We start from the raw sequence: 52,796 nt of genomic DNA on the forward strand, positions 1-52,796 counted from the left end.
ACCTGCCTCGGCCCCACAAAGTGCTGGGATTACAGGCGGGAGCCACCGCGCCCGGCCCTACTTCACTCCTAACGCCCACCATACGTGCTTCCAAATGTTTGCTGAATGACAAGGTGAACGAGTGAATGGGACTACGTGACTTCGGGCAGCAGGCAATCCTATTCCTTGGACCTCAGTTTCACTTTTTGTAAAGCAAGCCTGTCTCTCGCTCTCTGCCCTAAAAGCCTGAGTTCTGGGCTTGAGATGAGCGCGTCCTGTAGACCAGACTGCAGGTGGACGTTGAGCTGGGTGTTCTAGGAGGCCAGAATCCGGCCAGCTCTTGGGTTCGGTCCTCCCGCGGGACCCGGTACGCCCAGTCCCAGCGCCGCCCCGCCCAACCTCCATTTGCTCCCCCAATCCCCGCCCTCTCAGCGCGGCTCGCTCTCCATTGGCCGGGGGTCCGGCCCTGGGCGCCCAGCTCCGCTGGGGGCGGGGCGGCGGGCGGCGGGCGGGGCCGTGTGCATCTGCAGGGTGTGTGTCCCGGTCGCAGCCCCGCGCCAGCTGCAGCTCCTTGATCCGAGCCGGATCCTGAGCGGGAAACACGGGCTGAAGCGGCGGCGGCGGCCCCGCCCCGGGACTCCATTGTTGAGGCTGCCTCGGCTCTGTTGGCTGCTCAGCTGCGCTCCAATCACCCCAAGCGCCGCGGCGAGGAGCGAGTGCTGCGAGCCGGTGGCCTGAGGTGAGACCGGGCGACGGGGTCTCCGGAACGGGCGGGGGTCTCTGCCCCGGGTGTGGCGCCTCTGAGCTGGGTTCCGCAGGGTTCGAGGTCGGGATCTGAGGTTCCTGCGCCCGGGCTTTGTCTCGGCCTCGGGTGGCACCGGGGGCTTCGCGCCTGCTGCCATACCGCTTGGGCCCGCGCGGGGGTCCCGGTCGCCCTGCGGGTGGGGGCCGGTCCCCACTGCTCCCCGGCTCCCCGCGTCTGCCGCGGAGGGGACTGCATGGACCCGGGCGCTGGCTTCTGAGCCGAGATGGCGTCACTGCACTGTAGCGTGGGCGACCGAGTGAAACTCCGTCTCAAAAAAAAAAAAAAAAAAACCAAAAAAACCCTGGTACAGTATTTTACCCAGACTAGGTACGTGTAGTAGAGCCTAATGAAAGCTTAGAAAAAGATGACTTGAGAACTAGCCCAGCAGAGGAATCAGGTGGGATGTGTTGCTACTGAGTAAGTGAAATTTGCACCTGCTTTCTCCCAGGCCTCGTTGAGTTGTGTACAACAGAGAGCTCAGGTGTTGGGGGCAGTTGACCGGTTGAAGAATGCATTGCTATTATGTGAGGAACATTGGGCTTTGAAAAAGCAGAACTGGATCCACGTTCTTGCCTGGTAACTCTAACTATCATCTAGTTTGTAAAGGGGAATGCAGTTCACTGAAAAATTCTTATGACAGTGGGGAAAGGATTGGGGCGTCTGCATTGGTTTGTGTAATATAGGTCATATGAAAGAGCATTTAGGCTGGAGGGAGGCTTTTCATCTCTATAACTTTACTTTCACAGGACAATTCCATCATGATTTGAAGATTTTGGAGTCAAAACTACATTATTCTATGTGTTTTGGGGCAAATTTATACATACAATTTGCTTAAATATTTCAGATGATACAAGAATGTATGTGTGGGGTAAAAAGCTGAAATTTGCATTCCCCCTTCTCTAGAAGTAGCCATTGTGAATAGTTAAGTCTGTATTCCAGCTATTTTGTATACTATAAATACACTGTGAACATTTGAGTGTATATAGACATGTATGTTACACACAGTTTTAGAGATGGAATATTGCTCTGTTGCCCATGCTACTCTCAAACTCCTGGGCTCAAGTCACCCTCTCGCCTCAGCCTCCCAGAGTTTTGGAATTACAGGCATGAGCCACCACGCCTGACCTGCATGAGTATATTTACTAATTGCTAAGTTATTCTGTTCAATATGTGTTTATTGAACTCCCCCATGTGCCAAGCGTTGTTCTGAATACCTTATATGCACTAATTCGCTTAATTTTTAGAGCAGCTCTATTATTGTGGCCCTTTTACAGTGAGGAACCTGAACCACAGAGAGGCTGGGGACGTTGTCTAACATCACACAGCCAGTGCTGTTGGAATTCAGGTTTGAACCCAGACAGCTGGCTTCAGATCTCTTAGCTGGTATCATAGATGGCACACCCAAACCTTAGGGCCGCCTCCCAAGCCTTGCCTCTGATATGAGCTTGCCTGAGCTCTGCGAGAGCCGTGTATGTGACGTTTCTTTCCTCTTTAAGAACACAAGTCTTGAAATTGTCCCAGACCCTGGTAGGACCTCTTGAGGACCAAAAACAGGGATTCTTCAAGCCTGCCCCAAGGGCCAGATCTCTGATTTAGCTACTTGGAAGGTAGACGTGGAAGAGAGTAATTTTGCCAGAACAAAGTCAGGATGGCTGGGCTGACTCGGCCAGATGCAGTGGCTCATGCCTGTAATCCCAGCACTTTGAGAGGCTGAGGCAGGTGGATCACCTGAGGTCGGGAGGTCGAGAGCAGCCTGACCAACAAGTTGAAACTCCGTCTCTACTAAAAATATGAAAATTAGCTGGGCGTGGTGGTGCGTGCCTGTAATCCCAGGTACTTGGGAGGCTGAGGCAGGAGAATTGCTTGAACCCGGTTGGTAGAGGTGGCAGACAGCTAATATTACGCCACTGCACTCCAGCTTGTGTGACAGAGTGAGACTCCATCTCAAAAAAAAAAAAAAAAAAAAAGAAGAAGAAGAAGAAGAATGGGGAAGGGGAATGGCTGGGCTGACTCATAGGGAAGAGGCCCTACAGCAGCCGTAGGACCTTGGCCACTTGGGTGGAAAAGAAGGAAGGAAGAGCTTCACCCATGGCGGTGACCTAGACTGCAGAAACCACACTAAACATCCACATCCTGGAGCCTGGCCACCCCATTTGCTTCTCTTCTCCTTGGGTAGAGGGTGTGGGGAGCTTTCTACCCTGGAGGCTGAGCAGCGCAGCTTCTAACCAGGGTAGGCGTTGGTCTGTCCCTGGGAATACAGACAGCATTCTCATAAGCAGCCCAAATACTCCTGAACAGCTTTTTGTAGGGTGGGGCGGGGCGGGGCAGAGGGTGATTTTGACTCATAGGTACCTTTTCCACTTTCACTGCTGATAACTGTGTTACAGATTAAAGTTTTGTTTTTGATACTGAAGAGGGCTTAAGAGAGTGAGCTATTATGGCACATCTAAGTCTGCTAAAATAGAACCACGGGGTAGTGTAGGAAAATCTCTTCTAAATTATGGATGATATATGGTGAACGTTAGAAGCCATGTGTACCTAAGTTGAAAAATCAAAACATGTCTTGTATTTGGGTGACCCCGGTAAGTCTGGATGCCACTGCGCCTTGTGTGAACACAGGATGCTGAGGTGTAGGGATCAACAGGCTTTTCCTGGACGTCTTGCGCTTCTCCCTTGGGGTAAAGTGGGGTGGCAGTAGGAGCGCACAGCTGTTGGGCCCCTGATATTTGTCAGCTGGTTTACATGTGTGATTCCGTTTAATGCAATCTTGGAGGGAAAACTGTTTTATTGAAGAAGAAGATAGAGGCTTAGAGAAGTTAAGAAAATTGTTCAAGGTCACGTCATTTGTTTTGTTTTGTTTTGAGACAGAGTTTTGCTCTTATTGCGCAGGCTGGAGTGCAATGGCGTGATCTCGGCTCACCACAACCTCTGCTTCCCAGGTTCAAGTGATTCTCCTGCCTCAGCCTCCAGAGTATCTGGGATGTCAGGCATGTGCCACCACCACGCCAGGCTGATTTTGTATTTTTTTTTTTTTTTTGAGACGGAGTCTTGCTCTGTGGCCCAGGCTGGAGTGCAGTGGCCAGATCTCAGCTCACTGCAAGCTCTGCCTCCCGGGTTCACGCCATTCTCCTGCCTCAGCCTCCCGAGTAGCTGGGACTACAGGCGCCTGCCACCTCGCCCGGCTAGTTTTTTGTATTTTTTAGTAGAGACGGGGTTTCACCGTGTTAGCCAGGATGGTCTCGATCTCCTGACCTCGTGATCCACCTGTTTCGGCCTCCCAAAGTGCTGGGATTACAGGCTTGAGCCACCGCGCCCTGCCTGATTTTGTATTTTTAGTAGGGGTGGGGTTTTTCCATGTTGGTTAGGCTGGCCTTGAACTCCCATCCTTGGGTGATCCATCCAACTTGGCCTCCTCAAGTGTTGGGATTACAGGTGTGAGCCACCACGCCTGGCCAAGGCCATGTAATTTCTTAAGTGGAAAGATGAAGTATTTGATGAACTCAGAAGTTTGACTTCAAGGCCCTTGATCTTTCCATAACACGTGGTTCCTTCCCTGGTTTGTGGGGAGTGACTGAAGAACTCAAGGAAGCTGTGTTTTGTGGAAAGAGGACCTGAGGGGTGTATGGTCTTTCCAGGCTTGGAATCTGCCATGCTGGGCTTCTGAATTGTATAGCTTGGCCATATAGAGAGAAGCCCCTCATTTAAGACTTATTCTTTGGGGGAAATAAAGGAAGGCCACCCGCATGAGACAGGCAGAGGCGACTTTCTCAGAGCTGCTGTGGCAAGGGAGTGGGCACCGTCACTTGCGTGTGGCAGAGACTGACATGAAAGTGAGTGGCGGATGAGGAGTGGGGAAACTTCAGGATGGAAAAGAACGGCTCTCATTGGAGGCTGTTGTGGGGGCTGGAGGCAGCTGTGCAGAAGTGGGGTGTCCTATATGATTGGTTAGGGGCATATTTGGCTTTCTCTGGATTATCCTAACTGGAAACAGGGGCCAAAATTAGGGTGGCTGTCAGTTTTGAGTCAAGTCCTGGCCACGTGGGACAGAGTTGTGGTTTAGTTTCTGGGTTGTGGAGAGAGAGCAGTCTGGCTTCCTGTCTGATGTGCTAGCCTGGCTGGCCTCCTGGCTGTTGACTGTAGATAGGGGATTGGTTTCCTGGGTGGGCAGCTACAGGTTGTGATCTGAGTTCTGTCTTTATACATATGATCAGGCATGGTCTGTTTGTATATTCAGTCCCGCATTCTTCTTGTCAGTAAAAATATCAAATGACAAATTGGATACATTGGGAAGTTTTTAGATGTCTGTGTCCCCTGGAGTAAGTTTTCACGTTCACATTTAATCAGACTGAATATAAACAATTGGGCCATTGATCTTGAAGATTTAAAATAGGAAATCCTCAACAATACTACCTCGGCGCCATTGCCTCTGTCCACCGTTAGGGAATGTGTTTTCATCCACCGCCGGCTCATCGTCCACCAGTTTTGTGGTTGATCCAGTTCTCTATACGTCTTGTCTTGTGTGCATCTCATTGTTTGCTAGTGTTAGCTTTCCCCTTCGTCAGTGTAGTTTATTTGTGTAGCATCTGTTGGTAGGAAGTTATTTGTGGAATTTGTGAATGGAAGGGACCTTGGAGGTCTGCTAGGTCAGCCCAGTGATTTTCAAGATAAACGGAAATACAGGGAAATGTTCCATCTTTTTTGGTGGCAAAACCAGGAATAGAAAGCAGTGTCCTTTGTGCCACAATGTCATTGGAAGACAGCTCAATGCGGGCCTAAAATGCAGAGTAACTAACTTTCATTTATCTCTGCTTCTGACTCTTGTTATCAGATATTTTGAATTGACCTTAATGTGTTAGCAGAAATATGAAAAGTCCTGACTTGCTTACGTATAAGGTACTTTGTCGCCTACTCATTTGGTTGTTTTTTTCAACAGGATTGAAAAGACATTGTTCTAAACTGAATGTTTATGTCTCCCCCAGATTCTTGTACTGGAGCCCTAACTGCCTGTGTGATGGTATTAGGGGTTAGGACCTTTGGGAAGTCATTAGGGTTAGATGAGATCATGAGCGTGGGCCCTGGTCTGACAGGATTAGTGCCCTTAGAAGAAGAGAAACCAGGCCGGGTGTGGTGGCTCACACCTGTAATCCCAGCACTTTGGGAGGCCAAGGTGGGCAGATCACGAGGTCAGGAGATTGAGACCATCCTGAAACCCTGTTTCTACTAAAAATACAAAAATTAGTTGGGTGTGGTGGCACGTGCCTGTAATCCCAGCTACTCGGGCGGCTGAGGCAGGAGAGTTGCTTGAACCAGAGAGTCAGGTTGCAGTGAGCTGAGATTGTGCCACTGCACTCCAGCCTGGTGACAGAGCGAGACTCTGTCTCAAAAAAAAAAAAAAAAAAAAAAAAAAAGAGAAAGCAGAGAGCTCCCACTGCCCTGGTGTGAGGAAACAAGAAGAAAGGTGGCTGTCTGCAAGCCAGGAAGAGGTTTCTGTCCCGGAACTGAGTTGGCCAACACTTTGATCTTGGACTTCCAGCCTCCAGAGCTGTGAGAAATAAACTAATGTTTAAACCACACAGCCTATGGTGTTTTTTCTGGTATTTGCCTACGGTATTATGGCCATCTGATTTGACTGATACAGAGATGGTTCCAGAATACTGTAGCCTGTATCTAAGTTGGTGATGCCATGAAAATAAATGTGGTAGTTCATTCCTTTATATAAAGATAGCGCTGTGATCCCAGGGCCTTTGCTCATGTCTTAGTTGAGCCTTGTTTTCTTATAATAGCTTCCTAATTTCTCTTTTCCCCCTCTAATTTATATTATATATCTTGATTAAATCATATATGGTATGAGTTTATACTTTATGTCTATACAAACTTTTAGTGATTTTATTTCATTTGATTTGATTTTTGAGACATGCCCTTGCTCTGTTGCTCAGGCTGGAATGTAGGCATGCCATGACAGCTCACTGTAACCCTAAATTCCTGGGCTCAAGTGATCCTCCCGCCTCAGCCTCCTGAGTAGCTGGGACTACAGGTGTGCTATCCTGCCTAGCTAATTTTTCAAGTTTTTGTAAGAACAGAGTCTTGCTGTGTTGTCCAGAGTGGTTTCAGACTCCTGGCCTCAAGCAGTCCTCTCACCTCAGCCTCTGAAAGGACTGGATTACAGGCATGAGCCGCCACACCCAGCCCAGTGATTTTTCATTGTTAAGATCAAGGACGGGTTCCCTGGCTTGGCATTCAAGGCTCATGATCAGGGCGTGATATGCAAGTTTGGGTTTCAGTGTTTCCATTCCCGCCATCAGCCTTGCACTCCAGCTTGTTGCCTAAGCCCTGTTCTGAGGCCCAGCCTGAGAGCTGCACTTAGAATTTATACCTTCTCATCTCTTCATCGTCTTCGCCTATGTTTTTATCTCCATCTGGGACATCATCTCCACACTTCCGCCTCTTTAAATCTTCTCCATCCTTCAAGACTTGAAATACTCACTTCCTTTACATGATCCCCACTCTGACATCCAAGCTAGAATTAATCTTTCTTCCTTTGAACTCTGATAGTGCTTAATGTTTTTCATCCTTTAATTATACAGCAGTCCTATGTGTTAGATATTATTATTCTCCCAGTTTTTCATAGTTACTTTGAAAATATTTGCTGTAGTCATATATTTTGAATATGTAATATGACTGACATTCAAAAGGTCCTGGAGAGTGAAAGGCAGTCCTACTCCCATCACTGCCCTGTGACCACTGTTGCCAGTTTTTGTTTGTTTGTTTGTTTGTTTTTCCAAGGCAGTCTTGCTCTGTCACCAGGGTGGCGTGATGTCAGCTCACTGCAACCTTCGCCTCCCGGGTTCAAGCGGTTCTCCTGCCTCAACCTCCTGAGTAGCTCGGACTACAGGTGTGCGCCACCACGCCCAGATAAGTTTTGTATTTTTAGTAGAGACGGGGTTTCACCATGTTGGCCAGGATGGTCTGGATATCTTGGCCTTGTGATCCACCTGTCTCAGCTTCTCAAAGTGCTAGGATTACACACGTGAGCCACTGCGCCCAGCCTATGTGTCTTGTTTTTAAAAACACAGATGTTGGCATCAGATAAACACGGTTGTCCACCGGTAAGTATTTAGGTTGTTCCCAACCGTTTCGATTAATCAATGCTGAGTTGTGCATAATTCTTGCATATTTGCGTAAATATGTTCATAGGATGCATTACTAGAAATGCAATTGTGGGATCCAGGGTTCTGCACATTTTAAATATTGATGGGTGTTGCCGGATTCCATTCCGTTAGGTCCATACCGTTATCTCACTGTCAATATGTAAGGGTGCCTATTTCTATTTACTTGCCAACAGTTTCTTCTCAGCTGTTTTCTTTGACATCACACACACACAAATAGCCTCCTTGTTCCAAAAACATGGACATTTTACGTTTCTACTTAAAGTGTGCACACACTGACTGAAGCTCTGTGTTGCAGTGATGTGTGCTGCTAGGACTGTGGCTCTGTTTCGAATAAGCTACGCACGCTATGGCTTTCCAGTCAGGTGTTTTTTGTTTTGTTCATGCTGTTGCTGCTGTTGGGCTGTGTGAATTTCCCTCCACTGACCAGCCAGATTTCCTTTCCGGTGGATGGGCTTAGTGTCTCATCTGACGGACCTGTTTCCTGGTGATCTGGGCCGAGTGTCTCCATGAGAAGTTGCACCCATCTTCTCCAGTAGTGCATCTTTTCACAGCAAGCAAAACATTTTCACCACGTTTCCAGTGGGACAGGCACTAGCTCTTTTCTGGGCATCAGGAGACCTGGCTTTGTTCTGGTTCAAACAACAGCTGGTGAGTTACCAAAGACAAGTCGCATCTGGCCCCTGGTCCTTTGCTTTATAAGTAGAATCACAGTCCGAGTGGGCATCACTGCCCTGGTCTCTATGCGGTGCTGAGTGTTGTGGGGATGATGGCTAAGTGTCAGGGTGCATTTCCACCACTAGGGGATTACAGGCCAGCCAAAGACACAGGAGGAAAGCTAACAGCCCCGGGCAAGTACACACAACCAGGTACATTTTACCTTCTGTTTCCACCTTTTTCATGCTCCTACTTGTTTCTCCAGAAAAAAATGCAATAAATTTCTTTCAAAAACTTTACAAAAGCCATAGATGCTTATTGAAAATAGTTCAAATGATATGGAAGGCAGAAAGATACTGAGTGATTTTCTGTTGTGTGTTTGGATGAATGTGTCTTTGGGGTAGTCACTATTAACACTGGGTGTATTTCCTTCTAGATCTTTTCCAGTGTACCTACAAATATATATGTACACATTGTAAAAAACAAAATAGTACCTGATCAACATTGAGTCCCCCTACTCCCACTGCGCAGTCTACATGGACATCTTTTCATGGTGATACGGTGAGGCCTGATCGACTCCTTTTGTTCGCTGGAGTGGCAGGTTATAATAGCTAGAGGTAACTCACCTTCAGTGGGCATTTACCACGTGACAGAGTCTGTGCTCCAGACAGGCTACATGAAGTGGGTCTTAAGGCTTTTTACAACAATGCTATGGGTGAACACAATATTTGTTAATATTTTGCAAATGATAGAATTGCAGTAGAGAGAAGCAAAGCTGCTTGCTCAAACTCATGGCACGATTCCTGAGAGAGAGAGAGAGAACACTTTTAAAACAGTTGTTGTTATAATCAGGTGATTTACGATCATTCCAAGAAATAGTGCATTCAGTGAATACATTTCAGGGTCTGGTACAGTCTGGGAGCTGTTCCTGAAAATGCTCTGCGCTAGAGGTAAGGGAGTGGTCCATTGTCCCTGGGCTCCTAGTGCAAGGAGGGAGGTCCCGGGGAGAGGGGGCATGGAGAGGAGGTCTCTGAACAAACCTTGCAACATCCATTTCTGCTGAGTCTGGTCCGAGGTCTGGTTCTTGACATGTACACTTTTCAGAGATACTTGGTTTTGGTTTTTATCATGGCTCAGCTGAGCAGCCATGGTTTCAAACTGCCTGGAGATGTGGTCTGACAGGCCAGTGCTATGCCCATCCCTCCCGCTCCTGCAGGGGGGGAGTCATCCTGGGACTAGAGGGCTTCGCCTGTAATCAGCTCTCTCATAATAAGTGGATTTGATGCTGGTTTCGCTAGGTCAGGAAATTTCCCACTTGGAAGGAAAACTGATACTTGCTTTTGGGTTTCGCTGAGCAGCCACAGGGTTTAGAGCAGGGACTGGAAGTTTGTTGAGACACACGTGAGTGCACTCAAATATCTTCCATGAAACGTGGAAATAAAGACAGTGTTCCAGAGAGGTCCCTGGCTTTGGGATATAAATATTTCTGTAACAGAATGGCACTGGCTGTCTGCTGTATTTTTTTTCTCTGCTACTTTGGCAAGTTTTATTTGGGTGTGTGTCTCCTGTACAGAAGGTATGACATCAGTTTTTGCCACCAAGTATTTACAGCCGTTGGTGCCTCCATGTGGGTCACTTTTGTGCTGTGATTTCCTTCGGGAAAATTGTAGGTCTCCTACCCAAAGCACATTGCCCATTTCAAGGTGCTCCTGGTTTCTGAAGACCTGTGGCAGTGCCTTCCATGTGGGTGAAGCCAGCCGAGAAAGTACCCCTCCCCAGGAGGTGGGGACTGGTGATTTCCTGAGTGAGGAGGCCAGGGATGAGCCCTGGACTAGAACTTGTGATCGACTGCTTTTCCTTCCTCTCCTCTCCCTCCTATTTTGCCACCACCCCCACTTTTTAAAAATTTCTTATTAAAAATTAAGCAAGTATTTTGGTTTCCTTTATTCACTATTCTTTGCTAATCGTATGCAGAGTGAGCCTGGGAGAGTGGAAAGGAAAGTTGTACTTAGCTTCAGATGATCCTACCAGCCCCGCATTGAGGGGCTCCTGCCAGGTGGCATTGTCAAGTGGCGTTGTGGAGGTTCTCATTTCAGTCCTCAGCGTTAACCAGCAGAGGCAGGTGGTACTTATTCCTGGTTAATGTTGAGGAGGTTGAGCTCAAAGTGGCTAAGGGAACTTCCCAAAGTCACATAGGAAGTAGCAGAGTAGAACCAAACACAGATTGTCTCTGAATCAGGCAGGTCGTCAGATTCCAAAATGGGCTCTTAATTTTTGGAGGTCAAAAAGCTGAACAGACACAGGTATTTCTTTCTTCTTCTTCTTCTTTTTTTGAGCTGGGGTTTCGCTATGCTGCCTAGGCTGGTCTGGGCTCAAGCTGTCCTCCTGCCTTAGCGTTCTGAGTGCTGGGCTTACAGGTTTGTGTCACCACACCCAACCGAACAGACATTTCTTTAAAGAAGATGTACAAATGGCCAAAAAATATGTGAAAAAAAAATGCTCAGTATCACTTATAATCAGAGAAATGCAAATCAAAACCACAGTGAGGTATCATCTCACCTGTTAGGACGGGTATTATCAAAAAGACAAAAAATAACAAGTGCTGGTGAGGCTATGGAGACAAGGGAGCTCTTACACACTGTAGTGGGGTGTGCACTAGAGCAGCTGGCTGGGCGCGGGGCGCACGCTGACATCGCAGCACTTTGGGAGGCCGAGGCGGGCAGATCACCTGAGGTCAGGAGTTTGAAACCAGCCTGGCCAACATGGTGAAACCCCGTCTCTACTAAAAACACAAAAATTGGCTGGGAGCGGTGGATCACACCTGTAATCCCAGCACTGTTGGGCGGCTGAGGTGGGCGGGTCACTTGAGCCCAGGAGTTCAAGACCAGCCTGGCCAACGTGGTGAAACCCCATCTCTACTAAAAAATACAAAAATTTGCCGGGTGCTGTGGTGAGTGCCCGTAATCCCAGCTACTCTGGAAGCCGAGGCATGAGAACCCTGGAACCCGGGAGGCGGATGCTACAGTGAGCAAGCCGAGATTACACCACAGTACTCCAGCCTGGGCAACAGTGAGACTCTGTCTAAAAGAGAAAAAAGAAAAAGAGTAAGAGTAAGCTAGGGCACCCACTATGGCAAACAGTATGGAGGGTCCCCAGAAAACTGCAAATGAAATTACAGACTGATCCAGCAGTCCCACTACAGTGTAGATACCCAAAGAAAAGGAAATCAGTGTCGGAGGGGCATCCGCACCTCTATGTTTCCTACAGCACTGTTCACCATAGCCAAGATATGGAATCAACCTCGGTGTCCAACAGCAGATGATGGATAGAGAAAATGTGGTCTTTATACACAGTGGAGTACTATTCAGCCATAACACAGGATGAAGTCCTGTTATTCTCAGCAACATGGATGGAACTGGAAGATATTATGTGAAATAAGCCAGGGACAGAAAGTTACACACCACATGTTCTCTTATGTGGAAGGTAAAAAGGAGTGGATCTCATGGAAGTTGAAAGTAGACAGAGGATCCTAGAGCGTGAGAAGGGTGGGGGAAGAGGGAGATAGGGAGAAATTTGTTAAAGGATACAAAATTATACTTGGATAAGAATAAATTCTAGTGTTCTATAACATAGGATGACTATAGTTAACAAGAATATATAGTTTCAGGCTGGGAGCGGTGGCTCATGCCTGTAATCCTAGCACTTTGGGAGGCTGAGGTGGGTGGACCACCTGAGGTCAGGAGTTTGAGACCAGCCTGGCCAACGTGGTGAAACCCCGTCTCTACTAAAAATACAAATATTAGCCGGGCGTGGTGCTGGGTGCCTGTAACCCTAGCTATAAGGGAGGTCGAGGCAGGAGAATAGCTTCAACCTGGGAAGCAGATGTTGCAGTGAGCCGAGATGGCACCACTGCACTCCAGCCTGGGCAACAGAACATGACTTTGTCTCAAAAAAATATATATTTATAGAATATATAGTTCCAGATAATTAGAGGAAGGATATTGAACGTTACCAACACAAAGAAATGATAAATGTTTGAGATGGTGGATATGCTAATTATGCTGATCACATACATTACATGTATTATAACATCACTATGTGTACTCCATACATATGTACAATACACAATTATGTATCAATTAAAAAAGAAAAAGCTGAACTTAGATTGGAATGGTTATGAAGTAGCTAGCTTTTTCATATTTTTGATATAGATCCTAGGCATTTATTTTAAGTAAACTACCCTTGGCTTCAGGAAATGTGTAGTATTTGAATTTTAGCCTTGCATTTTATAATACAGAGAAGTAAAACTGTAGGCTTGCTTTAGATACAGTCACAGGGGTTTGCAGTGATGACTTTTTTATGTCATAAGGGGGAAATATCCTTTTGTAGGCATACATGCTCATTTTTCTCCCTCTTACACATTTTTAGTTGTTGTCCAGGTATTATGATACTTATGTAAACAGTATGTGATATCTTAGGTAGGAATCAGAATTTTAAGGTAAGAGTACTTAGAGCTATGTATTTTTAAATCTTTCAAACTGGACATTTTACATGTCCATTATATAACTGAAATTAAATTTTCAAAAAGACAATGCCTGTCTTTAATATGGGTGATGCTCTAGCATTTTTTTTTTTTTTTTTTGCTTTTTTTTTTTTTTTTTGGAACAGCATCTCACTTTCTCCCAGGCTGGAGTGTGGTGGTGTGATCATGGCTCACTGCAGCCTCAGCCCCATAGGCTTGAGAGATCCTCCCACCTCAGCCTCCCAAGTAGCTGGGACCACAAGTGTGCAACACCATGCCCAGCTAATGTTTAAAATTTTTTGCAGTGGTAGGGCCTCCCTCTGTTGCTCAGGCTGGTCTGGAATTCCTGGGTTCAAGTGTATCTCCTGTTTCATCCTCCCAAAGTGCTGTGATTACAGGCATGTGCCACTGCCTGGTCCCATGTAAGTGGGATGATGACTTGAGCCTAGGAGTTCCACACCAGCCTGGGTAACATGGCACAAGACCCTGTCTCTACAAAAACTAACAAAATTAACTGGGCATGGTGGCACCTGCCTGTGGTCCCAGCTACTCTAGGAGGCAGAGGCAGGAAGATAACTTGAGCCCAGGAGTCGAGGCTGGAGGATAACTTGAGCCCAGGAGTCGAGGCTGCAGTGAGCTCTGATCTTGTCATTGCATTCCAGCCTGGGTGACAGAGTGAGACCTTGTCTCTTAAAAAAAGTTACTGGCTACCTGATTATTCCTAGGAAAAAAACCTGAACTCTGATCTAAACCTCATACCTCATACAAAAATTAACTCAAAATGGAGCATGGACTAAAATGTAAAATGCAAAATGAAGATGAAAAGAGGAGCTAGAGACTGGGAGAAACTATTTGCAAACCACATGTCTGATAAAGGACTCGTGTCTATAATATATAAAGAACTATCCAAATTCAGCTGTGAAACCAAATCATCTACTTTGAAAATGAATAAAACACCTGAAGAGACATTTCAGATAACATATAAGCACATGAAAAGATGTTCAACATCATGAGCCATCAGAAAAATGCACACTAAAGCCACGTCCCTACACACCTATCAGAATGCCTAAAATAAAAAGTAGTAACAAGAGCAATGCTGGTGAGGATGCGGGGAAACGGAATCACTCACACTTGGCTGGTGGGAATGGAAGATGGTACAGCCATTCTGGAAAACAGCTTGACAGTTTCTTAAAAAACTCAATGTGCAATTGCTGTAGGAGGCAGCACTCACATTCATGGGCAGTTATCCCAGAGAAATGAAGACTTATGTTCACACAAAAGCCTATATGTATCTGTTTATAGCAGCATTATTTATAGAGGCTAGAAACTGGAAACAGCCCAGAGACTGCTCAGCAGGTGAATGGTTAAACAAACTGGTGAACCTAGGCCCCAGATACCACTCTGCAGTAGTTAATGACATCCTTGTTCATCAGCCTTTCAAACTAGAAACCACCATCATGCTTAATCCCCTTTTATCCATCCTGGGTCTGAGTGGGTTTCATTTTGCATTTCTTTCCAGTGCATTTTGCCTCTGTCCTTTCTGGTTGCGCCTCAAGCCTCATTTGAACTGTTGTAAGAGCCACCGAATTGTTTCTCTGCCTCATCATGGAATCCTTTCTTCACTTCATGCCCCGCATTGCCATTGGAACAATCTTTCCAAAACATGAACAAACTAACTTAAAAGAAATATCCCAGGTAGCCTTCCAAATAAGTATAAGCTTTCTGTTAGAAGTTTGACTTCTTGTCTATAGGGAACCTCAGGACTGTAGAGAGATGGATTTGCTGTCTGCATTTTAAGATCAGGCAGAAATCCCTGGAGGGGCCCATGTGGAATAGTGGCACAAATACTGGTTCTAGAATCAGAAGCCCTCATATCCTGCTTCTAACACTAGCTGGATGTTCTTGGGAAAGTTTTGGTTTCAAACCTCAGTATGAGGAAGCATCCTCAAGGGATCACACAAGGCTGCTGGGAGGAGCGGATGAGGGGCCATGGTGAACATGCTGTGTAATCCGTTGAAGCACGTCGTATGTGTGAGAAGTGGAGCTGTGTGGATAGCTGTTCTGGAATCAGTGTATGAAAACGATGGAAAGCACATTTGTAGTTCTGCCTGATGATACCACTGGGCACCTGGGTTGTACACGCCTGCAACATGGGTGAGGCCCGGGTCAGTACAGCTCACAGTTTGGTTTTCATTCAGTTTGAAAGACCCGAGAGGACCCTTCCCCCTCCAGCTGTAGGAAGGAGGCGGCTGTCTCCTGCTTATATTTGGTGGGATTGTCTGTGGCTCCTTAGGGACAGGAATGCAGGAGTGGGGGAAGAAAGCCGGCCTGACTGCTCGCTAGTCAGCCTTCCCCCAGGGAGGAGTGGAGGGGTCATTTCGTGGTAACTTGCCAAGTCTTTCTTAACCCATCTGCTCTTAGAAATGACCAGCATGACAAGTAAAAGACCCGTTAGAGACAGATGGGCTGTGTGTCCCGTGCGTTTATGGCTTTGTGGCCTCAGAGCTGCCCGAACTCGATAGCTTTCTGGGGAATGGTGGGTCAGCCAAGGGGCTGAAAATAGTGAGAGGAAGAAAATTCACCCTCGTTGCTCTGGTCTGGGACCAGATGACTGAGGAGAGCGGCATGGAGGGCCCAGCCGAGGGGTCCCTCTCAAGCACGCCCTCACCACAGTGGGAATGCGGGTCTCAACCTCCCTAGGCCTCCGTGATTTCGTCTGTCACATACTCACCTCCAGCAGGGATGTCTATGGTGATGAGATGAGGGAGCATCATAGCACATGTGGCACTTGGTAGGCTTGTGGTGAGTGGACGCTGGCGTCAGTGGAACAGGAGACTGGGCACTGCGTGTGGATGCACTCATGTGCTCATGGCATGGGTGGACAGAGGAGAGAGGGACGCTCTGCAGTTCTTCTTTTGGTCTGTCACCCCGCTGTTGTGAGCAGAATCCGTGAGTGTATTCTGTTGCCCCAGTCAACTTGGTAGGCCGATTGCTCAATTTTCTGCTTCCACTTTTGATTTCTTAAGAATGGGAAAACGAATACTTCAGTACTGTTCTGGTTGATGCCATACATTCCTTGATATCACCTTAATGCTTTTTAATTTCTATGTATTTTGGATGTTGGAGTTTGCCTGACATCTGTGTTTTTATGCCTCATCCTCTCGCATAACTGTTGGCCACACCAGAACCAGAGAGAAGTGACCAGACTGATTGGTAGCAGGGCTAGGACTGGAATTCCCCAGGCTTTTGACGCCCAGCAGGCTCTGTTTTCTGTATTGCACTGCTCTTCTCTATTTCGATCCCTGTTAAGACAGTGGGTGTGAAATGTAGCTGGGCGCTTTTGGGGGTGTGTTAGTGAAAGGACACAAAGATAGATGTGTACCCGCCCCCCACCCGCTACACCCTTGTTCTGCTCTCTAATCTTTGCACATACCAGAGATTTCGTAAGTTCTGTGAGTACCTGGTTTTCTGCACGTACCAGAGATTTTGTTTTGCACATACCAGAGATTTTGTAAGTTCTGAGGCAAGGTCACAAGACGTGTTTAAGTAAGATAAACTCTTGCTGCCATAAACCTGCTCTCCCGCCTCAAAGTTTGAACCAAAATATCAGAAATGGCAGGAACCAATCATAGTTAGCCAAATCGCCTTGTTCAAACACTAGCCAATCATATATCTGATTTGTATAATAACTCTATGCCCACTTTTCTTAGACTATCTAACATTGTTCGGAGCTGAGTGGGAGAGCTCTCCTGCCCGTCTCGTTTCACGAGCGAGGGAGAGTTCCAGGTTCGAACCTGTAATAAAGATCCTTGCTGCTTAGCTTTGACTCTGGACTCTGGTGGTCTTCTTCGGGGAATAAACGGTCTGGGCATAACATTAGGAGGGTGGCAGATGCCTCAGACTGGCATTTTCCCCTGATTCTGAATTCTCATGGCTCAGAGTCAGTCTCTAGGCTACTGACCGGGAAGATACAGGAAGCTGTTCTGTATGGCAAACTATGCCAGGGCATTTTTTTCACCTGGCAATTTATTTGGTTTGGACTGGAATAAATCTCTGATATTGGTTTCTTTGCCAACAGTATTAGGGAGTGGAGCCTGACTTGTTAACTTAGCCCGATTCATAGTGCTTAGAATCTCAGTGAGTGTGTGTTGAACTGAGCGGAAGTGTGAGAGCATCTTGGACAGTGGTTTGGAAACCTAGCTGCATCTGGGGGGCTGTGAAAAAAGCATGCGTGCTTACTCCCGACCAGTTGAAATAGAATCCGCAGGAATGGAGCCTACGCAGCTATAGTGCTGTTAAAAACCCCCAGGTGGTTCTGATATACCATAAAGGTTGAGATGCACTGATCCACAGTGAATTGGAGTCCTGGCTCATAGACATGCCTTATGCTTTCACCAGCTTAGAATGGCTCTTGTGCTTTAGAACTGTGAAAAAAAAAAAGTGTTATGCAAACAAATGTGGAAATAGCCTAAATGCCACATCCTGTTACTACCTGTCATCAAGTATATTTCCCAGTTATTCACTCTATTCTGATCTCTACCCATTCCACCTTTTCTTCATGGAACAATAATTTGACAGTTGGTTATGCAGAACCAGAGTAAGTCTAGTTTGATTGGCGGGAAACGATTTTGGGTATGAAGTACTCTTTAGGCATTTATTGAACTCTTGTTTGTACCACCGCTGTGCTGAACAGTTTATAAATATTACTTCTTTAAGCAAGGCCTATGGAGTCAGGCTGCCTGGGTTTTGCTAACTAGCTGTGTCATTTGGGGCAAATTTTTAAGCTTATAAAAACCTGACTTTCATCTATGAAATGGGATGACAAGGGGTCATTATCATCCCACAGGATCATGCAAATGTGTGTGTAAAGTGCTTAGTTTTGTGCCTAACACATAGTATCTACTTAATAAAGTTATTATTACACCATCATCATATTTAAATGTAAATATTAGGAGCCAATAAATTTGTAAAAGGTACTATACCTTTACCCCTTGAACCAAAGACTACTTTAGTTTTAAGTGGTTGGGTTAATTTATCACTTAAATATTGGCCTCTTGAATACCTTGAATTTCAATTGAATGTAGCCAGAGAATTTCATAATTGGACCATTTCCTCTGGAATTTGGAGCTTTGTTTGTTTGTTTGGTTTCATTTCCTACACTAAGCATGGGGCTGTGCACACCTTTGTGGTGACTTCTGCTACTGGGGAATCAAAGCTTCGTTAGCTTCTTTGGAGGAAATGATCTTGCGCTATATGAAGCACTCAGACTTCGTTAACTATGTACCATCCAGACAAGACCAGGTGCTTCCCATGGCAGCCTGTCCTTTTCTTAGCTCTCTCATCAATCTAGCCTATTCCTTCTATTCCTCTTTATACTAGAACTTCTCTTTGAACAAGGAATGTTGTTTTGTCACTGCCAGGTCCCCAGCAATTAGTAATGCCTAGCACATACTAGGTGCCTCCTGAATGTTAATAGGTGATAATCTAGCAGAACACAAGATAAACCCGCTGGTTGAGATTTAAGCTGTGTGGTGTGAACGCTGCATTGGCAAACTTATTAAATCAATTTTGTTAATACAAGTTTAACATATCTTAGTAACTAACTTAGTTCAGGAATCATTTACTGAGTGTCTTCTAGGCCAGACATTGGGGACAGAAAGGTAATAATATATGATCCCTGCCTCATGCGCAGGAAGTCTAGTGCGATGGAGACACACGTACCAATGGCTGCCATGGAATATGGTGAGTATTAAGATAAAGGGGCACCCTGTGTGCCCTTGGAGCACAGAGCAGGGCTTGTGTTCTGAGAACATGGGCTCCATGTGAAAACACAGTTTAAATTAGTTATTATTATTATTATTTTTTTGGAGACAGAGTCTTGCTCTGTCATCTGGGCTGGAGTACAGTGGTGTGATCTCGGCTCACTGCAACTTGCTCCCCCCAAGGTTCAAGCAATTCTCATGCCTCAGCCTCCCAAGTAGCTGGGATTACAGGTGTGTGCCACCACGCCTGGCTAATTTTGCATTTTTAGTAGAGATGGAGTTTCACCATGCTGGCTGGGCTAGTCTTGGACTCCTGACATCAGGTGATCCTCCCGCCTCAGCCTGCCAAAGATCTGGGATTATAGGCATGTATGTATTCATCCTTTTAAATATCTGCGGGTAGCACTTAACTTTAAATGGGTACTAATTAAACTATTGAATGGCTTTAGTATGGATTGAATGGCTTTGCTGAGGCCTCATTTTTAATTTCCTTCATTAGAGGAAAAAAAAAAAATGCAGGTTGAATGTCCCTCATCCAAATTGCTTGGAACCAGAAGTGTCTCAGATTTTTTTCCATTTTTGGATTTTTGTATATTTGTATTGTACTTGCTGTTTGAGCATCCTGAATTCAAAAATCCAGAGTCTGTGCTGTTCCAATGAACATTTCGTTGAGCATCACATCGACACTCAAAAAGTTGTGGATTTCAGACTTTCTGGTTAGGGAGACTCATCCTGTATGGGTGCTGGATTATCGCAGGAGTTCTGGACCAGAGGTTAGGTGACTAGACTTTGGTTTTCACTTTGTTACTAAACAGGCTGTTTTCTTCCATAATCTCAGCTTTAGATCCCCCGGTTGTCAAAGAAGGGGATGGGCCATCTGATGTTTAAGGCCTCTGTTAGTTCTGACTTGGAGACACCTGGCTTCAGTTCATCTTCCTTAGGAGTGGACAAAGAACATGGGAATTTTGAAATTGTTAGTCAACATTTACGGGGTCTTTGTAGCCTGGTTTTGGGTAAAGGTCATCTTTAGTGAGCCCAGGGAGAAGCACTGGTTTAGCTGTCAGCTGAGAGGGGTAAGTGGTCCTATTAATTTTCCTCTCTGTTAGTGGAAGCATTGTTAAGGGTCAGAACGTTAGTGGAGCTGGCTGGAAAGAGGAGAGGAACTCACTGTTACAGGTTATATTGAAAGTCTTTACAGTCAGTAAATGATTTTTATGATATGTTTTTCAGGATTTCAGTGTTGTATGATTTCTCTGTGTTAAGCACAGGATCATGAACATCAGCAAAAACGAATGCTCTTTTTTTTTTTTTTTTTTTTGAGATGGAGTTTCATTCTTGTCGCCCAGGCTGAAGTGCAGTGGCAAGATCTCAGTTCACTGCAACCTTGGCCTCCTGAGTTCAAGCGATTCTCCTTCCTCAGCGTCCTGAGTAGCTGGGATTACAGGTGCCCGCCAGCTTGCCCAGATAATTTTTGTGTTTTTTTTTTTTTTTTTTGAGACGGAGTCTTGCTCTGTCTCCCAGGCTGGAGTGCAGTGGGTGGATCTCAGCTCACTGCAAGCTCCGCCTTCCGGGTTTATGCCATTCTCCTGCCTCAGCCTCCCAAGTAGCTGGGATTACAGGCACCACCACCTCGCCTGGCTAGTTTTTTGTACTTTTTAGTAGAGACGGGGTTTCGCCCTGTTGGCCAGGATGGTCTCGATCTTGTGACCTCGTTATTCACCCGTCTCGACCTTCCAAAGTGCTGGGATTACAGGCTTGAGCCACCGCGCCCTGCCTAATTTTTGCATTTTTAGTAGGGACGGGGCTTCGCCATATTGGCCAGGCTGTTCTTGAACTTCTGACCTCAGGTGATCCTCCTGCCTTGGCTTCCCAAAGTGCTGGGATTACAGGCATGAGCCGCCACGCCTGGCCTTGAATGTTCTTTCTATGGGAATCTACAAAAGCCAGCTTTTGAGTCTAGTGGCAGAAAACCTCTTCATTGTTTAGCTGTGCTGTGAGCGTGGAGGGCTTCAAGCCCAGCTGAAAAAGCTGTAGTATTTTAGGTCAGTTGGCTGTCTTGGAGAACTTAATGAGCACTGGACTGGAGTGATACTGTCAGAGTTCATGAGCGGTTTGAGGCTCTCAAAGCCTAGATACTGGGGTTGCCCAAATACATCGGCTGGACTCACTATTTCTCTCGGGAGTCGGGAGGTGGAAAATGCTGTGATCTTACCTCTGCTCTTAATTTTACAGTGCTTTTACTAATGGTAAGAATGATTTCCTATGTTTGTATTTTACTTCGTAACTCACAGAGAATTTTAAAATCCATGATCTGATTTTATTCCCTCAGCAGTTCTGTGAAAAAGGCAGAGCAGTTTTCATATCTTCTGTTTTCCCGTGATTCTCTTGTGGCTCACAGAAGCTAAGAGCCTTCACCAAGGTCATAGGGTGAATGAGTCGCAGAGCTGGGAGTAGAGGCTCAGGCTTCTAAGGACCCTGTTTCTTCCTTGATACCTCGCTCTGGTGGCGCTATGCTCAGGTAACTGCGCATGCTGGGTTTGGTCTTTTGTAAATCCCTGCCCCATTTCGGGGGAGGTTCTTCGGAGGCTTCTATTCCTTTTGGAGCATTTAAGTATCTTGTCCTCTCTCCCGCCTCCTAGATGCATGGGCATTTCTGCAGGCCCCCAGGCTGGCCCTTGTGCGTGGGGGCGTCTCCTGCCTCCACGTTGTTTGCACGCCCCCTTCTGAAGGTGCTCTTCCTCGCATGGAGCCCCCTCGTGCCTGCCTCCACACTGCAGGCTGTTCGGTAAATGTTACTGACTCAGCATCGTTGTTTTCTAGAAATGGGACAGGGTATGGATGCCACGTTCTTTTCTGTGTGAAGTCTGCGATTGTATCCTCTTGCCTTCCCCGTGTGTGCTCCTTCCCCGTTGTCGCTGTGCTGAGGTCATCTGTGTTCCCTAGGGTGCCTCCCTTGGAGTCCGGGCTGTAGCAGACATGCAGCCAGTGCTCATGGCCTAAATGAGAGGAAGACCAACAGAGCCATTAAATCTGGAAAATGACAAGCGAGGGAAAGGAATTTTTATTGAAGGCATGTGAAAAAGAAATCTTTTTAGAAAAATTGACCTGCTTCTCAACTGGAGTTGAATTTCAGCTCAGAAAAGCAGCTGTGTGCCCAGAGGGCTTTGGGATTTCAGTTTGTGACAGATGAATTGAATTTGTTGTTGTATGAATGTATTACCCTTTTGTGGTTTTATTAGGCCTTTCTCCCAAATGGAATCGATTTTTCTATAAAAGTCACACTTTCTTTTTGAGAAGTGTAACACTAATTGTATGGGATGGTTTCCCAAAAGATTACCTGCCAGGAACCAAACACACTGCCTCTGACTCACGGCCCCTGATTTCTTTGTTTGTTTGTTTGTCTCTTTTTCTTTTTTTTTTTTAAATTTATTTATTATTATTATACTTTAAGTTGTAGGGTACATGTGCATAACGTGCAGGTTTGTTACATATGTATACTTGTGCCATGTTGGTGTGCTGCACCCATCAACTCGTCATTTACATCAGGTATAACTCCCAATGCAATCCCTCCCCCCTCCCCCCTCCCCCCTCCCCATGATAGGCCCCGGTGTGTGATGTTCCCCTTCCTGAGTCCAAGTGATCTCATTGTTCAGTTCCCACCTGGTTTCTGCTTGTGCAGCTGCAGGGCAGAGAGATACGCTCGAGGTGAAATCAAGACGCATGTCTGCATCTTCTCTTTCTTGACTGCTGTTTCATCTCTGAGCTGGCCTGCCTTCAACATCTAGGAGCTTGGTGGGTGTAGACACATTACGGTATGGAGGAGGGATACGGTGTTGCCACAGCCAGGAGACTCGCTGAAGTCTCTGTTCTCTTCCTGCTCACTGCTCTGACTTTGTATGAGTCACATTTGTAGGGCTGTGCACAGCGGCTTACACCTGTAATCCCAGCACTTTGGGAGGCTGACCTGGGAGGATCTCTTGAGCCCAGAGTTTGGAACCAGTCTGGGCAACATGGTGAAACCCCATCCCTAGAAAAAATAAAAAATTAGCCAGGTGTGGTGGCTCATGCCTGTAATCCCAGCTACTGGAGAGGCTGAGGTGTGAGAATCACTTGAGCCTGGGAAGTCAAGGCTGCAGTGAACCATCATCACGCCACTGCACTCCAGCCTGGTCAGAGCAAGACCTTGTCTCAAAACAAAAACAAAAACAAACAAACAAAAACCCATTTGTAATAGTGGCAGTGGTTAACTTTTGAAAGTTTGGAGAAAAGTTCGTAAATAACCTGTGACCATGGACAACTTACTTAGCCTTTCTATGCCTCAGTTTCCTCATCTATGAAAAATGAGAGAATATGGTACTGATCTTACAGGATTTCAACAAGAACCAAACGAGATCAAACTCAGAGCCTGTGTTTGTGAGTGCACACTCAATGTTATTATTTCAACATTTTAGAGGAAAAAGAATGCTAATGGGTCATTATGACTAAACATAGTCTATCACTGGCGTTACTCATAGTATTGGAAGGAACTTGAATTCCATATAGATAGTGTGATGGAGAAAGTATTTTGGGCATTGGCAGTATTTATTCAAAGAACAAAGGACGTGTCTGTCCTGTGTGGAGAGCCGTTTCCGCTTGTTTCTTTAAATGCTATGGGAAAAGCAGTCGACCTTGTGCTCTCTGCCAGACAGCTTCAGTCTCTGGGTATTGATTTGGCCAATTGTCACTCGCTGTCATCATGGCAACAGCAGTGGAAGGGACAGCTTGTCTTGCTTTGCATTTTCGTGTGTTTGTGCTATTTATAGACAATTAAGACATGGAATCCTGTTTATGGCAAGCTGGCAAATTCAGCAAAACATGGAAAAACCTGTTAGCACAGTTTGCACGTGTGCGGGCACAGAGCAGCCAAATAAACACATACATTTTCCTGTATTTTAAAAACTCTCTGGGGAAAAAAAAAGAAAAAGACATTAAACCATTGCCCAGATGGCTTATAGAGCTAGAGCTTTTTCCTTGAAGTACATGAGTATGGCTGTCAGACATCTGAAACCCCAAGCCATCCTAAAACATCATTTTGATGCTACCCCCTACCCACCCTTTTTTTCCATTTGTAAGGGACAAGGATCCAGGAAGGAAAGTATCAGCTTACAAAGGCTTTTGTTACAATTAGTTGTTCATGTTCTTTCATTTGGTATCATATTCTCTGTTTACATTTTATTTTTATTTTTATTTATTTATTTTTTTTTGAGACAGAGTCTTGCTCTGTCACCCAGGCTGGAGTGCAGTTACATGATCTCGGCTGACTCCAACCTCTGCCTCCCAGGTTCAAGTGATTCTTGTGCCTCAGCTTCCTGAGTAACTGGGATTACAGGTGTGTGCCACCACGTCCAGCTAATTTTTATGTTTTTAGTAGAGACAGAGTTTTGCCATATTGGTCAGGCTGATCTTGAACTCCTGAACTCTGGTGATCTGCCTGCCTCAGTCTCCCAAAGAGCTGAGAATACAGGTGTGAGCCACCGCGCCCTGCCGTTGTTTCCATTTTGTAAACACTAGCGTCACCCCAGTGTAGGGTGGCTAGGGGTATTCTTCTTTCCTGTTTCCTGGTGTATTTTCCTCTATAGCATGGATCACTCTTTAACATACTTTTTGGTTGTCTGTCTCTACCTACAAAAATATATGTTCCCTGTTATATCACCAGTGCCTGGCACGTAGATAGTCAGTCAATATTTGTTGAATGAATGAATGAATGAATGGGCTGAAAGAACCTTATTCTTCTTTCTTCTGTCACTTCACACCATATGCTTTTGGAAAATGCTATGTGAACAGGGATCGTAAGCAGCAGAGGTTACACACATGGCTGTGGGATAGCCCATCATCCTCAGATACTTGTCTGGAAGGAGGTGGAGTACATGAGTAGAAATGATACAAGATAACTTCTTCAGGAATTCAGCCAAGTGTCACAGCTTTTCACATAGGCATGTGATGTTTGTGTGTGTGTGTATGAAGAGCTGTGATGGCCTAGAATCACGGGCCTTTAGATCCCTTGTATAGATAGAAAAGTAAAGGCCGAGGCCCAGGAGTGCTGCAGGTCACCGAGGTAGAGTCCCTGTCTGCCCTTCTCAATGTCCGGTCACTTCTCAGTGCACTCCCCTCTTTACTGCTAAAGCCACTTTCCCTGACTCTGAATGTGTAACCACGAGGGGGAAAATGTCCTCCAGGCTCACAGTTTGTGGAGAAAAAGCCCAGCAGCTGAAAATAATGTTCACAGAGTTTGTACCTAGAAAAAGTGGCCATTTCTATCATGTCTTTCAATTTCCCTGTTTCTCATACATTTTATAAGCAAGACAGTAGAAGGAGATTCGGGAAGAGCAACTTTAGAACAAGGGGGAGAAAATCAAATCTAGAACATTCCAGTTTCTGTTTTTTTCTCAGTTTAGGGCTCATGCACTTTAGCTTCCTATCTAAGGGACTACTCAAATCTGATTAGAAGCTATTGTGGGCTGGTAATTATCCATAATTTTAGGAAGACAGATGCAGTACCAACTCTGTTCTCTAATAACAGGCTTATTAATTTTAAATTTACATGGCAGGAGAAGCAGATGTCGAGGTGGGATAAGAGTTCAGATGCTTGGTCATTGATAGCTTTTTACTTCCACGTATCACATGGGGATTTGGGACCCAGGAAGCCCGCTGAGAACTGATGACTAACTGTCCCCTGAAGAGCTGGGTTCTTTTTCATCCTGAGCTCAGAAAGATTGCTCCTACTGCAGCCAGGGAAGACAGGTTGTTGACTGGTTAGAAATCATGGCAGGTTATTTTCTCGACCCGCAGTTCGCAGTTGGAAAGCAGAGCTATCAAAAAGTTGTCTTCTCTATTGTATTTCAAATCTGGGTGTTTAAAAAATTATGTAAGCAAATTAAGCATTTCTTTAATGGTAGTTGTGTGTGTTCTTGATGCGAATGAGAGGTGCATTCCCTTGTAAAATCCCTGGGACTTAATAGGAAGATGTGAGCCTTAGAACAGAAGTTGGTTTTCTAGATGATCATGTAGACATGATGCTGAGCACCAAAGATGTTGATTGAAACGATTTAAAAAGAAATTTGTCTGAGTTCAGATTTTACACCAATATTTAGAAAATCAGCAAAAGAACTTGGAGGCATGTTCTCAGGCATCCTGTTCAGCCCCATGCCCACATTGTCATAAAATCCGAGTGTGCGTACAGGGAGGCACATTCCTTTCTGTTCTCATCACAGGTCCTTCCCTGGCTCTGCACCTGCCTGTCATGCGCCTCCATGTGAAGAGACCACCAAACAGGCTTTGTGTGAGCAATAAAGCTTTTTAATCACCTGGGTGCAGGCGGGCTGAGTCCCAAAAGAGAGTCAGGGAAGGGAGATAAGGGTGGGGCCATTTTATAGGGTTTGGGTAGGTAAAGGAAAATTACAGTCAAAGGGGGGTTGTTCTCTGGCTCTGGCTGGCAGGACTGGGGGTCACAAAGTGCTCAGTGGGGGAGCTTTTTGAGCCAGGATGAGCCAGGAAAAGGAATTTCACAAGATAATACCATCCCTTAAGGCAAGGACCGGACATTTTCACTTCTTTTGTGGTAGAATGTCATCAGTTAAGGTGGGACAGGGCATTTGCACTTCTTTTGTGATTCTTCAGTTACTTCAGGCCATCTGGGTGTATACGTGCAAGTCACAGGGGATGCGGTGGCTTGGATTGGGCTCAGAGGCCTGACATTGCCCTCTTCCCGACCTTCCCTACCTTTTCCCTCCTGTGTGGTTCTCTCACAAAGTGAATGGCCTCAGCCACAGCTTCTCTGCAGCTGCATCAGACTGTGGCGACAGGAGTGGCTGTTCCCACGGAGCCCAGTCTTGCTTGCAGCTGCAGCCTGGTGATCATTTTGTACCTCAAGTACGTAATTCTACAGAACGAGAGCCAACATGCTGGGGATGGAGGCGTCTTTATCACGGTGCTCTGCATATTTTAATCTTGGGTAGAAAGTATGGAAAAGTATGGGATACATGTGGTTTGATGTCAGAAGGACATTGTGAACTTGATGTGGACTGAGGATGTTCAGGTGCAACGGGCACCGCGGCTTCATTAAGTGAGACTTCTCCATCTCCCTGCCAGGCACGCACAGGTGTATGGCCACATCTTATGTGTTATTCTTATCTAGAGTGCGCCTTGTCGTCATGTTTAAAGTTCCATGGTGATATTCTGCCTCATAGAGTAGTGTTATGCCCAGACCGTTTGTTCCCCAAAGAAGACCACCAGAGTCCAGAGTCAAAGCGAAGCGGCAAGGATCTTTACTACAAGTTCGAACTTGGTCCCTCCATTCCACAGCATACAAGAGGGCCTCGAACAATGCGAGTGCTTGCTTTTTATAGCCCGACGTAAACAGGATATGTAAAGTTACAGGGAACAAGGTAATTCTCTTGGTTACAGCATTACAATTGGTTAACATTATACATTTGCCCGACGTAAACAGGATATGTAAAGTTACAGGGAACAAGGTAATTCTCTTGGTTACAGCATTACAATTGGTTAACATTATACATTTAGCATTCCTTATCGGAGATCTCCCAGGTGATGTTTTTCTGAATTTTGAAAGAAATATGGAGGAATGTGTGCTGGGCTCAGGAAGTTGGGAGATATATGGGGGATGTGCCTCATTCCTTTCAGTAGGTCCCAAACCGCATTCAACACAGAAATGTACTCTTGCTATTATACTAGAAAGTGCTTTCATATACCAAGTGGGAGAGCAGTCCTAAAATCTGGGCTGGAATCACAGAAGGAAGGTTTGGGAAGCAACAGATTCCCTAGTCCAAAGCTGGTTTTTGATGAACCTAGAAACAGGACCAAGAGAAGTGAATTTGCCTAAGGCCCTGACAGTGTCTCACGGTAGCATTTGAACCTAGCAGTTTCTTTACCTATTTCTTTAAATGTTTAGTAATGCTTCCTCTGATTCCTATATAAAAGTATTCCTCATTCATTCTTTTGTTTCAGTGAATTATTGCAGTGCCACCCCGTAACAGTATTTGAGTCAAAATGTGGCAGTGTTTATCCCTTTCCAAGGTTTTTAGTTGCACAGGTTTTCAAAGTTCTGCTAACAGTTTCTTGTTGGTTGCAAGGTGTCCTTTCAGAAGCCAATTGTGTGGTGTATTGATGTTGATTGTTGGAGGTAGTTTGGTTAGAACGTGCTTCGAGTGGCTGGTGTGGGCCTGGGGGACAGTGACAGCTGCCTGCTTCATGGGCAGAGATGAAGTAATTGCTTCCTGGGAAGTACCATCCTCCTGGCCACACTCTCCAGCCCATTTCATTTGTGTTGGTTTCCTCGCATCTGCGCGTTTCTGGTTTCATGTGAGTCTCATTTATTGTAGCATATGACTTCAGGCTGTGGGGAAGAATGGCCATTTTAGCACAGAGATGCACACAAAGGAACAACTGGCTAAATGTGAGAGAAGACATTCTTAGGGGGGGTTTCATTTCTTTTATTCTGTAACAGGCAGTCTGGGAAGCATTCTGGACACGTGACCTGCGCTGTCACAGTTCCTCCTTGCAGGATCGCAGATGTTTGGAGATTGTAGTGATAACTGTTATCATTGAGAAGGTCATTCTCGCAGGCTCTAATAAGTCAGGATTTATTCAGTGTTAATTTGTTAAAGACAACTGTATTTCTAGCCAAATCCATGGGAGACGTTTCTCCTCGCAGTGTTGCTGGGAGTATTCCGTGGCTTAGTCTTAGGGAAGCACACGCCTTTGAATACTGCTGAAAAGAACCCAAAGCGCACCGGAGCACTTTTGCCTTACGGGGTGTTAGTCACTGATACGCATCTCAGTCAGACCTGATGGATTCTTGACCCCTTCCTTTCTTAATTTTTTAGTTTTATGTTTAATTTTTGTTTTTTAAGAGCAAAACCCCTCAGGTGGCCACCATGAATCTCTGGTGTCTTCAGCTGGTTGAAGCCTATTTGCCGTCTCTGGTTCAAACATATTCGAAGCCTGATGATGCTTCCCTCGGTTGTTCTGCTGTGTGACCTCCGCGCCTGCAGGGTTCAAGAGTGTCAGAGCTGGGAGCCGCCTTCACAACTACCAGGGTTTCCGGAACCTCCTTTATCTAGCCCTGGTGACGGAAGAGATGTCATCAGAGGTGAAGGCTTATTGGTTTACATGCCATTGATAATGAACGAGGAGGTTTTCTTTTATATAAGGGGAGCTTCTTATAATGTGCTTTAGTAGGGTAAAGAAGCTTTTGAGGTTTGCTTTCTCTGGAAAGATAATTTGTGATCCTGCCCTTGCTTTCAACAAAAATATAATTTGCATACCAGTGCATGTTGTGTTACTGAGCACTGGCTGACAAATGGTTCTTAACTCGTCATTCACTCCGCCACTGTTTCTTGAATGGCATATGTGTTCCAGCTGTAGTAGGAACTTGCTAGGCTCTAGGACTAACCCTTATGAATCGGGGGCCCTGGGGGAAGCAAATGCATATAACTATAAACATTTGTGGGGATATCAGAGGGGGTGACTACAGGTGCAAAACTTCGTTCATTCATTGCCCCATCTAGGAGGTTTTGTGTCTTAGCAGCATGTTCCATAGCAACACATCCCTGTATCAAAACATTCATCATATTATTTTGAAATTCTCTGCTTAGGTATGTATTTTTCCCACTAAGTTTAGAACTGGTTAAGGACAGGCTATGGGGTATGTAATATATGTACACACACACACACAGATATACATATTACCATAGTAAATATACAATATAGATTTATATATATACACACGTATATATTTCTCCCTCTCTATATATACACAACACACACACATACATATATACACACACACATATATATGAAATACACACACACACACACACACACACACTTCTGCCAAGCACAGAAAGTCAAAACTAGGCAAGGGTTCTTTTAGCGTTTATGAAAAAACAGATGTGTTAGTTGAGAGCGTCCTTAAGTTGCCAGGGGAAAGACAGGATGGATTCACAAAGGGAGATAGTGTTGTTTTTTTTTTTCTTTGTTTAACTCTTGAATTCTAAATAATCCAGACTTATAGAACAGTTGCAAAAATAGTACAGAGAATTCCCGTATGGTCTTCCCTCAGATTCCCCAAACATTTCACCCCATTTTTACGTTCTTTTTCTCTCTCTGTGGATATAATTTTTTTTTTTTTCTGAAATGTTTGAGTGGAAGGTAGAATGCTCTGAGGGATCACTGAGCTGACATAGTCTCCTAAATCCATGCTGTCAGGTGGGTGACAAAGCAGGACAGGAGGGTGATTTTGTAGGAGAGTCGGGCCACGGGCCCGAGTGTTCTCTCTGTCCCCATAGTGCCGGAGTTTCTACGTGCTCCAGGCCCGGGTTTGCATTGCACATAATTCTCAAGGGCTCATGGCAAGCTGCGCCAGAGACACAGAGGGTGGGGATGTGGGGACCCTGCCCCCAGTGGACAAAGGACTCACTGCTGGACTCTAATTTGTCTAGGTGTTTTTGTGACTTGCAGAAATACCTCCACCTTGCCTGGGCCTGGAGCCACAGGACACCTTGCCGAAGGTGAAGAATGTTCTGGAACAATGCAAGACCTGGCCAGGCTGTCCCCAGGAGCCAGCGTCCTGGGATCTCTGTGCAGCATCCAGCAACGTGAGCTTGCAGGACCCCGAGGAGCCCTCCTTCTTCTTGGAATCTGAGGATGACTGGGAGGACTCAGAGGCCCTGAGCTCACTGCTGCTGTTCCTGAACGCCTTCAGGTACAAGGCCAGCTTCCGTGGCCTGTACAACTTGGCACTGCTATGGCTGAGCAGCATGTTCTGCAGCTTTAGCGACAAGGAGGAGCTGACTGGGTGCCTGGCACAGGCCCGAGGGGCAGCCAAGAAAGCTGGCCTCTTGATGGCCCTGGCCAGACTCTGCTTCCTCCTGGGGCGGCTGTGCAGCAGGAGGATCAAGCTGTCCCAGGCCCGGGTGTACTTGGAGGAAGCACTGGGGTCCCTGGAGGGCAGCTTTGGGGACCTGCTCCTGGTGGTGGCTGTGTACGCCAACCTGGCCAGCATTTACCGGAAGCAGAATGGAGAAGTGTACACAGGTGGTTCCCAAAGCCATGACTCTGCTTCTGGGGACGCCCGGCCACATCTGCAGCACCGAGGTGGAGGGAGAGCTCCTGCAGCTGGCGCCGCAGCAGGCGGTGGGTGGCCAGAGCCTGCAGGCCGAGGCCCGGGCCTGCTTCCAGTTGGCCAGGCAGCATGTGCACCTCAAGCAGCCCGAGGAGGCCCTGCCCTTCCTGGAGCGGCTGCTGCTTTTGCACAGGGACTCGGGAGCCCCAGAGGCTGCGTGGCTCTCAGACTGCTCCCTACTCCTGGCTGACATCTACTCCTGGCTCCTACTCCTGGCCGCAAGTGCCTGCCCCACCTGGTGCTGAGCTGTGTCAAGGTGGCCTCATTGAGGACACAGGACTCACTGGCCGGCTCGCTGAGAAGCGTGAACCTGGTGCTCCAGAACGCCCTCCAGCCCCACAGCCACCCCACCCAGACTTCCCACTACCTCAGGTGAGCGCTGGCCTCCCTAACCCCGGACACAGGCCAGGCGCTGCGCGGCCTTCTTCACGCCAGCCTGGCCCAGCCGTACAGCCACCGTGGCTACCACGGCCCAGCCGTCACCTTCATGACGCAGGCTGTGGAAGCCAGTGCTGTTGCCGGAGTCTGTGCCATCATGGACTGCCTGGTGGCCCTGGCCTGGCTGCACGTGCTTCATGGACAGAGCCCGGTGGCCCTGAACTTCCTGCAGTCTGTCCAGGATGCAGTGGTGGCCAGCGAGGACCAGGAGGGTGTGATTGCCAACATGGTGGCCGTGGCTCTGAAGAGGACGGGCCTGACGAGGCAGGCAGCCGAGGGCTACTACTACGCCTTACAGGCGGCTTGGGACCTGGGCCAGCGGAGGAACCAGGCAGTGGTGCTGGCCAACTTCGGGACCCTGTGTCTGCATGTGAGTGCCAGCAGGCTGGCCCAGCACTACCTCCTGGGGGCTGTGCGGCTGTTCTCGGGGCTTCCCTGCAGGGAGTGTGGCCGGGACTTCACCCACGTACACCTGTAGCTGGGCCACCTCTGCACCCGCCAGGGCCCAGCCCAGCAGGGCAAGTGCTACTACGAGTGGGCTCTTCTGGTCACCGTGGAGATGGACCACGTGGAGAGTGAGTGCCCCAGTTCCTCTTGTGAGCCTTCTGGGGCCACATGGGTCAGGGCACACCTGGGGTTTGTGATTCGGAAACAAGTGGTGGTTTTTCCACCATCGAAAGTGCTGAGTCATGGCCAGTAGGAGATGTTGGCAAGCGCCCTGGAGACAGGCGGTTCCCATGCAGGGTCAGGCCCTCTGTGCCCTACTGAGGCAGCCAGCTCTTCCTGGTTTGCCCAGGGACCATCCTGCCTTGAGCATTGAAAGTCCTGCGTGCTGGGAATCCCTAGACATAACCCTGGGATCAAGGCAGGCTCTGCTATGCTGGGACTTGGGGCCCCTCCATGAGCCAGGCCCTGAACACCAGTTCTTGTGCCTTGTTATCTGCTTGGTATCTTGGCAGCCTGCGCACCTGTCATCCCACTTCACAGAGGACACGGGGCGGGTGATTGCCCAAAGCCACAGAGCATTTCATGCAAAAGCAGCTTGTTGTGCAGAGTGTGCCAGGCCCCACCCACAAATGGGGCTTGTGGGGTCCTCAGGTGGCAGAGACTGAGCGTGGGAATGTGAGCTTCAGGCCACAGAAGCGACAAAAGGGTGAGTGGCGTGATGGCGGGGCAGCACTTGGCCCCGGGTTAGGGAAGCCTCTTTAGTCTGGGACCAGAGGGTTGAGAGGATTTAGTCAAGTAATAGGTGGTGGATGAGGGGCTGGTGGTGGTGGAGGGGCTGGAGGTGTAGCCTGTGTGAAGGCCCAGGGGTGAGCGAGTGGGGGTGAGTGAGCGGGGATGAGTGGGGTGTGAGTGGTGGTGAGTAAGTGGAGGTGTGATGGGCGTGAGTGAGTGGGAGTGTGAGCGGGGATGAGTGGGGTGTGAGCGAGGGTGAGTGAGCGGGAGTGTGAGCGGGGATGAGTGGGGTGTGAGCGGGGTGTGATGGGGGTGAGTGAACGGGAGTGTGAGCGGGGATGAGTAGGGGTGAGTGAGCGGGGGTGAGTGAGCGGGAGTGTGAGCGGGGATGACTGGGGTGTGAGCAGGAGTGAGTGAGGGGGTGAGTGAGCGGGAGTGTGAGCAGGGATGAGTGGGGTGTGAGCAGGGGTGAGTGAGCAGGGCTTATGCAGGGAGGTGCAGAGTTGGGAGTGGGTGGGTTAGGTGCTGGATGGTGAGAAGCTCTTCTGGAGAGCTAAACAGGGCCTGGGGCCTCAGGCTGTGGCTTGGCCTTTTCCCCAAGAGCACTGGGGAGCCATGGGGTGCTATCGAACAGTCACTGCAGACTGAGCAGTGAACGGACAGCAGGTGGGCAGGGCTGTCCGAAATCTAGGCCGCAGAGGATAGATGAGGAAGTTGAGTCCAGGGAAATGGCTGAGACAAGGGATACTGTTGAGTCCCCTCTGCCTTGCAGCGCTTTGTCATGGCATAGTGAGACCACTCAGAGGTGCCTCCTGTGGCCTGGACCAGAGCCCCAGGGGCTGTGACCAAACCTGCCCATTTCCCAGCAGAGGCCTGGCACCCATTCCTGGCCCTAGGAGGGATGAGATTTTGGAAAGGACCGTGTGAAGGGGCCCTGGTCCCACATATCTGCCCAAGGAGGGGTGGGGGGTTCTGACCCAGGCTTCTTCCCCAGGGGCATTCTCTGACTGGAAGGAGACCCTCCAGGAACCCAGTGCCCCAGGCCCCACTGCAGCCTCCGGTGGCTCCTGGCACAACAGCCTGTGGCACCTCCTCCTACGAGGCCCTCCCCGGTGTGCTGGGGGATTCAGACTTGGAAATGCAGGCCAGGGAACGGGAATCATGCTTCCCTGTCTCCCCAACCTGAGATGAACGGTCGAGGAGACCGAGGGTGGGGTTGATACCCCACATGCTTACTTGGGGTCATTTTTGAGTCATTTTCGGTAGTTTGTGTCCTTCTAGGAGTTTGGCTGTTGTGTCTAGATGGTCTGATTTCTTGGTGTACAATTGTTTGTAGTGTTTTCATGGAATCTTTTTATTTCTGTCAGGTTGGCAATAATGTTTCCTCTTTCATTTCTGATTTTAGAAACTTGGGTTTTTAATTTTTTATTTATTCATTTTTATTAGAGATGGGGTCTCATCATGTTTCCCCAGGCTGGTTTTGAATGCTGACCTCAGCGAACCTTCCAACTCGGCCTCACAAAGTGCTGGGATGACAGGCCTGAGCCATGGTGCTCAGTCTCTGATTTTAGTCATTTGTGTCCCATCTTTCTTTTCTTGGTCAGTCTGGTGAAAGATTTGTCAGTTTTGTTATTATTTTCAAAAAATCCACTTTTGGTTCTGTTGATTATCTCTTTTGTTTTTCCATTCTCTGTATTTTTACTTCCCATTTCCACTCTCACGTTTATTATTTTCTTCCTTTTATTCACTTTGTGTTTAGTTCTTTTTCTAGTTTCTCAAGGTGGAAGGTTAGGTTTTTGATTTGAGATTTTTCTTCTTTCTTTGAATGTAGACATTTACAGTTATAAATTTCCCTTTCAGCGCTGCCTTAGCTGCATCTTGGAATTTTTGATACACTGCTATATATATATTTTTTAAGGCAGAGTTTTGCTCTATTGACCAGGCTGGGGTGCAGTGGTGCAATCTTGGCCCACTGCAACTTCTACCCAGGTTCAAGCCATTCTCATGCCTCAGCCTCCCGAGTAGCTGGAATTACAGATGTGCACCAACCCACCTGGCTAATTTTTGAATTTTTTTTTTTTTTTTTAATAGAGACAGGATTTCACCATGTTTCCCAGGCTGATCTCAAACTCCTGGACTCAAGCGATCCTCCCACCTCGGCCTCCCACAGTGCTGGGATGAGAGGCGTGAGCCACCGCGCTGGCCCGGGCTATGCATTTGTTTACATTCTTCTCAAATTAGTTTTCGGTTTCCCGGATGGTCTCTTTGACTCACTGGTTGTTTAGGAGTGTGTAATTTTCACATATTTTTGAATTTCCCACATTTCCTTCACTGTAGATTTCGAGTGTTCGTGCCAGTACAGCTGAAGAACACCTCTGCTTTGGTCTCAGTCCTTCTCCATTCACTGAGGCTCATTTTGTGACCTGGCACATGGTCTGTCATGGGGAATGTCCCATGGGTGCTCGAGAGGACTGTGTATTCAGCTGTTGTTGGGGGGTGTGTGTGACAGATGTCCATTCGGCGTACCTGGTTTCCGGTGTTAATCTCCGGAATGTTTCTGACGCTAGAGAATCAGAAGCTTTCCACCGTTCCCAGTGCCCTGGCTTTGGGAGGAGCCTGGTTGCATGAGAGAAGCATGTGTGGGAAGACCAGGGGCCGACTTTGAACCCCATTCCCCCAACATGATGCCATGTGTGGCAGACATGACGCTTGGCTTTGCTCTCAGGGTTCCATCTGCGACAGGGGCTACTTGTGCCCCTGGCCTCATCAGCTCAGGCTGAAGGCGGCCCTGGTCCTGGCCAGAGGGGCTTTGTGAAGCAGAAATAGATGGCCTGGTGCAGGGGCCGAGCCTGGCCAGGACCTCGGCCCTGGGAATTGTAAAGAAGGCCTGCCTGTACCATGAGCATCTGCACCAAGGTGTGCCCATGTCACGGTGTGCTCGGCATCTGCCCTGGCACGGGTGCATGGCCTGTCTGCGCTCAGGCTCCCCGCCTATGGGGCCCAGGCTCACAGAGGTGTGAAAGAGGCAAGCAGGGGCCTCCGAGCACAGCCAGCCTCGCTTCGATGCTGGGAGACTAACGTCTTCCATTTTGTCTTCTGCCCAGGCCAGCTGCCGGCCATCCAGTGGCTGTGCTACTTCTACAGCGCCGTCATGCCCAGCGAGGCCCAGTGTGTCATCTACCACGAGCTCCAGCTCTCCCTGGCCCGCAAGGTGTCTGACAAGGTGCTGGAGGGGCAGCTCCTGGAGACCATCAGTCAGCTCTACCTGTCCCTGGGCACGGAGTGGTAAGGGCTGGCTTTGCAGTGGTAGAGGTGGGGGTGGGCAGGGCAGGGAGAGGGGCACAGGGAAGCTGGCCCAGGGCGCCAGCAGCCCCTCTCCTTTTGATCATTTGGTTCCTTGGCATCAGATGCTCTGAGCTGGTGGGCCTGGGGTCGTCCCAGGGCTGCTGCTGGCCCGTGAGTCCCAGCTTGAGCCTCCCTTGTTGGGTCAAAGGTCATCTCAACCCCAGCAGAGGCAGTAGGTGCACTCTGGGCTGTTCTTCCTACTATAGTGACTTTTGTCATCTGACCTCTGCCTGCCCCGAATCTTCATTCCTGGTCTTCATCTGTCCCCTTAAGTGTGACCACAGCAGCCACCTGTGGCTTCTCTTCCACAGAAGACAGAGCCAGTTGTGTCACCTGCTTCCCTGAGGCAGGGTTTCAGGGTCTCACGTCCCATATGTGGCCTACTCAGCTTCCCTCAAGCATCCTGACCTGGTGGGGTAACCATGGCCCTGGCCACCCCACCCACAGGGCCCAGTGACATTGCTGCAGTCACACCCCCTCGAGTGTTGGACTTACTGAGAGAGCAGGGAAGGATCAAGATTCCATGGGGACCCGGGAGACTGGCTCCAGTCTTGGCCTCAGGTTCACAGAAGGAAAATGGGCCAGTGGGCTAGAGCCATGCTTCTCAAAGTGTAGTCCCTCGACCAGTAGAGCAGCATCCATGTCACCTAGGAGCTTGTGGCAAGTGGGAGTTCTAGGGCCTGCCCCAGGCCTGTGGAGCCGGGAGCTCTGGGGGCAGGGCCAGCAAGCTCTACAGTCAGGCCTCCGAGTGACTGTGATGTCTGCACACCTTGAGAACCATCGGCCTAGATAGCCTCTGAACACTAACGGCTCCTGGTGCATCTGGAGAAGACACAGGCCATGTCTGGGAGGCAGGGGAGATGGACTAGCACACTCCTCCTGCCACAGGGCAGCATGATGCTTGATTCCCTCAGACGATGTCCTTCATTTTTCCATGCCGTGTGAGTTCACCCTGGCCCTCCCAGCAGCCTGGGAAGAGCAGAACACTGCACACACGAGAGGGCCTTTCCCAGTCCCCACATGCCAGATTCATCTGTCACCAGACCCACGGGAGGAGGCAGACTGGTTCCAGGAGGATGAGAGCCCTTGTTCTGACACCTGCGTCTGATTCCAGGGCCTACAAATCCGCTCTGGACTACAGCAAACGAAGTCTGGGGATTTTCATTGACCTCCAGAGGAAAGAGAAGGAGGCACATGCCTGGCTACAAGCAGGAAGATCTATTACATCCTGCGGCAGAGCGAGCTGGTGGACCTCTACATCCAGGTGAGTGACAAGGGATGCAGGAGGACCCCTGTGCTGTTCACTCTCTGTCCATCCACCCATCCATTCATCCTTCCATCATCTGTTTACCTGTTCATCCTTCCATCCATCCATCCATCCATCATCCATCCATCCATCATCCATCCATCCATCCATCATTCATCCATCCTTTTATCATCCATCTATTCACCCGTCTATCCATCCATTCACCTGTCCATCCACCCATCCATTCATCCTTCCATCATCTATCTGTTTACCTGCTCATCCTTCTATCCATCAATCCATCATCCATCCATCCATCCATTCTTCCATCATCTTCCCATACACCTGTGTGTCCTTCCATCCATCCATCCATCCATCATCCATCCATCCATCCTTTCATCCTCCCATCATCCATCCATTCACCTGTTCATCTTTCCACGCATCCATCCATCCATCTATCATCCATCCATCCTTTTGTCATCCATTCATTCGCCTGTCCATCCATCCATTCACCTGTTCGTCCATCCATTCACCTGTTCGTCCGTCCATCCATCCTTCCGTCTAACTTTCCATCTTCCATCCAACTGTTCATCCTTCTGTCCATCCATCCATCCATCATTCTTCTGTTCACCTCTTCGTCCATCCATTCACCTCCTTGTCCGTCCATCCATCCATCCTTCCATCCATCCATCCGTCCTTCCATCCGTCCTTCCATCCATCCTTCCATCCATCTTTACATTATCCATCCAACCATCTTCCATCCATCCATGATCCATCCATTCACCTGTTCATCCATCCATCCATTCATTCATCATCCATCCTTTTATCATCCATCCATCCATTCACCTGTTCATCCATCCCTCCATCCATTCTTCCATCCTTCCATCATCCATTCACCTGTTCATTCTTCCATCCATCCATCATCCATCCATCCATCATCCATCCATCCTTCCATCCATCCTTCCATCTATCTTTCCGTAATCCATCCAACTATCTTCCATCCATCCATGATCCATCCATTCACCTGTTCATCCATCCATCCATTCATTCATCATCCATCCTTTTATCATCCATCCATCCATTCACCTGTTCATCCATCCCTCCATCCATTCTTCCATCCTTCCATCATCCATTCACCTGTTCATTCTTCCATCCATCCATCATCCATCCATCCATCATCCATCCATCCTTCCATCCATCCTTCCATCCATGTTTCCATAATCCATCCAACCATCTTCCATCCATCCATGATCCATCCATTCACCTGTTCATCCATCCATCCATTCATTCATCATCCATCCTTTTATCATCCATCCGTCCATTCACCTGTTCATCCATCCCTCCATCCATTCTTCTATCCTTCCATCATCCATTCACCTGTTCATTCTTCCATCCATCCATCATCCATCCATCCTTCCATCATTCATCCACTCGCCTGCTCATCCTTCCATCCATCCATCCATCCATCCATCCATCCATCCATCCATCCTTCTATCATGCATCCATTCACCTGTTCATCCTTCCATTCACCTGTCCATCCATCCATCCATCCATCCATTCGTCCATTCATCATTCATTCATTCCTTTATCATCCATTCATTCAGCCACCATCCATCCACCTGTTCGTCCATTCATCCATCCATCCTTCCATCATCCATCCATCTTTCCATCATCCATCCTTCCATCATCCATCCATTCATCCATTCTTCCTTCCATCCATCCATCTTCCATCCAGCCATCATCCATCCATTTGTCCATTCATCCATCCATCCTTTTATCATCCATCCTTCATCCATTTATCATCCATCCATTCACCTGTTCATCCATCCATCCGTCCATTCATCCTTCCATCAACCATCCATTCACCTGTTCATCCTTCCATCCATCCACGATTCATCCATCCACCATTCATCCATCCATCATTCATCCATCCATCCATTTATCCATTCATCCACTTATCCATTCGTCCATATATCCATCCATCATCCATCCATCCTTCCATCAACCATCTACTCACCTCCTGTTCATCCTTCCATGCATCCATCATTCATCCATCTATCTATTTATCCATTCATCCATCCATCCTTCCATCCTTCCATCATCCATCCATTCATCTGTTCATCCTTCCATCCATCCATAATCCATCCATCCATAATCCATCCATCCATCCATCCATCCATCATCCATCCATCCATCTATCATCCATCCATCTGTCCATTCATCCATCCGTCCATTCATCCATCCATCATTCATCCATCCTTTTATCCATCCATTCACCCGTCTATCCATCCATTCACCTGTTGTTTCATCCATCTGTCCATTCATCCTTCCAACATCCATCTATTCACCTGTTCATCCTTCCATGCATCCATCATACATCCACATATCTATTTATCCATTCATCCATCCATCCATCCATCATCTCTCCATGCTTCCATCATCCATCCATGCTTCCATCATCCATCCATCCACCTGTTCATCCTTCCATCCATCCATCATCAATCCACCCATCCATTCATTCATCCTTCCATCATCCATCCATCCTTCCATCATCCATCCTTTCTCCCATCCATCCATTCACCGTTCGTCCATCCATCCATCATTCATCCATCCACCCATCAATCTATTAATCCATCCCTCCATTCATCTATCTCTCCATTTGTTTACCCATACATTCGTCTATCCACCATCTATCCATCCACATGTACATACATCATCTACCCTCCACCCATCCATACATTATCTACCCACCCATACATACGTACAGACATACACACATCATTCCATCCATCCATCCATCCATCCATCCATCCAGGCATTAATCTAGCCACACGCCCATCCATCCATCCATGTGTCTACATCTCCTCATCCATTCATCCATCCATCCATCCATCCACTCATTCCTCAGCCACTGCTGAGCACCTGTTGTGTGCCTTTTCCCTCCCTCCAACTGGTTCCCTCACATCCTCCCCCAGTGGCCAGCATCTTCTCCCTGAGGGCAGAGGCGCGGCCCCTCACAGTGCCCAGCACCTGCTGGTATACAGCACATGCTCAAATAATGTGACCACTCAGTTAACACACAGAAGAGCTTGCTCCAAGCGACACGTGGCAAATCTCCTTACAAAATGAATCTATCATAGCGGCTGTTTTCAGAGGCTTTCCCAAACAGTGTGATCTGGAACAAATTGTGAAGCCCACGAGCCTGGTGAAGCTTTCATTATTGAGTACCTGCTATATACCTCCTTGAGCTGAGGAGAGGGATCAAGAGCTCATGGCCAAGAGGGGACAAGGCCCACCCACAAACACTGCTGATGTGGCAGGGATGTGGCAACGCAGAAAGGAGCCAGGGGCTGGGCTCCCAGCAATCTGGGGGCCACGGAGACTGTTTTGAGTGCAGGGGGAGTGGGCTAGGGCTAGCCCTGGTGGTAGGATTCACAGGTGTCGGGCTCCTGGGCTGCAGCTGCTCTGTCACCTCCTGGCACTCAGGTGCATCAGTTCATTGTCCTCATGCCAGTGGTGGGGGCAGCCCTCATGCGCAGGGTCTGAAAAATACTCAAGTGTACCTGTAGTGTGTGAGAGGAAGGAGGCTGGCAAAGGTGCGCGTAGCCACCTCGCTAGGTGTGGGTCTTGAGGGAACTTCTGTCTCCTTTCAGGTGGCACAGAATGTGGACCTGTACACAGGGAACCCCAACCTGGGGCTGGAGCTGTTTGAGGCAGCTGGAGACATCTTCTTCAATGGGGCCTGGGAGCGGGAGGAAGGCATGTCCTTCTACCGGGTGAGCTGGCCTGTGGGCTGATGTGGGTGGGCCTCAGTGGGGCACCTGGAGGCTGAGGTACAGGTGTGGCAGGGTAGAGGCCTCCCACCTGGAGGCAGGGCCACCCATATACATGATTAGTTTCCAAGTGGTCTCACCAGGAATATTGACCATGCCCCTGCCCGGGACAAACGCTCGGGGCCTGGACGTGACAATGGCTCTACCCATCTACCTGATGACCTCAAGCAACCATGAGTGGGAAGTCCTGTCCCCATCTTCCAGATGAGGAAACTGAGGCTCAGAGAGGCACAGGGACATGTCAAAGGACACACAGCATCAGTGGGAGGCCCAGGTCTGCATGCACCCCGAAGTGGGACGGCTTCTCCCTTCCTCTGAGCTCACGGTGTGGCTCAGCCCTGGGCACAGATAAATGTGGTGTTTTTAGAGCAGAGAGGAGTGCTGGCTCCCCCCAGTCAGACTCCCGGTGCCCACGTGGGAGAGGCTGGTCTGAGGCTGTTGGGTGTAGCTGGATGGGCCTCAGGTGACTCTTCAGCCCCCAACTTGGGTGTCTGAACTGTGTGTTATCCCAGAGCACAGAGCTGTGTTGAGGTGCAGGGGTAGCTGGGGCGTGGGAAGCTCCAAGTACATGTTTGAGCTCTGAGGAGGGCGCTGGGCAAGGTGGGTGCTGCGGGAAACCTGACCCCACCTGCCTGTGTGGTAGGACCAGGCCCTGCCCCTGGCAGTGACTACGGACAACCACAAGGCGGAGCTGCAGCTACAGCTGTGCAACAAGCTGGTGGCACTCCTGGCCACGCTGGAGGAGTCCCAGGAGGGCTTGGAGTTTGCCTACATGGCCCTAGCACTCAGCATCACTCTGGGTAAGTCCCCTGAGCCCCACCCTGCCAGGACCCACACTTTGCCAGAGCCCAGCCTCCAGGTCTGCAGGCCAGGAGCTGAAACAGCTGCTGGATTTTCCTGGTCTCCTGTCCAGGCAGGCAGATCTGCCCAGCTGGCTTCCCCGTCCGGCTGTGGGGCACAGCCCGAGGTCTCTCACGCAGTGCAGAGCTCCCTGCCTGACTGAGCTCTGCTTCCTCTGCCTGTTCCCGCTGCTGACCACAAGGGCCGCCCAGTGTGCCCTCTGCCTTCCAGACATGCCAGGCATCTCGTTGGTCCCTGTATGTGCCAGGCTGAGTGACACATTCCCTTTCTCTTGTGCCCTTCCCACCCTCATCAACCACACGGCTCTCTGGCTGATAAAATCCCAGTTCCCCTTCGAGCAGTCTGCCCCTTAAGGCCAGGCATCCCCTGGTGCTGTGCCAGGGTCGTCTATCCCCCTCCAGAGACAGGGAACCCTAGGCAGGCCACATGCCCCAGTGCCTTGTGCCCCGTAGCCCAGTACACAGTAGGTGTGCAGCTGACTCCCCAAGGTAGGGGGCTGTGATCGTGCCACACCCAGGAGGAGTCGGATGTCACATCTGTGGGTTGCCTGGAGCCGGGGTGTCTGGGAGCACCTGGACAGCATGGCTTTTGGGCTCCCCTGGTTAAACCCAGTGAGCAAAGGCAGGTGGCTATGTGTAGGTACAGAGCTGGGCCATCCAAGTCCGACTTTGCCATAAGCCTCACAGTAGACAGGGGCAGGCCTTATTAGTTCTGCTTTGCAGATGGGAAAGTGAGTCTGGGAACCTGGAAGGGACTGGCCAGAGCTGCCCAGGTGACCACAGGTGCCTGGAGGCAAGCCAGGTGTGCTGCCTGGGATCTACATACCTGCTCCTGAGGGGCCTGTGTCCTCCCTGCCCCAGGGAGCCACATCCTCACACCTGCCCCTTTGGCCTGCACCCCAGGGGACCAGCTGAACGAGCACATGGCCTACCACCGGCTAGCTGCCCTGCACCACCGGCTGGGCCATGGCAAGCTGGCGGAGCACTTCTACCTCAAGGCCCTGTAGCTCTGCCACTCGCCGCTGGAGTTCGAGGAGACCCTCTACTACGTGAAGGTGTACCTGGTGCTCGGTGACATCATCTTCTACGACCTGAAGGTGGGTGGGAGGGGCAGGGCTCGGGGTGTTCCCGGCCCCCTTGGAGTTGGATTTCCACCCACACCCCAGAGGCCTGGGTTCCAGCCTTCCTTAGGAATGACCCAGTGGCCTCCCTGGAGCCCTGCACCCAGCTGGAGGAGCTGGCAAGGTTAGCAGATACAACCTAGCTCCCAAGCTGGCCAGGCCCCACCCTCAAGAACTCAGTCTCAGCCAGGGAGGCTGACACATGAGTGGGCAACGGTGGCCTCTGGGTAAAGAAGGGGGATTGTAGTCAGGGGGGCCCTCCTGGAGGAGGTGACAGCAAAACTGAGACTTGACAGTCAAGTGTCAAGTTGCATTTAACAAAGAAAACAGGTCGGGAGAAGGACATTTCGGAGGACGGCATCATCCTCACATTGAATCCACGTTGCAAGATCCAACCCAAATCCTGGCACCTCCTCTAGGAAGCCTGCCCAGGGTGCCAGCCTGCACTGAGCAACTCCTTCCTGGAGTCCCGAGACACCTTGAATCTTCACACCACCCAGGAAGGGTGGGGTGGGACCAGTGTCTTACCATTGGGTTCACAGACAGGGAAACCCCAGCTCAGGGCAGGGGCAGTGGGGTGGGGCTCCTGCCAGCCAGGCTGAGGCCTTGCTGGGTCGGGTGTGTCTCGAGGGGAGGTGCTGTGCTCCCTCTGCCCCCAGCCCTGCAGGGGTGGAGAGCTGGGACTGGCAGACTCAGACCTGGGGTGTCTCCACCCCTCTGCCCAGCAGGCGCGACCCCTCCTCAGCATCGCACTGGCGTCGCGTCAGTGCTCCTTATGGGCTGAGGGGCCAGGGCGCTCCAGTCCAGGGGCCAAGATCTTGTGGGCCTTAGAACAACATGAGGAGGTAGGGCAGCCCTAAGACCCTGCCCCGTATTCCCCACCGCAGGCCTGGGGCTGCCCGGGAGGCCTCAGCCCAGTGCTGGTGACACCTGGTGGTGAGAAGTGGTCCCCGTGGCCTCCCAAGTCCCAGCCAGACAGGGAGGTGCCAAGTGTCAGGCCCAGAGGGACGCTGCTCACTGCCCAGGGGCTTGCCTGGGACCCAGGGGGACGGGCCTCCCAGAAGAGGCCTTTATCTCTCTTGGTCAAGCCTGCCGCCCACTCCGCCTGTCCAGGAGAAAGGAAAGGGCCAAGTAGTACCTGAGAGGCCAAAGTCCACGGTTGGGGTCGAGTGGCAGAGGCCTCCTTCACCTCCTTCCCATGCAGAGCCCTCCTTCACCTCCTTCCCATGCACAGCCCTCCTTCCCATGCACAGCCCTCCTTCACCTCCTTCCCATGCACAGCCCTCCTTCACCTCCTTCCCATGCACAGCCCTCCTTCCTATGCACAGTCCTCCTTCCCATGCACAGCCCTCCTTCACCTCCTTCCCATGCACAGCCCTCCTTCCTATGCACAGTCCTCCTTCCCATGCACAGCCCTCCTTCACCTCCTTCCCATGCACAGCCCTCTGGGCCTCATCGTGACTATGCTGTCAGCGCGGGCCAGCTTCCCACAGGGAGGCCCCCTTGGAATTCCCCAAGGGCGGCTGTCTTTCCAAGGCTACACCCTCCTCCTTGTATAGGAGACTCTGGACCCAGGGCCCAGAGGAGTGGGAGAAAAAGCCGGGCTGGATGGAGCCTGGAAGGCTGAGAAGGCAGAGAAGCAGGGGTAAATGGGCATCTTTGCCAATTGCCTCTAAAATGGGGTCCCCTTTAGTCTACACTTGAGAGTGAGCCCTGGAATAGGGTGGATTAGATGTTTACTGGCTCAGCCTGCCACTCACTAGCTGCTGCACACACTATAGGCACATGGAAATGCACAGGGAAATTCACACAAGCACAGGCACACGCACACACAGGCACAGGCATGCACACAGGGAAATGCACACACAGACACAGGCACACGCACACACACAGGGACATGCACACACAGGCACACAAACACGCACAGGCACATGCACAGACACACGCAGAGACATATGCTTTGGCTGGCTCCTTCCTGTTTAGTTGGGAAGCCCCCACCCCTTCAGGAAGCCCTTGCTGCCCACCCCGGCTGAGTCTGGGGCCTCCTGGGCTTCCCTCTGCCACAGCCCGGGCCACCCTGTGTGGTCAGTGTTCGCTCCCAGGTCCCTCAGACTGGGAGCGAGGACATTAGGCTCCGCCATGCACCCAGCACAGAGTCCAGTGTTCGGCTGGGCGGGGGCCATTGGATGAGCAGTGGCGGTGACTCGGGGCCTTCACACGCCCCTGCTCCGTGTGTGGGGTGGGGCAGTGAGGGAATGGACTGCTGCATCTTGGACTTTCTCATTGGCCCTGGGAGCCATCTTGAGATGGTAAAGAGGAACAGGCCAGGCATGGGTCTTAGAGAGGTCCCTTGGGTGACCCCCATGTGGAGGAGGTGCCTGGGGAGAAGCCGGGTGGGGGATGGGAGGGTCAAGGAGGAGGTCTGGGAGACAGCATCCCAACCCAGGGATGGTGAGTTTGAGCCAAAGATGCATTGAAAATGGGAGTGGATGTCTGGGGAGTCACACTCCGTCAGTATTTCAGGGAACATTGCCAGAGAGGACACCTGTGAGATGGTTTTGTACCTGGCCTGTCCCGTGGAGGGCCTGGAAATGGTCAGCATGGACAGGGGCCAGAGGGGAGCCTGGGTCACTCAACGCTGTGCCCCTGCTGTGGCTTGGAGCCAAGGGTCCTGCATGGAACTCTCAGAGCAGGCAGGATCTGCCCTGACCTCAGCCCATGGGGAAAGCAGCCACTGCCTGCAGAGAGGGTGGCACTGGGGCAGGAGGCTTGGGGTGAGTGGGGCGTAGGGACACTCAGGAAGGCTTCCAGGGGTGTCAGGGTCATCCCCACCTCCTGCAGCTGACACCACAGCAGTGTCACAGGCTTCGGGGCTCATGGGGTGAGCCAGCATTGGCTGGACATGTGGAATGACCTGGAGACAGGAACGGCCTCTGGGAAGACGGGCTCCGAGTCCCCCTTTTGCTGACCATGACCTGTCCCCTTCAGGACCCGTTTGATGCAGTCAGGTACTACCAGCTGGCACTGGCAGCTGCCGTGGACCTGGGCAACAAGAAGGCACAGCTGAAGATCTACACGCGGCCGGCCACCATCTCCCACAACTTCCTCCTGGACCGCAAGAAGTCGCTCTTCTTCTACCAGAATGCCAGGACCTTCGCCACAGAACTCAACGTCCTCAGGGTCAACCCACCTCCTCTGCCACTCTGCCGGTGGGCCCCCTGGTTGGCCCCCAGCCACCCTCGCTGAGGACAGCATCCGAGGGAGCGGGTTTTGTGCAAGGAGGATGATCTCCTGCCTCTCCTGGTGTCTCCCGTGGCTCATTTTCTGGGAAATGGAGGCATGAAAGCAGAGTTCAAATAGCAATAAATTTTTTTTTGCAATAACATACCGAAGTCCCCAGGGCATCCTTCTCTGTGTTCTTCCTGGGCTGTGTCTAGGGGCCAGCTCCTTCCCTGGTGGCAGCCCTCTGATCTTGGGGATGAGAAGGACCCTGAGTCTAACAGACCTGGGCCAGGTCACCATGAGCCTCGGTTTCCTCGGCGGCCAGACGGGAGATGGTGGTGGAACTCCCTGGGCAGCTCCCTGCTCTCCCTGCTCAGAGCTTTTGCTCTAGGTCTCGTGCCACTGTTGCCTTTAACCTTCAGGCCACTGTGATCAGGTGTGGGGGCTGCTAGTGTCCCTGTTCGCCATTGAAGAAATAGAGGCACAGAGAGGTTAGGTGTCTGGTCCACCGTCACACAGCAGGTAGGGGCGGAGACACAGAGCCCAGTACACTGACCACCACACCACCCTGCCAGCCTGCAGCCAGGAAGGTGTCCCCCATTAGGACCCCAGGTCAGCTCCTGGACCTCTCTTGTGGTGTCAGGAGAGCCACAGGCCAGTGAGGGTGGCCCCTGGGATCCCTCACTCAGTGTCCTCTGCTCCCAGACTTGGTTGGGCCGAGCCTGGCCAGTCCCACCTCTGGCCACTGGTCAGCCCTGCGGGAAGTGAGACGCTGGGATCTCTGCCTGTGTAGACGCTGCTACCCTGTATTGAAAGCCTTATCTGGGTTGCCCCCCAGCCCTCCCTACATGCCCCTCCCCTTCCGGCCCCCGGCCCTCATCCCAGTCCCAGGAATCCCAGGTTTTCCTTCTTGGAATCTCATGGCCCCAGGGAACACAGCTCACACGGTCTCTTTGCCAGTTTACGGCAAGGAAACCGAGGTTCAGAGACTGTGGGTGTCCCACATGATTCTCACGTACACTGCACTCTCCCAGGCCCCTCTTTTAAACACTTTAAATGAGGTGACTTTCACATCGCATGCAATTAACTATTTCAACGCGATTAATGTGGTGGCATTTGTGCATTCAGATTCCTGTGCAACCACTCACACCATCTAGTTTCAAAATGTGTTCATCTCCCCAGAAGAAACCTCCCATCCTCACTAAGCAGTTACCCCTCCTTGGTATCCCCCAAGCCCCTCGTTTAATGGAAGGGGAAACTGAGGTCCGGAGAGAGACTTGCCAGTGGGCGGAGCTCTGATAATAAGGAATCAGGCACCCATCTGCTGGTTCAATCCTGGGTTGGTTTTCCACCCAGCAGAGGTGACAGAGCCAGGAGGTTCTGCGAGCGCCACAGGTGTCACTGGTTCAGTCCTGGGTTGGTTTTCCACCCAGCAGAGGTGACAGAGCCAGGAGGTTCTGGGACCCCATGCTTGCAGCCAGAGCCCTGCCCCGAGCCTCCCCACCAGGGGGTATCAGCTTTACAGAACCAGCCGCGGGGCTGGCGGGAAGCAGCGGGTCAGAGCTGCTGACAAACCTCATGTAGACCCCAGATCGCTGTCTGTGGGTTGGGCTTGGGAATTGGAGAGGAGGCCGCATGATTGGAAACGTGAAGACAGTACGGCCTGGATGGAGGAGTGGGAAGCGCTGTCACGTTGACTGAGGACACAGACCTCCTGCCCGCTGGGCCAGGTCTGCAGCCATTCTTCTCGGGGTGGGGTCCGCGGGTCCGGCTTGCTCTCGGCCCCCGACCTGCCTCAGAGTACGGGGGGCTTTGGAACTGTGCCTCCCCATCTCCACCCACCCTGGCTGGTGCCATGAGGGGCCTGGATCCTGGGATCCTGTTCCTCTTGGGCAGCAGAGACTGGGGGACCAGAGGAGATGATGGGTCTTCAAGCCCCACATTCAAAGCCCAGCCCACCACTGACAGTCTGGGGGTTCGGGAAGAGGGAGTTGATGTCTCTGAGCCCCAGTTTTGCCACCACTAAAATGAGGCCGACATACTGGGGCAGAGTGTCAGCCCCCGGGCTAACAGAGGCCTGTTTCCTACTGACAATCCATCTTACTGCTAGGAACAGCTCCAACAACCACACACTAGAGAACACTCTACCCAGGCCAACTTGTCAGAGGCACGAGAACCAGAGCGACTCCATCTTGAATGGGGGCTGGGTAAAGGGAAGCTGAGACCTGCTGGGCCGCATTCCCAGGAGGCTAGGCATTCTTAGTCACAGGATGAGATAGGAGGTCGGCACAAGATACAGGTCATAAAGACCTTGCTGATAAAGCAAGTAGCAGTAAAGAAGCCGGGCAAAGCCTACCAAACAGAAGATGGCCACTAGAGTGACCTCTGATTGTCCCCATGGCTCATTATGTGATAATTATAATGCATTTGCTGCTACAAGACACTCCCACCAGCGCCATGACAGTTTACAGATGCCATGGCAACATCTGGAGGTTACCCTACATGGTCTCAGAAGAGAGGGCAGAAACTCTCAGTTCTGGGAATGGTCCACCCCTTTCCTGGAACACTCATGAAGAGTCCAACCCTTGTTTAGCGTATGATCAAGAAATAATCATGAAAATGGGCGACCAGCAGCCTTTGGGGCCACTCTGCCTATGGAGCAGCCATTCTTTCTTTTCTTTTTCTTTTTTTTTTTTTTTTTTGAGATGGAGTCTCGCTCTGTTGGCCGAACTAGAATGCAGTGGCGTGATCTTGGCTCACTACATCCTCTAACTCCTGGGTTCAAGCGATTCTCCTGCCTCAGCCTTCCTAGTAGGTGCGATTACAGGCACCTGCCACCACGCCCAGTTAATGTTTTGTATTTTAGTGGCGACAGGGTTTTGCCATGTTGGACCAGGCTGGTCTCGAACTTCTCACCTCAGGTGATCCACCTTCCTCGGCATCCCAAAGTTATAGGATTACAGGAGTGAGCCACTGCGCCCGGCCAGAGTAGCCATTCTTTTATTCCTTTTCTTTCCTAATAAACTTGCTTTCACTTTATGGACTCGTCCCGAATTCTTTCTTCTGTGAGATCCAAGAAACCTCTCTTGGGGTCTGGATCGGAACCGCTTTCCAGTAACAAACTTGCTTAAGCTCTCAGACCCTTCGTCTCTTCATCTGTAACCAAAGACAAAGCCTCCTCCGAGGTTCCAAAAGTGTGGAGAGAACGCCTGGGAAACGAGGGGCACAGAGTTGGTGTGTAGAACCAATATCACAGACTGGGTGTCAAGCCACTGTCATACTGGAAGTAATATCATGCTCTGCCTCACAAGTTATGAGGAACAATATCACAGGGGGGTGTGTACCTTCTCTGGTAGTGGGAGTAGTATCATCATCTCTTCCTTTAGATAACAGGAACGATGTCACAGGGTGGGTGTACACCCCGTGTGTTTTTGGAAGCAACGTCATTCTCTCTTCTTCTAGGATTTACGATTCACATCACAGGCGGTGTGTACACCCCTTGTTATACTGGATGGAGTCTCATCCTCTTTCAACTTGTAACTTTAGAACAATATCCCATGGGGGTTGTATATCTCTTCAATATTGGTACTAATACCATCTTCTCCTTTCCTGGATATGAGAAGCAATATCACAGGAGGTGTGTACACCCCTTGCAATGTTGGTAGTAATATCACCTCTCCCCTGTGGTTATTAAGGACAAAATCCCAGGGCGGCTGTACGGTTCCTACTTTATTGGGAGTAATATCATCCATTCACCCCCTGGATATCAGGAACCATATCACAGAAGAGTTGTCCACCCCCTTCGATATAGTCAGCCATGTCATCTTCTTCCCGCCTGGATATTAGGAACGATACCCGAGGTTTGGGGGCGGTGCACACCCACTGCGATATCGAAAGTAAAATCAGCCTCTTTCCCGCTGGATATTAGGAACGATATCACAGGTGTGTGTGCAACTTCTGGGATATTGGGAGTACTATTAGCCTCCACCCCGCTGAATATCAGAAACAACATAAAGGGGGCAGGGTGGTTACATCCCCTGTGATATTGAGAGCAATACTCTTTCCCCTGTACATTAGGAACTACATCACAGGGGTCTGTACACTTTCAGCGATATTGGGATTCATGTTATCCTCTCCCCCATTGAATGTCAAAAAGGATATCACAGAAGGGTGTACAACCCCTGCAATATGGCCAGTAACATCATCGTGTCTACCTTTGGATACTAGGAACAATATCACAGAGGGTGTGTACACTCCCCTGCAATATTGGGCATAATGTTTTCCTCCCTTCCCCTGGATATTAGAAACGATATCCCTGGTGGAGGGAGGTGGAGTGCATTAAGAACAACATCACTGGGTGGGTGTAGTCCCCCTGTGATACTGTGTGTAGTATCTTCCTCTCTTGCCTAGGATATTAAGAACAATATCACAGGAGGGGTGTACAGCCACAGTCCCTGCGTTATTGGGAGTAGTAGCGTCTTCTCCCACTCTAGATATAAGGAACAATATCCCTGGGTTTGTGTACATCCCTTGCGATATTGGGCATATAGTCATTGTCACCCAACGTGGATATTGGGTGAAGTGTCTCAGCGGGGTGTACACCTTCTTCGATATTCGGAGTAATATCATCCTCTCCCCTCAGAATCGTAGGCTAAATGTCGAAGGGGTTTTACAACTCGTGCGATATGGGCAGTAATATCATCCTATCCCCACCTGGATGTCAGGAACTATATCACAGGGGGCTGTACACTTCTTGGCATATTGGGAGTCTTATCATCCTCTCCCATCTTGGATATTATGAAAAATATTAGAAACGAGGTATACACCCGCTGAGCTATCGAGAGTAATATTATGCTCTCCTCTTCGGGATATTAGGAACAATATCGCAGGAGGTGTGTACAACCCCTGTGATATTGGGAGTAATATCATTCTCTCCCCTTGAATATAAGAAACCATATCACAGGAGGATGTACCCACCCCCGGTGATACTGGGAGTCATATGATGTTATTCGGAACAATAGCACAGTGGGTGTGTACAATCCCTGCGATATTGCCACTAGTATTATCTTCTCCATCCCAGGGTATAAGGAAAAATATCACAAGGGGATGTACACCCCTGTGATATTGGGGATAATATCTTCCTCTCCCTGGCTGGATGTGAGGGAAAATATCACAGTGGAGGTCGACGCCGTTTGTGATATTGGGAGTAATATTATCCTCTCGCACCTTGGAAAGAGGGAACAAGATGACCGAAAGGATGAATACACGCTGCGGTAGTTTCATTAATGTCAGCCACTACCCCCTGCTTATTAGGAATAACATCATAGAGGAGTGAACACTTTCTTCGATATTGGGAGGAATATCATCTTCTCAAGGCCGGATATCAGGAACAAGCCTATTAATTGTTAATATTAATAAATACAATAGAAATTGATACTAATCATCAACATTAATAATGACAATAAAGATACTAAATACTAATATGATTCAAAATGTTAACGATTAGTATTAATAATTAATAATCATAAAACTATTAATAATAATAAAATGATATCAATAACTAATGATATTTAAATGAATACAAAGTGATACTGGCAAAAACACAATAATTAATATTCAGAATTTATATTAATAAATGACATAATTATTAAAAATTAATTTTTGGCATCCATCATCATCTATTTAAAATAATTATCAATATTAATGAGAAAATATTAATTGATAATATTATTGATAATTATTGTAATTGATTCTTAATATTTAATAAATAATTCTATCATTGTTCCCTGAGCAATATTCTGAAGATACACACCCGTCTGTGAAAGAGTTAATCATTTCCAGAGAGAGAAAGGATACTACTCACAATATCGAAAACATGATGTGAGTCCACAATGGCTCCCAATAGCCAAGGGGGGGAGAGGGGGGTGGCGATTGGTCCCCACCTCGCAGGGGGGTGGCTCACCCCCCTGCGAGGTGGCTCCCAATAGCCAAGGGGGGGAGAGGGGGGTGGCGATTGGTCCCCACCTCGCAGGGGGGTGGCTCACCCCCCTGCGAGGTGGCTCCCAATAGCCAAGGGGGGGAGAGGGGGTGGCGATTGGTCCCCACCTCGCAGGGGGGGTGGCTCACCCCCCTGCGAGGTGGCTCCCAATAGCCAAGGGGGGGAGAGGGGGTGGCGATTGGTCCCCACCTCGCAGGGGGGTGGCTCACCCCCCTGCGAGGTGGCTCCCAATAGCCAAGGGGGGGAGAGGGGGTGGCGATTGGTCCCCACCTCGCAGGGGGGTGGCTCACCCCCCTGCGAGGTGGCTCCCAATAGCCAAGGGGGGGAGAGGGGGTGGCGATTGGTCCCCACCTCGCAGGGGGGTGGCTCACCCCCCTGCGAGGTGGCTCCCAATAGCCAAGGGGGGGAGAGGGGTGGCGATTGGTCCCCACCTCGCAGGGGGGTGGCTCACCCCCCTGCGAGGTGGCTCCCAATAGCCAAGGGGA

General features: G+C 49.4%; 1 long non-coding RNA gene and 1 pseudogene across 2 annotated transcripts; both read left to right on the forward strand.

The window, feature by feature from the left end:
- Nucleotides 1–498: 498 nt before the first annotated feature.
- Nucleotides 499–24,927, forward strand: LOC139362962 (uncharacterized). 2 transcript variants are annotated; one of them, XR_011622631.1, is made up of 4 exons: nt 499–718; nt 21,221–21,409; nt 21,531–21,723; nt 22,571–24,927. It is a non-coding gene; the product is annotated as an uncharacterized lncRNA (long non-coding RNA). The 2 variants fall into 2 exon arrangements; XR_011622630.1 differs by lacking the exon at nt 22,571–24,927 and having other exon boundaries at nt 21,531–22,443.
- A 2-nt stretch (nt 24,928–24,929) lies between these two features.
- On the forward strand, nt 24,930–46,476 carry LOC139362961 (SH3 domain and tetratricopeptide repeat-containing protein 1-like; annotated as a pseudogene).
- Nucleotides 46,477–52,796: the final 6,320 nt, after the last annotated feature.

This window comes from Macaca nemestrina, chromosome 4 (assembly GCF_043159975.1).
Source record: "Macaca nemestrina isolate mMacNem1 chromosome 4, mMacNem.hap1, whole genome shotgun sequence".
In the NCBI taxonomy this organism is placed as follows: domain Eukaryota; kingdom Metazoa; phylum Chordata; class Mammalia; order Primates; family Cercopithecidae; genus Macaca; species Macaca nemestrina.